General features: G+C 37.0%; 1 protein-coding gene across 1 annotated transcript; it reads left to right on the forward strand.

Annotated features, from left to right (window-relative positions):
* The first annotated feature begins 2,145 nt into the window (after window positions 1–2,145).
* On the forward strand, window positions 2,146–54,124 carry LOC134744006 (uncharacterized). Its single transcript, XM_063677639.1, has 6 exons — window positions 2,146–2,245; window positions 36,363–36,535; window positions 40,752–40,938; window positions 50,391–50,530; window positions 51,264–51,480; window positions 54,039–54,124. The coding sequence occupies exons 1-6, from the start codon at window positions 2,212–2,214 to the stop codon at window positions 54,122–54,124; spliced, it is 837 nt and encodes a 278-aa protein (XP_063533709.1). The 5' UTR covers window positions 2,146–2,211.
* The last annotated feature ends 17,965 nt before the right edge of the window (window positions 54,125–72,089 follow it).

Below are 72,089 nucleotides of genomic sequence, written 5' to 3' on the forward strand. Positions count from 1 at the left end.
CTCAAAACGTAAACGGTGCCATTTGACATCAAATAAACATTATCTTTTTCATTATCATTTCCTAAATCGAATTAATATTCTTTTCTGCATAGCTACGCTCCAATATGCCCTTATCGCCCGTAGTCGTCAACCGTAGCTCGTTCGTAGCAGCTCTACGGCGTAGCAACTAAAGTTCGTAGCACCGTACAATCAATATGATAAAAATGAATGTGTCCATTTTGATATTATAATTCTAGTAAATTAATCAATATTTTTAAGTCATTAATTTACTATGAATTTGCACATTACCAGTAAGCAACAATATCGTCTGCCAATCTCCATTACTATTTAATATTTTGTCGCTTTATTTGCCTTCCTCGTGAAGAACTTCATAACTTATGTAATAAATTAAGTTGCATACAAATATGTCAACATATTCTCACAGTTACATAAACAATATCAAATTTCGTAAATAAACACAGTCCCCTACCCGGAAAATAAGCAACAGAAACGTAATTTATCTTATTTACATCGATGGAAAGCTTACATATAAAAAGTTTCAAATAATCAATAAAACGAGCAACTTCCCGTTCCGCTTTAAGCGCCTACAGGTTCCCGTGAGCGTCTGCTTCGCCATGACCATCAACAAGTCGTAGGGGCAGACGCTGCGCGCCGCCGGCGTCATGCTTAGACTGATTTGACTGGAGGACCGATTTGGATGATATTTGCCATGGACATGATTTGGATAGGTACAGTCAATGACGTAAAAATACGAAAATAGTACTGTATCACGTCAAAAATTTGAATAAGGGCAAAAACATATTGATCTTGGAGTGTAAATTTGTATAGTGGTACCTAATTGTTAAATATTTTATCTGGACTACAGTCCTCTAGCGTATCCATCTCTCAACTTTACTTCAAGTTCCGCCCACAGGGGAGAGGGAGATAAATTAGGGGTGAATTAGCCGCTTACTGACACCGACCGAGTTCCACGCAGGCGAAGCCGCGGGCACAGCTAGTAAAATATAAGTAGATTAAATAAACGAAATCTGAGATTACATATATTTAGAAAATATACGGTATATATACGATATAAACTGTATTGACCACGAACGCTGTAAAGAGTTCGAAACGTCGGGATGTATTATAAATTCAATATACGCGATATAATCCGTTTTCATAGTTTTATTTCATAACTATAGAAATACCTAAATTTTAACTTATTTTCTAATTATTTATGTTTCTAATTATTTGTGTTTTAAGAAATATTTTCGGACAGGTGTTATTATAGATGTATGAACAACATTGACAGCAACCTTTGAAGTCTGACCTGACCGCTGCCCGCAGAATGTATCCAGTGTGGCAAATCCTTTAAGGTGACGTTCGGATGGCAAATTAATGCAGCTGCAATATTACTGCTGCGGCCGCTTTCACTGTCAAATTATTTGATAAAATGAGTGACTTTGGCTACTAAAGTTGCTGACACGATTAGAACGTTCAGTTGTTGCAACATGTGCTATGTTTTGGTTATATATTTGCTATGTTTTGTAAAACTGTTTGTGAAATAAATTATTTTATTCTATTCTATTCTATTCTAGAATAGTCCTTCGTCAGTGGAAGAGGGTGTGCAACTCCTTTCCAAATAGGGAATTTTACGCGAAACTCTGCGTAGGTGGCGCCACTATCACAATCTGAGGGTCTACCACGAAACAAGAAAATCGAAATTTCGTTAACCAACGTCTGTCACTTGCATATTCGAGCGATAAAGAGGCAGATAGCGAAATTTCGGATTCGCGTTTCCCGGTAGGTCCTCTGTAAACAAACCGCCTTGATACATCAATGTCATATTTTATTATCTCTGAAAACTTGTCAAAAACCTGTTAAAGGTTTTCTATGGTTTACTAAAAAGGCTAGTGCTGCACTCCGGTGGCTGAACATTGCAGTAATATCCCCTATTGCAAAATTTTAAAATTGATGTACACTCCGCGTCAATACTAGCAGAAGAAACAACGCGGTAATAGTTCATTTCAATGCGTGTTATTATTTACGAGTCCCGAGATGTCTTTTATGAGACGTAGGCGATCAAAAATACACGGCTGTATTCACATATTTACTCAGATAATGCAAAATTCTATGTACTGTCCAATAGACACTGACATCTAATTACGCTACCCCCCGCAGTCGCGGCTCGGAGGCTGCGCGGTCCGCACGCCCGCGAGTGATGTGAGCAATATGACGGTGATTCTCGTGTTCGGACTTTTCGTTGGTGAGTTTAAAAAAAAGGTTTTAACAGTGGAGAAAAGGATTTTTCTTTGGTGGTAAGATTAGTGATGTAGTTGAAAGGGATAGTGATTCACGTTTAGAATTAGGGTTTGAGATTTTTGTCGATGGTTGGAGTTGTACCTATAAAAATGTTACAATTGAAATTATACTAAAAATATTATGCATTAAAAAGGAAATTATTTTTGGTGGTAAGATGAGTGACAGGTCCGGAAATAGGATAGTGATTTGTACGCATTTAGAATTAAGGTGTGAGATTTTTTTTTCAGATTGGAAAGATCTTATAACTGAAAATAAAATAAAATATACCGCATAAAAATAAATAAATGAAAAAGGTAAAACGTGTTCGGACTTTTCGTTGGTGAGTTAAAAAAAAGGTTTTAACAGTGGAGAAAAGGATTTTTCTTTGGTGGTAAGATTAGTGATGGAAAGGGACAGTGATTCACGTTTAGAATTAGGGTTTGAGATTTTTGTCGATGGTTGGAGTTGTACCTATAAAAATGTTACAATTGAAATTATACTAAAAATATTATGCATTAAAAAGGAAATTATTTTTGGTGGTAAGATGAGTGACAGGTCCGGAAATAGGATAGTGATTTGTACGCATTTAGAATTAAGGTGTGAGATTTTTTTTTCAGATTGGAAAGATCTTATAACTGAAAATAAAATAAAATATTATGCATAAAAATAAATAAATTAAAAAGGTAAAACGTTTTAGTTAGGAATACATTTTAAGATAAAAATAAGTAATTGAGTGGTTTTATAAAACCACGATGCGTGATTTTTTCGGACTTTTGGAAAATAATTCGATTTAAGGTATTAAAGTCGCGTTTTTATAATAAATATCATTATTTAAAATTATCTTAATAAACCTCGCCCAACGCCAATGTAATAGGGAGTATTACTGCAATGTTCTGCCACCAGAGTGCAGCTCTAGCGCACATCCTAAATCATAGAGTAACTTGTACATACTACGCCATACAATTTTTCAGTTTTCACAAATAAATTTGTTGCGAATAAATTATGACATTGAGGCTGTTTGTGTCAGGGACCTACCGCGAAACGCAAAAATTAAAAATTCATTATCTGCTTCACTCTCTCTCTCTTCTTCCCGTTATCCCGGCATTTTTGCCACGGCTCATGGAAGACTGGGGTCCGCTTTGACAACTAATCCCAAGAATTGACGTAGGCACTAGCTTTTACGAAAGCGACTGCCATTTGACCCTGGGTTGGAAAACCCAGAGAGGAAGCTATGCCTTACTGAGATTAGTCCGGTTTCTTCACGATGTTTTCCTTCACCGAAAAGCAACTGGTAAATATCAAATGATATTTCGTACATAAGTTCCGAAGAACTCATTCGTACGAGCCGGGGTTTGAACCCGAGACCTCCGGATTGAAAGTCGCACGCTCTTACCGCTAGGCCACCAGCGGTTCCCGCGTCTTATCTGCTTCTCTATCGTTCGAATATGCAAGAGTGATAGAGATGCAGATAACGAAATTTCGATTTTCGTATTTCGCATTAGACCCTCTGAATGTGTTAGTGGCTCCCCCTACGTTCACCTACTCAACACGGAATGGCGCTGTAATTAATTATCGCTTGCTTATCATACGCGAGTCATGGACTAAAAAAACCGGTATAAGTAATTGGGTAATTTTTACTTTTCTTTATATTACTTATTAGGGATATTAGTTAAAAAAGAGTACTATTTGGTAATTAATTTCATTTTTTTAGCTTTAGTTTTACTGTCTCCGGATTTGAGTTGAAGTATTCGTAAAATGTATGGACATCGTAAAAAATGTCTTTTTGAGTATTTTTTTTAATTCATTGGCTCTGAACCTTTACCATCATCATCATCATCATCATGTCAGCCGATAGACGTCCACTGCTGGACATAGGCCTCCCCCAAGGCTCGCCAGTCCGACCGATCCTGTACCGCTCGCATCCACCGAATTCCCGCGACCTTCACCAGGTCGTCGCTCCACCTCGTTGGAGGCCTACCGGCAGTTCGTCTTCCGGTACGCGGTCCGGTGGAACCTTTACCATGCTATATGGAGACAATAATGGCATATTTATTTAGCTAAAGTTTGAATCAAGGGACAATATATAGATATACTCCGCAGACCATACAAAATGTAACAATATTTTCTTTGAATTTGTGTAAAAAAAAAAAAAATTGTCATACCTAGTCCCAGATTGTATACTGTACCTTGTTTGTATGTATTACTTTCTGTCCTAAATTTCGCAGTTCATTAGTACCTACTGTAATGCTGTGTAATTTTTTTAATAAATAAATAAATAAATAAATATTTATATGAAAACTTTGAAATGGATCCGGAGGCAGAAAATGAATTCCGATTGCAAAATAATTGTAAAAACTGTTTATTTGTATTATTACGTTACTTTTTGTACCTATTACCGAAGGATCTGATACTTTTTTTTTCTCCATACACGAGTGACCCACCCTAATAAGTAAGCTCTCCGATTACGCATAGGTTGTTGAGATCTCACGGTAACGTTACACTGGGGTTTTCGAGTAGCCAATTAACCATTGAGAATTTGATTGACGGAATCGTGACGTCCGTGACGTTCGAAAACGTTCGAAACATGGAGACTGTATAAAGGAGCCAAATCTCTATGTATGAAAAGTGTCCATCAAAAAACAGTAATTAGGCGGCGCCACCATACACCGAAATACTACCAAAAACAACCTACGTAATTTGGTCGGGTTATTTGTTGCCTTATATGGTTCATGTTATACTCATGTCCCAGAGCCTAACTAGCGCACCGGAGAGATTAGGAACTATTATTTAAAGCTTAACGCGGTCACTTTTACAACAATTCTGCCATAAGAGATTGCGATCCTTTCTATACCATCCATAGTTCGAAACGAATAAAAACGTTCGTAAACTTCCAATAAAATTATGATAAGACTATTTGCCATTCACCGTAGAATTTGACAGATAGAGAGTTTGACGTACAAAACTCATAAGGTCTACTGTCCTTAAAATTTTGTATGAAATTACAAGCAAATATTAAGTATTGTAAAGGACGACCGGTCTGGCCTAGTGGGTAGTGCCCTATGAAGCCGATGGTCCTGGGTTCGAATCCCGGTAAGGGCATTTATTTGTGTGATAAGCACAGTTATTTGTCCCTGAGTCATGGGTGTTTTCTATGTATTTATATATTATATATATCGTTGTCTGAGTACCCATAACACAAGCCTCCTTGGGCTTACCGTGGGACTTAGTCAATCTGTGTAAGAATGTCCTACAATATTTATTCATTTATTATTGTAACCTCAGTCCGTTAATGGAGCTTATTTCAAATACTCTAAGTACTAGAAATAAAGTAGAATTTTACTATGCTGTAATTATGTAATGCGACTTGCTAAACTCAGACAAAAAAACTTTAGGCAATAGAATAAAAGTTTCACTTTAAAAGCAAATTGTGAATGACTACTTGACAAAGAAAAAAGCTTTTTTCTAAGTATTTAGTGTATTCATTAAATTATCTATATTATATAATTAGGCCTTAAAATGTTGGTGCTTTTTCTCATTATCAATATAAAGAACGAAGCCAGAGGCGTATTCAGATTTATGGACTAGATTTTAATTTGATATTGATTTTAGTATATCTTGCTCGCATTTATTACTATTAATTTAAGATTAAAACATTATAATATTTCTAAAACAGAATTGAGATATAGTAGATTGACTAGATTGTTAACCAAGGGATGAAAGGCACTCATTCCTGCCGAGGTATTTTGGCGCTCGAACGCAGTGAGAGCGCAAATAGTCCGAGGCTGAAATGATGAGTTTCACCCGAATTAAACACTCCTGTTCATTTCGAATACAAGAAAAGTAAAATTCTTATTTTTTTTTAAACATGATTAAGTATACATTTTTACGGTATTTTGTGAGGGTACTTTCAATTAACAATTTAGGCAAAAGTATCGTTATTTATGGAATGGGGGGTCAAATATCAGAGTGGAAATTGTATAACAAATCCATTTAAACTCCAAATTTAATTGCTTATCTTAAAAAAATCGTACTTCGAACGTAAAATGCTCTAGTGCATACAAGTATCATTTTCTGCACACCTTTTAAAACAACAATGACCCTCTTTCAGAGCATGTGAAATGAAAAATCTTAATCTGTGCGCCCCTCAAAAGCACCTATGCCCATAGATATCAGATGATCTACAGTAAATCAAAATACGCATTGCATATATGTGATATTTTCTATAAAAAGGGACCTTATTGTCGATGGCGCTTACGTCATTATTAACGATGCTCCGATATAAATAAAATGCCGCGCGACGCTGTGCGGCGTAAGCGCCATCGACAATAAGGTACCTTTTCATAGAAAATGCCCCATATAAACGCCGAAAGAGTACCACTTCTTTAATTTTCGTATGCTTATCGTCTTATGGCATTTAAGGAGTAAAGCGTACAGTTTAATTTTTTGCTCGTATACAGTTAGCTCATTGAGTAACAAGCACGGATAATGGACCCGGCGGTAGTTTCAAATTTGATCAACGCCGACCAACTTGCTTCCAACTGTTAATCTTTGATGGCTCTTCAAGAGAAGTTTGGCTGAGTAACTTTACCTTGTTTAGCGGTAAGTGTCCATTTATTAAAATAACGTGGCAAAAATGATATGGATAGATATAACGTTTATTTGATTGCTGCAAACACAATTTAAAAATAGATTGACAACCAGAAAAAAACCGGGCAAGTGCGAGTCGGACTCGCGCACGAAGGGTTCCGTACCATTACGCAATAAACGGCAAAAAATTGCGTTTGTTGTATGGGAGCCCCACTTAAATATTTATTTTATTCTGTTTTTATTTTATAGCGGCAACAGAAATGCATCATCTGTGGAAATTTCAACTGTCTAGCTATCACGGTTCATGAGATACAGCCTGGTGACAGACGGACAGGCAGACAGACGGACAGTGAAGTCTTAGTAATAGGGTCCCGTTTTTACCCTTTGGGTACACAAGTATTTTTAGGGTTCCGTACCCGTTAAAAGTGAACAATCAGTACTAAATACAAAATGTGGTTTATTATTTCCAAAACATTTGAAAATTTTGCGTCTATCGGTCGAGGCTACCTAACTGTACAAGAAGATGATGAAGTTAGCAGTAGCATAATCCATTAATATTGTAACTTTCTTATTCATAAAACTACCTCATTTAATTTAATTATCTTTATCCCTTTCTTACAAATACGTAAGTCAAAATGACAGATAACAACAAATGACACATTTTTAGGTCCAGTTTCTAGAGTACTGAAACTTAAATTTACTGTACATTTGCTTACTCACACAAATATATATGTTAATGTGTATATGCTACAGAAAGGAACAATATGGAAAGATAAACTCGAAAAATAAAGGAAAAGATCGAAAAAAGCGGGGAATGTTGTAGTGTTTTACGTACTCACAGGAGATCGACAAAGCAAAGCTCTTTTTTCTCGACTAATTATGTCTGAGCGACGAGAGTTCTTGCCCTATTTCGGTATTCCCTGCAATAAATTAGTGAACTATCTTCTTCCAAAATGAGACTTTAAACGGTAGGTTTAAAGTCGCAAGAAAAACGCTAAAAACATTTTCTTTTTTTCTAAATCCTGCCAGCACAAGTGGCAAATAAAAGGCGCATTTCTTTAAAACAATCAGCAACTCACATTACGACGACCGTTCCAATTACAAACTCGGCAAAAAGAATCTAATTCAATTGCCGTGAACTTCCGTGTCAAACAAATCTTTAAAAACGTCTTATGTTACTAGAAAACACTTGTTACTTCAGTCCTCTTGAAACCGACTGAAGGGACTGTTTTTTTTTTTACAATTTAACGGTTAACGACACTCTAATTAAACAATTTGTATGTTCGAATTTAAACTATCGTGAGACATATTAACTTAACTAACTTAGCAGTTTCACTCACGTATTTTTAGATTTTTTAGTAGCTCGCGCGACATTTCCTAGTCCTCACGACACAGCCTTGGCCTAGTGTGAGGGCTACTGCTAACCAAATTGTCATTTATTTGTAAGTGAAACCGACTTTTATATCCTATATTTCATTTATGCCTGGTAAAGAAATAAATTTTTGTATTTTTTTTTTGTATTTATTTTTTGTACATGTTCGCTAATTGAATATAATGTTGGATAATTTTTGGAGCTCTCGAATCGGGCATTCTTTCGAGGTGACCCATCTCAGCCGCTGGGATTTGCAGAACCTAACAATGGTCTCCCGTTTGATCAGAGCTTCCAGTTTATGGTTCTTATATAAGCACGGCTTATTTTTATTTATTCCATTATTCTTTTTACTGATAATAATATCTCCAAAACGCCTACACGCAGTATTTACTGTTTTGTTGACATCATTTCCTTTACTTTTTACGTAGGTTTTCCTGTTAACATTTGAGGAGGGTTTCAATTTAATCCAAGCCTACGCTTAAGTAGGTACTCAACATTTTGGAGATCAAAAGTTGTCAACATGAATTATGTCAGTCAGCTGAAGAAAACTTGTTAAAAATGTACCATTTAATTGGGGAAGACTGGGAAAATTAATAGAGATGACACCATTTTGAATTTTATAACATAATCTAGTTAGATACAGAGCAAAAATAAGCAATGCTATTTTAGTTATATTTTTGAACTGTTATTAACAAGTTTGGGAACAAATCAAATTATTATATTAAATATTTTGATTTGTGTTTTTTAAGTAGTCACACTACTATATATAAATTAAAAAATGTAATAGATGTCATATATTAAAGAAAAAGTGACGATTTAATATATGACATCTATTACAGTTTTTAATTTATATATAGTAGTGTGACTACTTAAAAAACAAATCAAAATATTTAATAAAATAATTTGATTTGTTCCCAAACTTGTTCATAGATGGCAGCACCAGTCTCTCTCGCTACAACGTAAATCCGTAAGGAGTTCGTTTAGGAGGTGCAAGCGCGCACTGCTTGCCCTTAGAGCTGGTCAAAGACGCCTAGTCTTACTAAGCTGGCATATAGTCGAGAAATTCGGACGGGCACCGCCGTGGCGGGGTGGCCTAGGGGTTCATGGCGTTAGCCGCGATAGCTAAAGACGCCGGTTCGAATCCGGCCTTCACCACTGGAGGGCTTCGTCACTTTTTCTTTAATATATGACATCTATTACAGTTTTTAACTGTTATTGTCAAATAGTTAAAAATGTGAAGGTTTTTTTTGATTGATTACCTGTATCCAATTTTTTCCTTTGACAATGCAGTTTTTCTCAGATTTTAATAAAATTTGGTAGATAGATAGTATCCTGTTTAACGAGCGCAACGAGAAGCTATGGAGTTTTCGTAAGGAACTTAACGGAGATTTAAATACATTTTGTGTCCCAAATTGGGATACTTATTGTGTTTATTCCGACCAGAATGAAGAGCTCTTCCAAACTACCAATTTTTATCAACATATGACAAAAAATGGCCCAAATGATTTACGGCTCATCTACGCGATGGCCCAGCGCTGGACCAGCGAGATGGCCATGCGATGGTTGAAGCTCCGCACGTGTAGATGCCACCATCCGACACCACTACCCTCTCTACACGCTGGCCGATCTTAGTGGGCCAGTATAATGGTCCATCGTGTAAAAGAGCCATTACAGTTGTACACATGCAGTAAAAAGAAAAATGACTACACATAAAATTCAAATTGCGAACACGAATTTCCTTCCCCATTCCGGTTACGGATTAAAACTCGTAGGTAAATACAATTACGCGAAGAGAAATATCGTTACGCCGATAATTGCTTTGATCGTGTCGACGCGACAAAGGTGTCGGGGGCGAGAAAATATGTGATAAAATTGTGGGTAATTTAAAGCTGGGTTGATACTGATACGAGTAGTACTTCCTATATTTTTTGGTGCGTTGTTTCATGCACTATTGATGCAAACTGTATTAAACTAATTCCATTTTTAATATTTGTAACAAAGTAACAGCTCATTAAATCACATTTAAAATCGGGTCTATCGCGAATTTATTTTGTTACCTTTATTTACCGACGTTTCGACACAGGTTTCACTGGTCGTGGCCACGGCTAACTGATGTCTCAGCAAAATGTCAAAACAGAGATTTGTGTGACTACCCAAAAAGGTGTATTTAAAATTTGGGGTAGACATCACCTTTTTATTTTGCTGGGACATCAGTTAGCCGCGACCACGACCAGTGAAACCTGTGTCGAAACGTCGGTAAATAAAGGTAACAAAATAAATTCGCGATAGACCCGATTTTAAATGTGATTTAATATGTGTTCAAAACGCGAAAGTTTTAAATGTTATAAAGTAACAGCTTCCTTAATGCCTTTGTCGCAAGGAAATTCTCGAATTTAAGAAATAAGGAGTCAAAATATAAAGTAAAGGAAAAATGTGAAAACTCGGTAAAAAGCAAGACTTGCATTCAAGTTTATGTAAGAGCTACTTCAAACATCGCGCTTAAGGTGTCTTATAAAATGTTTTCCTGTAGCTTATCAGATTACTCTAGGAATGTGTTCTGCAGAAATTTTATTTACATTTCTCATGCTCTGAAAGTGGGACATTGTTATTCTATGATGTTTCCTAAAACTTGAGTGATAGGTACGTTTCTATTAGCTTAGACGAAATAAAAAAAAAATTGGTCCATAAATAACATTACTTTATTTATTAAAGAAAATGCGCTAAAGTTTTCGAAACTGCTAAACTTTTTTAAAATAAAAACTTGGTTTCAAAATCTGTTACAAGCAATCATTTTCGACAAACAGGTTTCTTGTAAACTGAAATAAAACTGCTCGAAGTTTTGGCGTAGAATCTAAAACCAACATAAAAACTCATTACGCTCCGAATTCCGTGAAACACGTTTTCGCCTCGCTCTGAAAGGTAAAGTCTAAACATTATATATATACCTATACCTACAGCAGAAATACTTAAAAGGGCCTCAGCCTACTTTGTAACATGTTGGAATATTTTCTTCATAAAATTAGTTCCACAAAGAAGAAAGAAACACATAGGTACACAAAAAGAACTAGCACAGACTTCTAACTATGGTTTTTCTGTACACTTAAAATGTATTTTTTGACAATGAGTTCCTAAGAGGAGGCGGTATATTGTTCCAGCATTTCGTGGCAGAGATAGACAGAATTCTCTATTCTGTTTGTACAATATAAGCGTAATTTCACCGCAAATCCTAAAAAAATCTTTCTCGGAGTTACGAAAACGAATGGTACGTTTTTGTAGGTTTTTTTTTTCGAGACGAGTTCTAATTTCGTATTTATGCCTAGAATGAGGACGCTCTTCAAACGTGCCAAATTTATCCAAATATAACGTTATAAAACCTGTATAAAATAAAAAAATTCGCTTAATAATCTAATGTGAATGTAATTACCTTCTTACACATTTGTCTTTTATATGTTATATATTAATTTTGTTGTTTTTCTTGTTACCTGTCGTGATTGTTTCACCGGATGGTCTCACCGGATGATCAGCGCTGGAAGTCGCCAGCAACATGCTGAGGTGAGACCATTTCGTAGCACTTTTTCTTTTTTATGTTTCTCTGTTTTGTATAATTTTCTATTTGTGTGTGCTAACGAATAAATTATTTCTATTCTATTCTGACGACCGGTCTGGCCTAGTAGGTAGTGACCCTGCCTGTGAAGCCGATGGTCCTGGGCTCGAATCCCGGTGAGGGCATTTATTTGTGTGATGAGCACAGATATTTGTTCCTGAGTCATGGGTGTTTTCTATTATTATATTATATATATCATTGTCTGAGCACCCATAACAAGCCTCCTTGGGCTTACCGTGGGACTTAGGCTTACTGTGTAAGAAATATTCTATAATATTTATTTATTTAATTATATTCACATTTAACACTGAGTTCGCACTCTCGTATGTCAACGAAAAACCGTCATTTTCTACAATTTCTACTTACTTGCCGCAAGCAAAAAAGCTAATTTCCAAGTTGTTCCGTAGAAGATCAGAAACCTTCTCTTCACAGAAGCGAGAGATCAAAGTATAAGTACGCTTGGAAACTAATCTCAGCTAGGTATATAACGTTAGCAAGTCGAGCAAGTTTTGACAGACGGACAGACAGAACAGAACCCGCAATAGTCGCTTCGCAATGTCTGCGGGCTACAGAAAATACGATAAAAGGGTTTTAGATTCTCTGCGATAATTGAGATATGTAGTGATGATCTACATAGTATAAAACAAAGTTGCTTCCTTCTCTCTGGATGGATGTCTGTCCCTATGTATGGTTAGATCTTTAAAACTACGCAACGGATTTTGATGCGGTTTTTAGGGTTCCGTACCCAAAGTGTAAAGAGGGACCTTACTAAGACTTCGCTGTCTGTCTGTCTGTCCGTCTTTCACCAGGCTGTATTTCATGAACCGTGACAGCTAGACAGTTGAAATTTTCACAGATGATGTATTTCTGTTGCCGCTATAACAACAAATACTAAAATCAGAATAAAATAAGTATTGAAGGAGGGCTCCGATATGATACAACAAACGTCATTTTTTTTGCCGTTTTTTGCGTAATGGTACGGAACCCTTCGTGCGCAAATAAGACTCGCACTAGGCCGGTTTTTTTAATAGATAGTGAATCAAGAGGAAGGTTTATATTATCAGAAATTATCCTTTAAGGGGGTGCAAGGGGAGGTGGAAGTTTGTATGGGAAATCGATAAAAAGCATATTGGATAAAAAATAAGCTACCCAAATTACTAACTCCACGCAGACGAAGTCGCGGGCAAAAGCTAGTTAATAGTAAAGTTTTCCCAAAGTCTTTATTTATATATTTGTATATATATCACGTCCAGAAGTAATTTATAAATGTAATCTACGAACAGAAGAATAACAACTCATCAGAAATTATCTAAACATACTTAAAAATCCTAAAAGCTGCATACCGCTCTTACAACGCGGGTACGCCGCGCGACACAAAACATTTTTTTTAACAGAGTTATAAAAGAAAAATGTTTGACAAGTTTACTATTTAATATAGAAGGATAACTGGGCTATTCACAGGTATTTATTTTCTAGAGCAAATCGCCATAGTTTTTATTTTGTAGAGGATTTTCGAAAAAAAAGTGTAAAGAAAATTTTTGATTTTTGAATTTCTCGTATTTTTTGTACATGTGAGTGAAAATTTAGTCACAGAAATGAATTCTTCATCCTCGAATTATACGAAAAAGACACCAAACTTGATATATTTGCTAGATGTATGCAGATATAAAGCTTAGAGTGAGGCGCGCCGGAGCCACTTTCCCCCCCCCCCCCTCCCCTGCCCACCTGCTGGGGGGGACCTCGTGGCAACCGGACTAAATCAGCTCAGATCACCCCCAGAAACAACTGTTCCAAACGGTTTGCTTTGTCTCAAAAATGCAAGGTGGTGGACCTAAGATCTCTCACTAAGGGCAGAGCGGGGTTAAAAAAACTTTTTTTTCCAACGAGGCAAAATAAGGGGGATTTTGTTACATTTATTATGCGGATAAATTCCACCAAGTTTTGTAACTTTATCTTAACTAGAAGGGGGTGCTCAACCACTTAGATTTTTTTTATGTTGTATGGAATCCAAAAAAATAAGTTTTTTTTTTAGATTTTTATTAAAGTATCTGTGTTCACACTATTTTTACATGTAATTTATAAGTTTTGAAGTGGATAAACATGTTGTTTCTATTTTTTTTTTTTTTTCATCTAAAATAATTATAAAAAAATTAATAAATTTTTTTTTTTTACTTTTTCGCTAATAAATAACATTTTTAAATAATGTGAAAACAACTACTTAATTAAAATAAAAAAAAAGTAATTTCATTTCATACAATGTTGAACATTTCCAAAGTTGTGAGCATCCCCTTGTTATGTAGTTACTTGGCGTATTTTATCAAGATAATAAATGTAACAAAATAAGGGGGTGCCGCTTCTTCTAGCTAGAATGAATTTTTCCCATACAAACGTGAACCACCATAAGGCACGGTCACTATATACAATATGATATGATTAATACAAATAAAGAATATGAATATGGGGCATTTTCTATGAAAAGGGACCTTATTGTCGATGGCGCTTACGCCGCACAGCGTCGCGCGGCATTGTATTTATATCGGTGCATCGTTTATAATGGCGTAAGCGCCATTGACAATAAGGTCCCTCTTTATAGGAAATAACACATATGTATACAGACTAAACTAGGAGGCAGTAAAAGGCACATAACAATGCACACCAGACGTGTGTGTGTTGTGTGTTTATTCGTTCAACCAAAGCAGAAACCGTGTAAACTATACTCTCTGTCTTACTCTCAGCATAGAGTAACTTATACTAGAGCGGTACTGTCATAGTAAATTTTGTAACCCCAGTAAATTCACTGCCATCTGTCGACACACTTTAAAACTAAAAATGAAGATTTATAAAAATACGATAGAATGTATTTAAATATAGATAAATGATTTTTTTTATTTGCATTAATTATTTTTATGATTTTGACCCATGTTCTTTCACTGATATGCGTTAAAATTGTTAAATAACAAACGAAACCGTCAACGCCATCTATACGACTGTAGGCCAAAACTAGTAGCGCCCTCTGAACGAGAATCAAATTTTCTTGATTTTCGAGGCACGTTTTTTCCTTAGACTGTATCTATCTATTACGGAGTTATATCTATCTTTGCTCTCAGATACAGTTAGATGTTGACATAACTTGTCTCGTTTGAAGATAGATTCTCATTCTAAGCGGAATAATTTCGAAATTGTCCCGAAAAAATTGTAATAATGTATAGGTAATTTACCGTTGTGTTGCGAGAATACCAAACGTTTTCGTAGTTCACAAGAAGTTTTTTTAGCACATACCTACGGTGAAATTGCGCTTAATATTGCACAGAATAGGGCACTCTATCTATATAAGTTGATACAAGTTCTATGGAATTATCATTGTAAACCTATTTTGCCTCACAACTTAAGTAATTAAATAAAAGTCACACCGGAACGAAGATATTATAGTCAAATTTGGACCATAGTTGGGATCTTCTGGACTCCCTAACAGCATTTATACGTCATTATGACGTCAGCGACGTCATTATGACGCCATAATTACGTCACTATGACGTCGCTGACGTCACTTTGCTACCTCGGCTATAGTTGGGAGGTTTTACGGTACTGTTAGTCTTGCCCCGGGAAAAATAAACTATGTTAGTCTTACCCCATCTTACCTTACCAAATTTTATATTCATAAAATTCGACAACAAATTAAAAATCGCTTGTGCCTAAAATAAGAAACGTGTAGGTAATTTTTTATTTATTTATTATAAACTGATTGGCGATTGGCCCTAGTCACACCTGATGGAAAGTGAAGACAGGGCCTAAGATGGAGCTCACCGGTTCAGTAACAGCCTATTCACTCTTGTTTTAAAGAGACCGAGGTCATATTGATCAGGGAATACCTACAGATGGCGGGAGCGCATTCCATTCCTTAGCCGTCCGTACCAAAAAGGAGGAGGCAAAACGTTTCGTCCGAACGAATGGAATGTGGACCACGAACGGGAAATGATGTGAGCCATATTGAATTCGAACCACAAATCTGGTAACTATTTTTGATAACGGCAGTTGGCACGCGACAGCGCACTTGCGTGATCCACTTACAGATACATACATTATGTCTGTGTTCATTACCAACGGAGATAACCACATCGTTGAACCGAATAATGGCACCAAAAAGAATTTGCTTCGCGGTCCAGTTGAAGCGAAGCCAAGACGAGAATAATTTGATCAAGTGGGGTCTATCTATCTTGGAACTTCTCTAATGTTTTAGAAGTTAAAACGGGTAATATATCAAGCTGGGAGCGGTTGGTAAACTAGATTGAGGCTAGTATGTAGGGGGTGAAAATTTATTGATATATCACTAAATTACGCCCGATAACTAAATAACAATAAATGTTGTGTTATTGTTATTTAGTTATCGGGCGTCTCGCCTGCGCCAATACACGTACGGACGTAGCGAAATGGACGATAACTAACTTGATTCAATCATTCTGATGTCAGTATACGTTTGAATAATCAAATGTCAATTTTATACTATATTGAACTTAATAAAAATACTTAAATGACATAAGGTATATCTAGGTCTGAAATAACTAACTTATAAAACTTAAAAACTAAAAATAAAAATAAATGAAACTAATCTTAAAAGAAATAACTAAAAACTATTCCCCTGAATTGGCCTGACAGTTTAATTCAAGTGCCAGTTTTTGTAACATATTTCAGGACCCCTAGTGTAAATTTAATTCGATAGCGTGACGAGTGTTCGCGTTTGCGTTATATCTATTTTTGTATGGGATTTTGAATAGCGTGCCAAGCGGAACGTTTTGGAAACTCCCAAACAAAAATACACTTCTGCGTTAGATATAAGTATACAATATCTATATCGACGGTAAAGATATACCGATAGGCCGATGATGATGGTAAAGATCTACTCGTGATAATTCTTCTGGTGATTTTGACCCACTCGTCAAGATGAGTTAGTCTCGAATCGGCACGAACTACATTATTCCCGTCCCTATTCGTACAGGAGGAAAAATTTATGGAGCGATGATTTTTTATGTCCACTAGTCGACTCGTAACGTCAAGTTTAATGTAGCGAGAATCTAATAGACTAGTTAATTGGTACAACTTTATTACATTACAGTAGTAAAATATCGAAATAAGTTCATATGGGATAACTAGTGTATATTATTCTTTGTCAGAGAAGAATATTGGTAAACGTTCTACACATAAAAAAGAACAAAGTTTTGAAAAAAGAATTGTCCGCATAATAGTCGCGAAAACTTTCAATCCAATTTTCATCCCATAATGGTAAAAATAAATTCTAAATGGTACCAGTACCACATTCAACATTAATACCAAAATACTACTTTGCTAATCCGCGAAAAGATAACGTGCTAATCAATCAGTGCGTATTTTTACATACAATTAATGTGTAATGTAACTAAATATTATTATTTTTTAAGATTTTCTTTATAAATTAAATTAAAACCTATATAGGAAAAAAAAAAAAAAAAAAAAAAAAAAAAAAAAAAAAATGTTCCCACCCTCTCACCGTAAAAATAAATACGCAAATAAAATTAATATAACTAACCACCACCAAAAGAACAATACGAGTACTCGACACGTGTTTCGCGTCTCCACGAGGCATTCACAGATGTTGACGCGCTGACGCCTGGCAACGGAATGACCTGTCTAAAATGGTCGGCCATATATGGCCATATTCATACCTTGACATATTCATACCTGTGCGCGTGTGTGTGTGTGTGTGTGTGTGTGTGTGTGTGTGTGTGTGTGTGTGTGTGTGTGTGTGTAATTACACTTTTCAACTGTCAAATAATTCGATTGGGTCTCTATTGTTTGACATAATTATTGAAAGCCATAATGTAATGATTGTCATATTATCATTAGTCATAATTTGGTTTTTCTCAGAAACGCGTAACTTTTCAGGATTGCCATAAAACGAACCTAACCTAACCTATCTATAGGATAACCCGAGGAAAATCCTGAAAGTTATCGGTTTCAGAATTATGACTAATGATAATATGACAATCATTACATTATGACTTTCAATGATTATGTCAAACAAAGGGACCCCCAAGTCGATTTCATTGTCAAGCTTGAATTAAATTACCTATTTCCTGCGAGCTGCAGTACAAAATTTCTATTTTACCATATCGCTTTTATTCCAAAATTTTATAGTCTGTTGTATCAGAATAAAGAATAAGTAGACTTCAAACTATATTTATAATTGCCACTTGTAACTAGTAATTATTTACACATAATATTATTATATATAACGCAACACACATTCACAGACATATGCTCGTACACCAAACCCTCGGGACGGGCCACTCAGAATGATATATGGGCATATCGCGAGATCGCAGCCGAGATCACTTTCCACATTACGTAGATTAACAGGCTATTGTTACACGCGTGTTCTTTGTCACAAAGGAAAGCAAGGCTATTAAACTATAATTATAATTATATAGTTCATACCAGGGCTTACAGAGTGAATGAAATCCAAGTATTTCGAATTTGTATTAGTATCGCACGTTGATACGCCATTTCAATGTACCTAAATGTCACTTTAATGTAATTTTGTATCACGAAGTGCAAGATCGAATTTTTCTCAGAAGTTTTTAGGCAGCGAAGTACCCTTATTTGAGCTGCTAAGGTGAAAATACATTTTCCCCACACTTTAGCGAGGAAAGTGCAACATCCACAGGCGTTAGATCATCTTCATCAACTGGAATCACTCATTTTTTTACGATATTATAACAAATAACTCTGGAAATTCTGTACTTTTACGTAAGAAGTTTTTAAGTAAAATTTTTGTTGACAATGTTGACATTTCTGACGTATGAAATGTCACTGATGCGTTTTGAAATTGCATCGACTTAACTTGTGCGTTCAGAATTATATTTAACATAATTATTAAAAAACAAACGTTTATTATGGATAAGGTTTATGACTTAAAATCATTAAATAAAGCTAAATCTGGTATTTTTTATTAGATTCTCAAACCATTTATTTAATGATAATTAATATCGAACGAACCATTATTATGAGCGTTTTACGTTTTGTTATCTGTCAAGCTACTTAAACACGCTCCATCCAAGGTCAAATTACTTTCCCCACTAGTGGATAAAACGCGTTTTTCCCCGCTTGTTTTAAAGGATAAAAGACGGCTTTCCGAGCTAGTGAGGGGAAAATACATTTACAGTACATATTTTATGGTGCTACTTTACCGCTGGTGCGATGTAGTGTAGGCATGACGTAGAGTTTCAATGTATGAAAAGGTTACGAGCAAATTGAAGGACTTAAATAATAATTATTTATGCATTTGTTAAATGTCAGCTAAATGCCAATGACTACTATATAAACCCGGTAAGTATAAATAAATAAATATTATAGGACATTCTTACACAGATTGACTAAGTCCCACGGTAAGCCCAAGGAGGCTTGTGTTATGGGTACTCAGACAACGATATATATAATATATAAATACTTAAATACATAGAAAACACCCATGACTCAGGAGCAAATATCTGTGCTCATCACACAAATAAATGCCCTTACCGGGATTCGAACCCAGGACCATCGGCTTCACAGGCAGGGTCACTACCCACTAGGCTAGACCGGTCGTCAAAAAGTATGTCTTCAATAAAGCAGTTAGTGTTGAACCGAGTTTCTGAATATCAATTACTACCCCCTACCCCTCAATTTATAGCGGTAGTTAGCAAATTTAAAGGGCTACTGTAAAACGTTGTAGGAACGATACACGCCCATAGGTAATTCACACTAAATTTGTATTGTTATCTACTATACCATATGTTATCGTATAAAACTCCCGTGACTTTTTTTTTTTAATGATGAATGGGCAGGCGTTTGACCACGATCCCACCTGATGGTAAGTGATGATGTGGTCTACGGTGGAGCACGCTTACCTATGAGATACCTATTAACTCTTGCCTTGAAGAGCTCCAAATTGTACTCATGCGGAAACACAGACTCGGGCAGGGCGTTCCACTCCTTGGCAGTTCGCATAAGAAATGTGGAAGCAAAACGCTTCGTGCGTATTTTTGGAATTCCTACCATGAAGCGATGCCGGAGTGCCGTTTGTTGTGTGGTCCGATGGTAAAAATGGGACGGAGGAATAAGGTCGTGCAGTTGAGACTCAAACATATTAGATTATTTTAAATCGGGTCACTCACGTATTATTAAGTCGAATAGCTCGACATATTGTTTCGATAATACGTTTTGCCTCCTCCTTTTTGGTACGGACGGCTAAGGAATGGAATGCGCTCCCGCCATCTGTATTCCCTGATCAATATGACCTCGGTCTCTTTAAAACAAGAGTGAATAGGCTGTTACTGAACCGGTGAGCTCCATCTTAGGCCCTGTTTTCACTTTCCATCAGGTGTGACTAGGGCCAATCGCCGATCAGTTTATAATAAAAAAAAAGAGTGACCCGATTTAAAATAATCTAATACATATGTTATCGTATCTTTCACGGTTTAGACTCACTTGTATAAGTCAATCGCGCGACATGTTTCGGAGAGCTAGGTCTCCTTTCTCAAGCACTAATAGTGCGAGCAGCGGTCACGACGACCGCGTATTGCGTACTGAACGCTGAACGAAAAAAAAAACAACCCTTTATTAACTATATCATAAAAATAAATAGCCTGAAGCCTAACATAATATAACATCGCTATCGTATCATAATATTAAAATAAGGCTACCACCTGAGGGCGTTGGAACGAACTTTGGCCCTGTTGGCCGCGGGCGGAAAAAGTTGAAGCAGCAACCCTAACCTTTGAGTTGATGTCGCGGGGCATGATAAATTTTAAAGGCTGTTAGTAAAGCAAGTGTTGGAGTTTTGTGGTATGATGGGATGTTTCTAGTTTGCATGTGTTTATCAAGGACTGTTTTTTAACACATTCACTGCTAGCGACCCGCTAGGCTTTTTGTTTAACGTTCAGCTAGCAGAGTTTGAAAAATCGTAGCACTTTTTAGATCACAATACGGTTGCCAATAATTTTTAAAGCAATTTTGAGGTCTTTCTCTAGCTTTATTGAGTTTGAAACCTGATTTATCGATTTTCGCTTGATAGAAAAAAAAACACGAACATGAAAGGTCTTAAAAGCAGCTTAAAATTATGTGCTATTTAATTTTTGGTGGAACTCATCGATTACTTTTTTTTTAAACACAAAAAGTTAAAATTCATAAACATGATATCTGCGAACAATTATCTAGATATCAACTAGATATCCACTAGATATGAAACAGAAACAATAACGAGATATTTAAGAAAGTCATGTCAAATTTGACATTTCCGCGATTCCGAATGTCCTCTTGAATGATCTCTTTAAGATTTGCTTAAGATGTTACTTAGACATCCAATGAATATCTAATGGATATCCCAAAACGTCACAATAATTGTAGCGTGAAATGACAATTAGTTTCTCGAATCGAACTGCAAAAGTGCAAAAGATAACTAGTTGAGAAGTAAACTATATAACGTACCTATTAGATCTCGTATTGTTCTCGTATCTAGTAATTATCACGTTCGAATTGACCGGACAGCAATCTCACTCACTTACACTCAGAGAGAGTGAGAAATACGTTATCGACTAAACGCGTAGCGCGTAACTTGCACTGGCAGTGAATGCGTTAACACACTTTTATTTTTTAAATTCACTTGTAATTTACAAGTGACCTAAGTTTACACTGTTTACAGCAGTATAGTATTATATAATCTGTGCTTACGCTCAGTGAGAGTGAGAAATACGTTATCTACTAAACGCGTAGCGCGTAGCTCGCACTGGCAGTGAATGCGTTAACACACTTTTATTTTTTAAATTCACTTGTAATTTACAAGTGACCTAAGTTTACACTGTTTACAGCAGTATAGTATTATATAATCTGTGCTTACGCTCAGTGAGAGTGAGAAATACGTTATCTACTAAACGCGTAGCGCGTAGCTCGCACTGGCAGTGAATGCGTTAACACACTTATTATTCAACTTCACTTGTAAACTTAGGTACAAACTAAAAATGCTATACTATCTTGCAAGTCAATTTTAATCTATTAGCCGTATCGATTTTTAAACATTCCAAGTCATCATCTTCCTCGCGTTATCCCGGCATTTTGCCACGGCTCATGGGAGCCTGGGGTCCGCTTGACAACTAATCCTAAGAATTGATGTAGGCACTAGTTTTTACGAAAGCGACTGCCATCTGACCTTCCAACCCAGAGGGGAACTAGGCCTTGTTAGGATGAGTCCGGTGTTTTCGATGTTTTCCTTCACCGAAAAGGGACTGGTAAATATCAAATGATATTTCGTACATAAGTTCCGAAAAAGTCATTGGGACGAGCCGGGGTTTAAACCCACGACTCTTACCGCTAGGCCAGGCCACCAGCGCTTTTTTATTTCTAAACATTCCAAGTATAATTAATACAGAATACAATAATCTGAGTATTCTCGAGTAGAAGATGGATAATGGAACTCTTCGGTGTTTTTCTACTCAATGCCCTAGGGATGTGTGATTTGTTTTGTTGAGTAAATTCTTTGGGGGCATGAAGTAAGTCAGAAGTATGTTTTGAAAAATAGAATTTTTGGCAGAAACTTATTAGTTACAGCTTATTTTCTGTGCGGTGACTTGGGTTATTTTACGGCAAGGTACTAGGGTTAACAAATGTTTTTAACTAACTTCAAAAAAAGGTGATGGAAATGAAATAAAACTATGAAAACGGATTATATCGCGTATATTGAATTTATAATACATCCCGACGTTTCGAACCCTTTACAGCGTTCGTGGTCAGTTTTATTTTATGAGTAACTATCGCGGTAACCGAAGACAATATTAAGGTGATGGAAAGTTAATCCGGCTTTGAATTCTGGCCTTTTTCATTTTCAAAGCGCAGTGCGCGAGAAAAGGGTGTACCGATTACGCTAACATGGAACTTATGCATCTATTGGAAAGCTCCGCTCCGCTACTATAGCTGTTGAATAAATTCTGAGCCTTGTATGTAATTTGTACCTGCTTCAACAAAGAGATGATTCAATATGAGTGTGACAACGTGACACCTGTGACTAAGACGGGTCATACGCGGGGGAGTGGCATCAGAGGTAGGACTTCATTTTGATACCAGAATATCTGTATAAATGTATGTTTTATTTTAGCTTTAAGCTCCTTCACTTTAGTTTAATTCTTACTTTACTAAAAACAGAAAAAAATTAAAAACGAATATTATAATATCCATACTATAATATTATAAATGCGAAAGTCTGTCTGTCTGTCTGTCTGTCTGTCTGTGTGTTCCCTCTTCACGCTTAAACCGCTGAACCGATTTAGATGAAATTTGGCATAGAGATAGGTTGAGTCCCTGAGAAGGACATAGGATAGTTTTTATCCCGAAAATCATCCCTTAAGAAAGTAAAACGCGGGGTGGAATTGAGATAATTAACGAAGTGCCTGCTGATTTGTGTGCATAATAGGCTCAAATTTAGATTGCTATGAGATTTTCTCCAGGCGCTATTCTTACTCTAGCTGCGGTTACTAAGTCCACGCAGATGAAGTCGCGGGCAAAAGATAGTAGTAAACTATCTGTCTGTCTGTCTGTTACCTCTTCACGCTTAAACTGCTGAACCAATTTAGTTGAAATTTAGTATAGAGATAGTTTGAGACCCGGGGAAAGACAGGGTAGTTTTTATCCCAGAAGTCATCCTTCAAGGGGGTTGAAAGGCGGGGTGAAAGTTTGTATGGGGAATCGACAAAAAGTAGATTGGATAAAAAATAATTAAAGCTACCCAAATTAGGTACTAACTCCACGCAGACGAAGTCGTAGGCAAAAGCTAGCATCTTCAACCAAAAGGGTACTTATTGTCGCTTGTCAGTAAGGCGCTATTTCCATATAGCTTCAATTAAAAATCAACCTTATCAACAAGCGACAATGTGGTACCTTTTGGTTAAAAACGTCACATATGCCTACGCTTGTAACGTTAAGATGCACTATTAAAGATAGAGGAAGTTATTTAAAACAGTAGGTGTAGGTATTATTGCTAATTAGTCACTCTGATGACTAGTCACAGCGGCTTTGGAAACTTAGAGATATTGGGAAAATCACACTTGGAACAAAAATTCGATTGTACCTAACTTTTTATCGTATTCTCTATCGATAAACTTCCAAGCACAAATATGTTTTCCAAAGTCTTTCAAACATAAATAATATACTTCGTAGTCGTAAAAGTCGGTACCGTAAAATGGGGTGAGTAGGGTTCGCGGGGAGAGATGGGTTATGAATGGGGAGAGAAGGCGTGAAAGGGGGGTGAGATGAGATTTTAAGGCTACTGCTTCAAAAATAATGTATTCGAATTTAAAAATGCAGCTATAGTAATACTCATAATAAAAAAATCGATCCAACAATCTTCCAAAATCACCTTTGTATGAAAACCCATCTCACCCCAATTACGAGGGACTACGGGGTGAGGTGGGGTTTCCTGTTTATCGTCAAAGTTATGAAATGAAACTACTGAAAATAAAATAAAAATTAAAATACAAACGTCCGGAACACTTATTATATACACCATTCAGTTTGCATATTATGTAAAAATAAAATGTTATCGAGGTTTGAATGTCAGTTTTGCTCCTACTCACCCCATTTTACTATACCTAGGAAGTATTTACTTATACGTTTGTAAGAATTACAAGTGGGGTAAAGTTACCGATCAAAGCAACCCTTTTCGAAGGGCTCGATTTACTGAGAGGAATCCGGATTCCTTTCTCGGATTCCAGCTTTACGGGTTTAAGTAAAGCGATACTGGTGGAGAGCTAAAGCTTTTCCGACGATTTCCCGGTAAAGGATAACGGTACGGGCTTAAATGGGGCATTTTCTATGAAAAGGGACCTTATTGTCGATGGCGCTTACGCCGCACAGCGTCGCGCAGCATTGTATTTATAAATAATAAAAAATAATAAAAATAAAATTTCTTTATTTCGGACAAATGCATCCATAGAGTGTTAGTACTACAAGAAAAATCTTAATCTAGTGTTAGTGTTTAATACAATAGGTACCTACTTATATTATAGATTGAACTACACTTTTAATTTGCTCGGTCCAGTGCTTGAGGATCGGACACTCAAACCTATTTATATCCGATATGGTCCGATATAAATAGGTTTGAGTGTCCGATCCTCAAGCACTGGACCGAGCAAATTAAAAGTGTAGTTCAATCTATAATATAAGTAGGTACCTATTGTATTAAATACTAACACTAGATTAAGATTTTTCTTGTAGTACTAACACTATGGATGCATTTGTCCGAAATAAAGAAATTTTATTTTTATTATTTTTTATTATATAATGGCGTAAGCGCCATCGATAATAAGGTCCCTTTATATAGAAAATACCACAAACGATGACACACGCTAGACCGGGCCGGGCCCGGGCCAAGACGTCCCACATGTATATTTTCTATGACGGCTGATCGATGGAGAACGAAGCGCCGGTAGCTCCGGCCCGGCCCCGGCCCGGTCTAGCGTGAGTCATCCTTTAGGTGGAGCGCAGGTATAAAGTTTCTGCAGATTTATTGAGTATTTTAGGATTTTATTTTATTTTAGTACTATTAAATTTGATTAAACATGGTATTTCATTTGAGCGAAATACATAAATATGTCAGTTTTTGTATAAATCTGTATGTATATACTTACAATCAAAAAAAGTTATTTCAAAATCGGTCCAGAAATGACGGATATATGGAGTAACAAACATAAAAAAATAACCGGTCAAATGCGAGTCGCACTCGCGCACCGAGGGTTCCGTACTTTTTAGTATTTGTTGTTATAGCGGCAACAGGAATACATCATCTGTGAAAATTTCAACTGTCTAGCTATCACGGTTCATGAGATACAGCCTGGTGACAGACAGACAGACGGACAGCGGAGTCTTAGTAATAGGGTCCCGTTTTTACCCTTTGGGTACGGAACCCTAAAAAACATACAACCAAATTGATAATCTCTTCCTTTGTAGATTTGGAAGTCGGTTAAAAATAAATAAAAACCCCCTACGCTATATGCCAACAAAATCCATTTTATGCCAAAAATAACATCATTCTGGAAAAGAGCCGATACTTCAAACTGCTGGAAAGAACCACCACAGGAAAACTCGCTTTCACATACACACCTTTGTTATTGTTACTTATGTAGACTCACAGAGGCTGCATGTCAGAGAGGGTCGCAGTCCCATTATCAAAAGCCCGCAGGCCGAGTGCCGAACACACCTTTGAATTTTCCGCACTTATGTTTGGATTGTGTGACAATGCTTTAAAACATAAGGCACAATATATTGTCTTCCTTTTTGTTTGGTTCTCGTAATTGTGAAGAGATACTGAAACAACTGAAAGTAGAAAAAAATTAAATATGTATCTACTTATCTGGGCCGTGCCCCCGCCAAGACGAGACAAAGGGCAAAGGGCAGTGCATATCTTTTCTCGGCACGTTTCGTCGTATTTTCAAACCCTCGTAGTTTCGCCTTGAATAATTTTTGTTATTTTTTTTTACTAGCCTATTATGATGTCCCACTGCTGGGCAAAGGCCTCCCCCCTTGTCTTCCACGACTCCCGATATAGTGCCTCCTCCGGCCAGTTGTTGAGAAAGGTGTCTAGGTCGTCCCGCCATCTCCGTCTAGGCCTGCCGGGTCCGCGCCCCTCTTCTGGCATCAATTTGGTGGCTATGCTAGCCCATCTGTCTGGATGCATGCGGCAGACGTGACCGGCCCAGTCCCATTTGAGCCTAGCAGTCTTCTCACCGACGTCAGCAATGCGGGATAATTATAGAGAGCTGAAATTTTAAGTATAGTAGTTAGTAAACTTATCAAAAACACCATTTTTTATTAGGCTACCGCTAGTGTTTATGTGACTGCAACGAAACGGCCGTACTGTACGTTTGACCAAGATTTTGGCTTTATACAGTTAGAGTTTATAAAGTTAGGACTTAAAGAGTAAAGGTCTTTGTACCTACTACGGGATCTGATAACTTTTCAGTGTAAAAACTTTATGCGCTTAGTCTTGGCAACACTTTACATGAAATGTTTTTGGTGGGATAAACAGTTACTCTTAGCAGTTGTCGGGCCAAAAACTTTTTTACTATAAGTTCAGGTTATTACAGAGCAATGGGCGATCTAGTGTCGTGAGTTCAAGTCTCACCTGTGGTGTTCATAAATAAATCAATTAATCAGATGCGTTGGCAACACTAGCCAGAGTATCAGTACTGTCATGGCGGAGCGGTGTTTCGAGCGCACTGTGTGAAACAATAATAAATTGTTTTATTTATAATATAATTAATCCAAGAGTGATTAGATTGACGGATGTAAATCTAAACCACATCACCCAAGACTACTTTTTTCCACTTTTAAATTTATTCTAAGCTTATACATGTAACATTTTCGAACGAGCCACATACGCAACTCAATTTCAACGGTTTAAACTCCGTATTAAAAACCACTGTCGCCTCGGCTTATCTAAACTTGTTGTGACTTGTCGGGACTCCGTACTAACAGGAGCACTCTTGACTTAATATGAACCTTAAGTCTTAGAGACAAGGTTTGCAAATGGTCAGTCGGCAATGTTTACCTAAACATAAGCTAAGCGCTCGGTTTTAAAATCCGGTAACGTCCGGGGATGCTGCAGCTAGAGTTGGGCATTTATTTTTCATATTTACATCTATTTTTGTTTTATTTTGCAATTTCGTATATTTAATATAATGTAAGTATGTAGGTATACCTACGTACTAACCAATGCTAAGTATGGACATAGTTTTAAAATAAATTTATAAAATTTTCAACGGGTTTTCTTTTTCTCTACAACAATGTGGCTGAAATCCTCATAGGTATTACAATTGTAATATTTGTATTAAATTTCGGGAACAGAAAACAAAAATGAGAGCACGTGTGAGACTCAAAATTATATTAAATATGTAATATTTTCATCATGTTCCTCACGTCCCCATCACTAGCGACAGCTTCAAAGGTTTATCCTCTGTCCATGTATCATTTGCATACACAATCTAAAAATAACCTTTTTTTAACGTTGGGGAAATGCATTTACGCATGCCACCTTGCCCGGGGGAACCAGGAGCGATGACGGACTAACCAGTGGTAGGACCGCCTATGAAAACCACTAAAGAATGCCCACTCCGTCTTGTAGAGGAGCGCAGCAGGATAACTATCAGCATTCGACTGCGTACGTCCCCGGCAGCTGGCCCATGGGCCGCAGACATTGTGGGCGCCAGTTGATCAGGCACCCCTTGTTCTGTGAGCATTTAACCAGAGGGAACCCGGAGCCCTGCGCAGCCCACTACGGTGGAGGCAGCAAGTGCGCATAGTCTCCATAGACTCTGCCTCCAGCCCGTCGCCGGCGGAATGGATGCGCGTCAGGGTTATTCTCGCGCGTACGTTCCGCTGCCTCCTTCTGCGACATTATTTGCGAAGGAGGCCATCGCTTTCCATGCCTCTTCGCTATCGAGCATGGCATTAACAATTAGTATTGCCTGAAGGGTAGCCCGTTGAAGCCCCCATGCAGGACACTCGAGAGTATGACGCGCTGTGCCTGTGCGCCACACTCATGATACATGGGGGACTCCTCCCTCCCTATGCGGTGCAGGCACAGGGACCAACATCCCTGGTCAGTAAGTATCTGCACCATGAGAAAAGTCAGGGTTCCCTGCCCCCATTTGTACCCAGCGTTCCAGATGCGGCAGTACTGCCCCTACCGTCGTCATAATAATGCTACCTGTTTGCACGACCAGATCTATATCTCCGTTACTAACTTCTTTGTAAAAAAAACATTTCGTAAAATAAAAAAGCAGTGGTGGCACTCCAGGAATCCCGACAGAAGTGAACAGAAGTAAAAACATGAACACTTGACTTTTGTATTGCTTTAAGACAATGTGTCCCATACAGACATTTGATCCTCAAAACAAACCAGATCCACTGATACCATTTAAAAAAAATCAACTAAGTACCCTATTAGCCCACCCTCCTTTAAATTAGATCATTTTGTTAAATTCGAATAGCTCTCAAAACTTTATCCTTCAATTTATTATTTGTTTCAGACATTATTTAATATTGATATAAATTCCCGTTCCCGATCTTCCCGTTTCACAGTCTTGAGTTTCGCAGCTTTCGTGGAACTTTTGGTTTACATTGTAAATATGGCTTGTTCATACCTAAATAAACATCTATATTGTTAACTCCCTTATTTTAATGTAACTTTAATGGACCTTTTACTTTAAACGCAATTTAAAACTTCTACTTGACCAGAGAATAAATAATAGTACTAAGGTACAGAAGATTCACTCTCTAACATAACGCTTCTATTACGACAGTGACCGCTAGGTGGCGCAACCGCGAACAGGCGTCCATTCCGTAGCGGTGCACGGCAACTACTACTGCTAGACACCAAAGTTGGTGTAGGCCGCATGTACTTGTAGCGACGCGACGAAATCGCGGAGTGAGCCACGCCTGACTTAACATAAACCGCGCTACCAATTTTTTCGATCCTTTTACAAAATTTATAATTCTTACGCCTTGCAAAACCTATCCTATATTAATTTTCAATAATGTCTCAGCACTTTCAGCAAATAACAGACAAATTCGAACGCACAATGATATTAGAATGACATCTAAATGATATCATCCAGATATCGTGCATTTCGTTCGTACTTGTACATTGGCGCGGGCGAAGCACGATACTAAATAACATCATTAAGATATCATGATGTCAGTGTATTCGAATTGGCGACCTCCCTTTGTTATCCCCGCTGGAAAAACGTGTTTAGCCCCACAAAATATTTAACGGCCGCCTTACGAACTTCCGCGCCTTTCACGGACCATTTCTCTTATAAAATATTCATATCCTAAGTTACCTGCCTCGTAAATTACTTTACTTTGATGCTGTCTGTACCATCGCCCACACTGTTAACTGACGGTTCGTAAACCTTATTTCAATAGGCATAAGGTCCACCCATGGACAGTTGAGTGTTGCTGTATGTACATCGAGATGGCGTCTCCCAGTCACCTACATATTTTATGGAGGAATGTATCTTCAAGTTTCACCTACCTATATACTTTTCATGTCTCATGCTCTGAAAGAGGGTCATTGTTGTTCTAGAAGGTGTGCAGAAAACGATACGTGCACTAGAGCATTTTACGTTCGAAGTACGATTTTGTTAATTTTTTTACGATTGAGAAGTTTGAGTTTAAATGGATTTGTTATACAATTTCCATTCTGATATTTGACTCTCCATTCCATAAATAACGATACTTTTACCTAAATTGTTAATTAAAAAAACCCTCAAGACATACTATAAAAATGTATACTTAGTCATGTTTTTTAAAAAAAAACAATCATTTTACTTTCCTCGTATTCGAAATGAAAAGTAATGTTTAACTCGGGTGAAAGGCATCATTTCAGCCGAGTATTTTGGCGCTCGAACGCAGTGAGTCCCTTTCATCCCTTGGTTAACAATCTACTATTCCTATATGAATATTATCTATTTCATCATCATTCGCTTGCCCTTGTCCCATTCACTTGGGGTCGACGCAGCATGTCTTTTTCTTCCATACCTCTCTGTCACCCGTCATCTCATCATTCACTTGCGTTCGTTTCATATCATCTCTCACACAGTCCATCCACCTTTTCCTCGGTTTTCCTCTCCTCGTACTTCCCTCCACATTCATTCTTAATACCTTTCTCGTCACATGACTTTCATCCCTCCGCATCACATGCCCGTACCACGCTAGGATTTGCCCTTACTTTTTCTGTTATGGGTGCAACTTTCAGGCTTCCTCTTATATACTCATTCCTTATGCTATCCATTCTTGTCACGCCACACATCCATCTTAACATTCTCATCTACGCTACATGCAATCTCTTTTCATCCGTCATCTTTAGGGCCCAGCACCTCTGATCTGATGACGACAGGTCTTATGATTGTTTTATAATTTTTTTTTTTTATGAAACAAGTTAAACAGTATGACAGTAAAATACCAAACCACTGCTAACTTACACAGAAAATACAAAAAGAAAAAGAAACAATATACAATTAATCACAAATTACAATACTAACAATTATATTATTTATGTTTTCAACCTTTATTTATTTCACGGTCTTCTAGCCTAGCCTAGTCAGTAATGACCCTGCCTATGAAGCAGGAAGTCCCGGGTTCGAATCCTGGTAAGGGCATTTATTTGTATGTTCATCACAAATATTTGTTCCTGAGTTATCGATGTTATCTGTGTATTTAAGTATGTATGTATCTATTAAAGTAGGTATGTGTATACTAGCACCTATAGTACAAGCATTGCTTAATTTGGGTTAAGCCGATCTGTGTAAGATTGTCCCCAAAATATTTATTTTAATGAGATTTTGTAGCTCGCCAAGCGGGACGTTTTGGAAACTCAAAATCCTATACAAAATGACACTTAATCAGTTAACGCAAACGCGTACTACACGTCACGCTATCGAATGTACCCTAACAGCATTCATACGTCATTATTACGTCATTATTACGTCATTATGACGTCACTGACGTCACTGCTACCTGGGTACGCTAGAACCCACTAGGGGTAAAGTACAGCATCCATTTAAAAAGCTCAAAATTAACATGTGCAATTCCTTTTACATTTTTAGAAAAGTATTTATATTTTTACACACCTACATGAAACGGAAATGCATGCAAAGCTTTGTTAGACCCTAACCTTCAAAGGAAAAAGATTTATCTCTCTTTATGTTACTAAGGCGCTTACGGCCCGGCCACGACATTGCGCGACCGGCGGCGGCGGCGGCGGCGGTGGCGGCGGCAACCATAGGTAGGAACGAAAAGTCCGAACGCTATCTCTCGCTCGCTCCGAGCTGTTGTGGCCGAGCCGTTACAGCCCTGTTTATTTGAAGTTTTGAATTTATGCAACGTATTATCAAAACGTAAGCTTTGTGACGCTAGAGTAGGTTAAGCGGTTTAAAGCTGCCGGGGGAGAAAGACACTTTGGCGGATATCCTTCGAGATTTGGGGTAGTTTAGTTATCTGCTATAATAAACTTTAGGTATTAAAAGTCGCACGTATTATATTACGTCCTGATATCGTAACTTGTAACATTAAACATAAGTAATTCATACGCTTGTTTGTTTTAAAACTTCAAAATCGATTTTCACATAATGATGTATTTGAGAAAACAGAGATAGGTCTGACACGGCAGTACAACTTATTTGTTACAATACATACAATTTCAAAGAAAAGCTTGCAATTATTACATATTTATTATTCAATTATTATAATTAAGTGATTATTCGTACATATTATTCGATTTTGTTTCTTTGTTTTCAATAAATTCTTTATAACTGTAGAAACATTTTCCAATAAGCCATTTTTTTAATTTAAATTTAAAGCTTGAATCGCTTACAGCCTCTATTATACATTTTGGTAACTTATTGTATACTACAGGTGCTGTAATATGGATAGACTTTGCAGTCTTCTTGAGTGTATGAGGGATGGTCTTTATTTTGTGCGCGTTTCGAGTGACCCGGGCATTTCCGTCACCACGTTTCCCATACAGTTCCAAGTTCTCTCTCGCATAGACTGCCGCCTGGAATATTAGAAGTGCAGGTAATGTAAGTATGCCTAGTTCTATAAAATGAGGCTTGGCGCTGTCGTCGTGCTTAGCGCGGGCCAGGGTGCGCACAGTGTGCTTCTGCAAGCGGAACACGCCTTCCCATTCAGCAGCTCGGCCCCATTTTATTAATTTAAGAAGTGTAATACCTACTCTTACGGAAGATGTCGCTAGGCGCCTCCCTAAGGCGCATATGGTGGAAATATTAGACGTCCTCGAGTGAGTCTTGGTAGCTCAGTTGGCAGAGCGATGGGCTAGAGTGATCTAGAAACGTGAATTCTCGCCCGAGACAGTGAATTTTATTTAGCTTCACTGCGTATATACCTTCGTATGTATATATATAGTGCTTCAAATCTTGAACCTAAAATCTAAACCACTTCCCGGTATCTGATTACTAACGTAATTCCGGTGACAATGCAATAATTTGCTAACATGGAGGTGTTCTGATGATGCAGCCGGTAGATAGCCAAAGGAAATCCTCGATGGAAAAACACAAACACATCAACTTTAGGCTCATTATAAAGGTCTTAAGAAGTACTCGATAGACATGCAAATGAGAAGAAGTACAGTCAGCAATAAAAGTGTGTCACAAAACGATTTTTTTTGCAGTTACTTGTTCCACTTTTAATTCATTTCTAAGCTTTAACATTGTACGCATAGTAATTTAAGTATATTTGTAACTAACAAAATATGGATTGTATTATCGTCCGAATTAAATGTTTTTTTTTATAACGTTTTCTATAAACGATTGATACTGAGCTAGGCTAGGATTGTTACTGGGTTAGCAAACGCCTAAACAAAGCATCCAGGTAAATTTGCGTTCCCCGACGACCCGCATGCAGGCAGGTTAGACTCGCTAGAGCAAACAGTGTCAATCCACCGGCAGTTTACCATTCAAACAGCGTTCATTCCCACCGACGTTGCGTTTTGCAATGCCGTGTTGATTCAAATCAATAGATCTGAACGAACGGTATTATGTTTCGAATATAAACTTTTGTGAGACATACTAACATATATATATACATATATAACACTTATAGTGAGTTCGTGCTGTGTGTCGCTACAAATGTTAGGTGACCCAAATACACCACTATGCCCGCCTACAACGATAGCGCAAGACCTCCGCCAACCGGCTTTCTCGGCGCGCGGCAGTACGCAATACACGGTCGTCGTGAACGCTGCTCGCACTATTAGTGCTTGAGAGAGGAGACCTAGGCTCTCCGAAACATGTCGCGCGAGTGACTAGAACAAGTGAGTCTAAACCGTGAAATTAATAATGGTATTTAAAGACGAAATAAGTCCATCACAAGTGCGACGTTTCAAACAGAGAATGTTGATTAAGAAATTCACTTGCATGATACAGCATCGTCTCTCGTTTTTGTGAAAACAAATTAAACCGATACACTTTTTACTTTGTCTGGAAGTTCTCCTTTAAGCGCCGATTGTGTTACCTCTAATTTTAAATTTATGATTTTTACCGCTTTCTTTATTGATGGTGCTCCAACCTTGTCAGTTATAGGTTATACTCGTATTAATGTCGTGTAACAGGGACAACATGACATTATTCATAGTGTTATATTATTTTGTCCCTGTCACAAGTGTCACTCAATGATAATGTTATATAACTGCCAGGACCCAAACCCAAAAGTCCCAATTTGATCCCTTCTAGCAGGGAAGAAAAGGCCCCTTTCCGAATAGGTGATGTGAAAAACATATGCAATCTCAGTGTAGTTTTTATGGATCTCAAGATCATATGTACACTGGTTTGAATATAATTTGTCTCTACACACACACACACACACACACACACACACACACACACACACTGTCACAGCTGCATGTTAACGTACTCGAAGTTTCTGTTTTGAGTTCATAACACTAATTAAAAACTTATTCGAGAACGAAATTAACAATACGCCGTGCACTGAATTCGTTTGTTAACACGTTAATAATTAGCTCAGTTAATTAATTTAAATTGTTAAACGGAGAGGGATAATTAATTAAAACAATGTATACTCAGGGGAATAATTTAAGAGGGAGCTAAACACAATTGCAGTTTCTGTATTAAATTTGTACACATTTTTATTAAGGGCAAATGTCATGAAAAAATTCATTCGGAATATATTCTAGTCTATATTTTTGAGGTCAAACTAAAAAAGTTTAAAGTTGGCTCGATAGAAAAAAAAACACGAAATCATGTCTAACTTTAATTTATTTTCATTTTTTTTTATTGTATTGTTGTGTTACCCTGCATAGCATAGCAGTAAAATTTTATATAAATAGCGTGGGATTTGACTAGCAAAATTTTATTCAGAAATGTAGTTACTGAGGTAAAAAATTAAAAGCTACGAAATCACCAAAATTTTCCGTCGCAAGCTTGGCGCGGCGCGCCGTATCTTTTGTTCCTCTCTAATTTCCTGTCTCTACGCTCCCTCTTAAGTAATATTTTTAATAGCCTATGTATTCTTGTACGAGTAAAACATTGAGCATTTTAAGCGTCCAGAAGAAGAACGATATAATTTATTTTTTATTTTTTCTGGTATCTTATTCAGGGAATAGAAAACTTCCAACTACTTTCCCTAAAATTGTTTATTTCTGAAAATATCTCACATGTATACAGTTTTCATGACCTCCACGCTAGGAAATGTCTGCCAAATATCTTTACATTTCAAATTACATAAAATTAGGTATGTACCAGCGCTTTGGACGTCATGTCTCAAAGCTGGAAAATTAATTATTATCGTCTTTCGCTTGGACCGTGGACCCTTCTTAGTTTTCTATATTTTGTTAAGTAATTAAGAGGCTCCTGAATTGACAAAGGAATCTTCCATTACAACAAGCAAAGATAGATATAACTCCGTATTAGATGGATACAGTCTAAGGAAAAAACGTGCCTCGAAAATCAAGAAAATTTGATTCTCGTTCAGAGGGCGCTACTAGTTTTGGCCTACAGTCGTATAGATGGCGTTGACGGTTTCGTTTGTTATTTAACAATTTTAACGCATATCAGTGAAAGAACATGAGTCAAAATCATAAAAATAATTAATGCAAATAAAAAAAATCATTTATCTATATTTAAATACATTCTATCGTATTTTTATAAATCTTCATTTCTAGTTTTAAAGTGTGTTGACAGATGGCAGTGAATTTACTGGGGTTACAAAATTTACTATGACAGTACCGCTCTAGTATAAGTTACTCTATGCAACAAGTATTAACCACAAATCTTAAAAAGCCATCATTTTAGTGTTCACTTATTTTTAACTTTAAACAGTTTGTGATTGTTTATTACGCGCCGGCCAACTGAAACGGATTTATTTTCCAGTATCACTGTACGAAAGCTGCCCGGGAATGTTAATCCTAATATGTTTTATTAACACAAATAATATTGATTTCCATTGTCTCTATTCATTTAAATTATGTAGAAGAATACATTTATGACAACTGTTATGAAATGAGATTTTCTACATATTATTTATGTGAGGCAAGAGAGGGTCGAATTCATATTGAAATTGATTCTTCTTCTTCATTTGCCATGCCCTAACGGACGTCAAATTGATTCATAGTTGATTAAACATCACTAGTATCACTACCAGGTAATTGGTAAAGACCAAGTGTATTATTTCTGCACAAGAACTAGGTACCGACTCCTAAGGGAACTCTTTAAGCACAACCTGACATACCTGACCTGAATAGGTATATACTTACTTGAGAAAATTCGACCCATGCCGCTGTGGCCCGGGTGGTCGAGCGGTCTAGGCATCTGACGCGAATGCCGCTGGTTCGATTGCAGCCTTTTGGAGATTTATTTCGGTCTATAATTTATATAGTCGTGTTTCTTCTTTATAAAACACAAATTAATTTATTTCTTCTTATTACAGTGATCGCAACAGCGCACAACATAACCTTACTAGAGGTACCTCGCTACGGAGACCCGCGGAGAGACGCCAATCTCGTCTGCCACTATATGAACGAGAAAGGAGACCCGCCTCTTCACTCTGTCAAGTGGTACAGAGACTACAATGAAATATTCAGATACACGCCAGGACAACAGGTAAATATATTATTTCTTTTGATTAGCACATTGACTGCCAGCGACCGCCAGCCGGGTTCTCTTTTCGTAGTCGCTTTTTGCTTTAAAACGGAAAAGCCACGCTATTGACTATGAACATAGCGCGTAGCTCGCACTAGCAGTGAATGCGTTAAGAAATGTTGGCCCCACGTTGGGCGCCACTTTAAATTGACTAGCACCCAACATCACATCACTAGACGTCTCACGCTACGGAGATCTCGGGAAACTAAATGCTGTTCTCTCTATCACTCTTCCATATAAGTGCGATAGAGACAGATGGTATTTCATTTCTCTGCGAACGATTATCATCTTAGTTAGGCCCCCTGCGCAAATACGCTGATCTTGTCTGTCACTACACGAAGATAAGGGAGACCCTAGCTCAAGTGGTACAGAGACAGTAACGAAAAATTTAGATATACGCCGAGACAATAGGTAAAAAATTCAATGTGTGTTTTAGGGGTCTACCACTTATCTCACGCAGTTGGTAAAGTAGTTGCGTGGTAGTTTTCTAGTAAAAGATAGATTCGTTTTGGAAGTGAATCTAGTTTGAGTATTCCATTCCATAATGTACTTAACCAATATTATCCGATCACACCCAGCTATACTTTACTTGTCTGTAATTAAACATGACACATCCTGAAATAAATGTAATATGCGAAGGAAAAAATCACTAAGGCCTCCAGTAGGTAGTAATAGTAGTGTGTCTACTTGAAATAACACAAATTTAAAAATATTTTCATAAAAAGTAATTTAATTTGTTCTTAGAGTATGACACATCCTGCCTAGCGCCTTAGTTAAGTGCTAGATAGTTTTTTTATCGTTCCAAGTTGGTCCCACGTTGGGTGCCAGTTTTATTAATTAAACATAAACTTACTAGACGATCCTTATGAGCATCCGCGGAGAGACACCAATCTCTCTGTTAGTAGATGAGAACTTTAGATACAGTTAAGTCGGGACAACATGTAAACATGTTCCATATAATATACATTTTTAATTATTCTGAGTTGGCCCCACGTCGGGTGCCACTTAAAATTGTTCGATGCTATGTAACAAGTCAAACATTTAGTTTATTATTCCGAAGTATAAATAACTTTTTAAGTGTGTAAAATGCCTAAGTGAAACACAATGTTTCAGGATGTTTTTTTCATGAGTTAGATTATGTTTCAAAACCAACACATTTTAAACACACTTATTCATATAATGTATATTAAAAGCCCACATCCGTAATCCATCAAGTGGTATCGGAGTAAAAATAAGATATTTCGATATAAGACGATAAAACATGTGTATTGTCCCACGTTGGGCGCCATCTTCAAAAGTGTTACTTTCGGGATAGACATTCACTAAAAAAAAATGTGACCTGTAATATCTTATTACCAATAAATTATGTCTATGTCTATGTCTTCACGTTTCCAACATTTGAAATCATTACCCACGTTTCTCCAAGAACGCCTTACTTATTACTTACATGAGACAAAGAGTAGTTCAACTGTTAGAATTTTAGCATGTAAATAGAGCTAGAGTTAGACTAACAATTCTTCAGCGAATATGATGCGAACGTTACATGTTTATGAAATTATGACTTTTAAATTAACACTTCCACAGTCTGTGCTACAAAACGCGATGCAGAGTTAGCTTGGACCGACTCAAGCGTGTAAAACACAGTGTCTGAAGAGATTATTTTCCCAAAATGTAAAGCTAGACTCAAAATTGCATGCCCAATTTATGAATAACTTTATTCTTTAATGTATCCAAGCAATTTTGAAGCTAGTTGCACATTATGAGACATTATGGACACTTTGTCAACGAAAAACATTTATACAATAGAAAATTGTACAGTGGAATAATGAAGTTGGATGCGTTTGCAATTGAAGTGAACATTCATACTTGCTGCTTGCGATCCGGAAATGAGTAGCCAGTACAACTTCCTTTGTATGGCTTAAATTACAAACTATGTTCAGACACTAAATTAGAGACACGGAAATGAAAAAGTTTCCTCCCATTCATTTCTCCAATTCAGTGTAATAGTTTTTTACTTAGAACAAAGAACTGAAAATGTGTAAAAAACTTACTTTTCGTTCTCTAATTTGATGACATTATCAAAAAAGCTACACAAGTTTTGGTATTACTACTTAAATAAATAAATATGAATATGGACCGGTAGCTCCAACCGAGGAAAACCGAGGAAAAGGTGGATGGACTGTGTGAAAGATGATATTAAACTAACGCAAGTGAATGATGAGATGACGGGTGACAGAGAGGTATGGAAGAAAAAGACATGCTGCGCCGAGCCCAAGTGAATGGGACAAGGGCAAGCGAATGATGAATATGGACCGGTAGCTTGAACATGTCATGCTCGCTTAAAAGGCTTTGCTTACGGTGGCGTCGTTGATCGGGTCGCCACTTTCCCGAATGATGGTTGAGGGAGGCGATGGCTGACAGGTTGAGATACGCGCCATACTCGTGAACCGGTGCTGTTTAGAGACTGGTCTATTTAAGCTAACACGAGCTATTATACTGATTTAAACTTTCACGATTTTTACTCATTATTATTTACAACGACGGGACTTAATCGCGTAAAATAAGTATTAAACCCACCTCCGACGTTTCGAGGACGGCGTTGTCCCCGTGGTCTCGAAGAAGACTGGCTAAAGTTGACATCAACATCTTCTAGGCGCGCGAGTTTTTCGAACTACCCGCACTTGGTCTTGTTTATTAACTTGAACGTTTTGTGCACTAGGGATGTTACCGGGTCGACACACAACACTCACAATATTCGATTTTTCAACTTTCGATATTTGGTTTCGCTTACACTTACTAATGACTGGGTTCCATGTGGATGAGATCTTAAAACCTTCGTCTCGATTGAAATTTCTATGTTTCTTGATTTCTCGCGCGCCTAGAAGATGTTGATGTCAACTTTAGCCAGTCTTCTCCGAGACCACGGGGACAACGCCGTCCTCGAAACGTCGGAGGTGGGTTTAATACTTATTTTACGCGATTAAGTCCCGTCGTTGTAAATAATAACGAGCTATTATATTAAGAAGGTAAATTTATTTTTGAGTATAGTTATATTGAGACACCTCATTCGGTTTTCGTTTGTTTTTTTCCTTTTAGTGAATGTTTTATTTAATTATACAGCATTTTGACTCTTGGAGACCCTATACATCTCTAAGGATAATTTGATTAAGTATATCATCTTTTAGTTCTGACATTTTGTTACAGTTACACCTCTAAATAATTTTAGATTTTTTTATGTTTTTTTTTTTTATATTATTAGTTTTTTTGTAATTATCGACATTTAGAGACTTCATAGATCTCTAAGTAATTATAATACTACATAGTTTTAATTAATATTTGCTGTTAGATGGTTTGCTTTGGTGTTTTTTTTTTACTTATATGTAAATTGCATGTTGACGTGTAAAAGTGCCCTTGTGGCCTATTTGCTGAATAAATATTGACATTTGAAGTTTGAAAAATAAACGTCAAATATCGTTCGTGTTTTTGGCACATATAAATTTACATTTGAAAAATGGCTGATTTGTTTGTTTAGTATTGTCTTCGGTTTCCGCGAAGGTGTTTTGTATAACTAGCCTTATGAACCGATTTTTGCATGTACAACCAGCCTTAAAGTTTATACTTTATTATGGTGCATTATTTTTGTATGTGGGTATTTTTGCACATTGTAGCTTTTCCTCAGTCACCCGTTGACCACTAACGCTGTAAAGGGTTCGAAACGTCGGGATGTAACTATTATAAATTCAATATCTTCTTCTTCTTCTTCTTTTCCTGTTACCCCCTGCTGGGGTGTAGGGCTCGAATCTTGTTTTTCCATTAACTACGGTCTTGGGCAGCTTGGGTAACCTCCTCCCACCCCATCCCCAATACACCCAGCTCTTGCTCCACAGAACGACGCCAAGTGGGTTTAGGGCGACCATGTTTCCGCTTGCCGCGCGGGCATCTTCCAGGTCAGGGCCACTTTGGATAGGTGGGTGTCAGGTTTCCTGAGGATATGTCCAATCCAATGCCATTTCCGCGTCTGTATCTCCTTGTGTACGGGTGTTTGTCCGGTTATTCTCCATAAGTGAGCGTTTGTGATCCAGTTAGGCCAAAAGAAATAAATTCAATATACGCGGATTATCCGTTTTCATAGTTTTATTTCATTGATATCGAATGCTAATTTTATTTTTCTTTGTAGCCAGAAACCCGAACATTCAACACGACAGCCGGCGCCATCTCTCGAGGCGACTGCAACAAGCATCGATGCTCCATCAACGTAGTGTTACCCAAACATTACACCACCAGGATATCATACACGTGTGAGGTGTCCACTGAAGGTCCGAGGTTCGCTGTTGTGAAGCAGACGAAAAATCTTACAGTTGCTGGTAAGTGAAATAAAGCTGCTTTAGAAATAAAACCTCAGGTGCGGGTTAAGATGAGCACCATATAGCTGTTTCGAGCTGCAGCGTCAAAAGTAAAAATACTTAATGATAGCCAACCTCCGGCAGGAGACGGCACCATAAGAAGAAGAAGAAATGGGGTGGCGTTAAATTTGATGACACGTGCAGACCACTTTTCCAAAAGTTTCACATTCTCCCCCTAGCCTGTATGTACGTTTTAAAAGTATGTATTTTTACAATAAACCACCCGGAGTACTTTATAAAGCGCGAGGAAATGTTCGCAAGACAACTCCGGGCTCAGTACCAACTTCTACTATACCAGAAGCCTGTACCTCTGATATATATAGGAGAAATGCTTTTAATATGTGTGTTGTAATATTCAATAACCTCCCTATAGAGCTGAGAATGTTGAAAGGGAACGTATTTAAAATAAAATTGATTGAATGGCTACATGGACATTGCTTTTATAGCTTTAAGGATTATTTAAAATTTAAAACGTAATATTTAAAATGACAATCGCCGATTTTTATTTCACATATGTAATTTATTTTATTATTGACTATTCAACTATAATACTCTCTTATTTTTCAATTTTATCTCATTGACATTGTTTTATTATGATATTGTTTTAATGATTGCATAGTAATTAGTAAATGTACCTTAATGTACCATTTTGTAAATATTTTGCATGTTGATGTTGTGTCGACTGAATACTGTTTCTAGCTATTTTATAAGATCTGATTGTTACGTATTCAAGCAAATGAATATATTCTATTCTCTATTCTATTCTATTTTAAATAAAGGAAAAAATTACTAGAGCTTGCGCTCTTACGACTCCCTTGAAAGGAGTATTGAGTATTGCGGTTCGCTGTTGTGAAGCAGACTAAAAATGTTCAGTCAAATAAATATTCTTAGTGAAATACTAAAGCTGCTTGAGGCATAAGTGAAGGAAAAAACTTGAGCTTGCAGTCCCGGGACACCTTGGGAAGGTCTCAGGAGTAGTTACTACTTACTACTGTAGTAAGATTATAGATACTTGTATGCAAAAATTTCTCCGCTTAAAGTGAACCTCCAACATGTTGTGCTGGGGCACTCTGTGTAAAAGTTAAAACTAGTGTAAGAGTAAACACCAGGGCACCATTATAACAAATATTTATTAGGGAATCACAAAATATGAGAGTTTAGTCTTTGATAGTACATGGCGTGGTTCACGCCCAAAACCGATTTACAAGATGGACGCTCCTAGTGATGTTTCATTCCGGTTATGGTAGTGTTGTGCAGGACGATGGAGGAGGATGGAAGAGAAAAACATGTTGTGCCGACCCCACATAACGTGGGATAAGGGCAGGAAGAAGAAGAAGAAGAAATGTGAAAAACATGAAACTTTTATCAGCTGACTGTTATTTATGATTATTAGATGGACGACGACGCTCCTAGTGATGTTTCATTCCAGTTATGGTAGTGTTGTGCAGGACCGATAAATGACGATGCCGCCTTTTACTAGCTATACTTATACAATTTATGGCATGATGGTTTATTTAAAAAAAACTAAGAGTAGATGTGCAATAAGAATACGGCGTACAAACGGAGACCGGTCTGTTTAAGTTTACACGGGCTTCATTTTACCTATGTAACTTTACTTTTGAGTGGCATTAACGTGAGGCACTTCATTCGGTTCTTGTCTGTTTGTCTGATTTAATATCTTGTCTTTTTCTTAATTATATAACAATTCAAGTCTTGGAGACCCTTTACATCTCTGGATAATTTGATGATCTTTTTTATTATTAATATATACATTTTATCTCTGACACCTAGAGACTTTTACATCTCTAAACAATGTTAGTACTTCTGTTGTTTGTATATTTTTTTATTAGCTTTTTTTTGTGTAATTTGACATTTATATTTATGTAATTTTTTTTTGTAATTTTGGGTTAATTTTATTCTTTGTAAAAATTTACATGTAAAAGTGCCCCTGTGGCCTATTTGCTAAATAAATGTTTGATGTTTGTTTGAAAACTGGGACATTATAATCTCAGAGACCCCTGTTCTCCTCGGTATCCATCTATTTAATTACTTCACAAGATCTTAACGCCCCGTAGGTTCATGTTCTTCTCTCACTCTCACTGAGCGTAAGCGTGGGCGAGATGGATGTGCGTGCTGGGGACCGCGGATGTCGTGAAGTTTAATTTGTTGTACGTTTTCACACAAAGAAAGTAATCAATGAATTCCCTCAAAAATAAATTGCGCATTTTTGGAAGCAATTTTCATATTTTTGAGCTTTTGTGCATTAATTCATAAAACAATTTAAAGTGCGTGTTAGACCTATCATAGGTCTAATCTTGGCGTTTAGAGAACCTTTAGTTTGAAAAATTTATTGTGGCAGGTTTATAGTCTGTTATTTTGGTTTTAAAATAATGTGGATGTTAGTTTCAAAGTGAACACATACATAAATCACTATGTTTATTGTATACCTGGATTGCGCTTTGCCAATTAGTCTTTACGGTGCCGTGGGTTCAGACAGCGGAGTTTTTAAAAATAACGCACTGCTTTTTTATAGGTGACCTATGTTCGTGATTTTTTCCTATCAAGCGACAGTCAATCAATGAACTTACTAGAAAAAATCCTCAAAATTGCTAAGTAAAGTTTTGGCAACCGTATTCTGATCGTAAAAAAGCGGTGCGTTGTTTTTAAAAACTCCGCTCTCTGAACCCACGGCACCGTAAAGACTAATTGGCAAAGCGCAATCCAGGTATACAATAAACATAGTGATTTATGTATGTGTTTACTTTGAAACTAACATCCACATTTAAAACCAAAATAACAGACTATAAAGCTGCCACAATAAATTTTTCAAGCTAAAGGTCCTCTAAACGCCAAGATCTCAAAAGCATCCAGCGGGAAAGCATGTGCAGCAGCAATCAGTCAGTGTCGAGGCAATTCGCGAGAGCGGTACGGGGATGTATGGCGTGACTGCTCCCATTGGGATTGGAAAATGAGATACTGTCTTGGCTAGCCGAGAAAAATTGAAGATCGAGATTGGCTGTTTATTGTCCGGCAAAGACAAAAGTGAAGCCTTACTTCGCTTTACACTCAATGGCATTGATCAAAAATCGATTTTCATCGCAATATTGAACGACAAGGGGCCCGCGTCTCAAAGGCTTGTAACTTGTAATACAAGCGGATGTCACTTTTTGGACTTTGACACTTTGTCTTTTGACAGCTTTTGTTAGAAAGGGACTTCCGCTTGTATTATAAGCTACAAGCTTTTGAGAAACGGGCCCAAGGTTGCATGTTTCTGGTATGTGACTCAATGCTTCCAATTTTTGGGTGTGGTGGATTATACACAGATGTTAAAACAAAATTTGTCACACCGTGGGTAATGATCTTATTACACAGTTATAATAAAAGGAGTAACTTTTTATTAGGATAAAAGTTAAATCAGAAAAATGGGCTAACCTTTCATTTTGTGTATGTTTAATTGTCTACCACGAGACACGTGAAATTAATTGCTGTGCATGACCGCGATAAATTAGGTTGTAGGTTTCAAGCGACTAAAATGACATCTCTGGATACGATAAATACAACAATTTTAGAAACAAATAAACAACAAGTTTTTGAAGGTAGTTTATAATTTTCTCTCTATTGCTGTAATTCTTTTCGCCAGTAACTAGTTAACGGAGAAGAATAATAGACGAACTATTTCAACAACGGTTTAATAAATATAACTCTGGCACATTCTAACGAAATTCTTCCTTGCGGGCCGACACTGAAAAATCGTGCTTTCTAGGAACTATTTGCTAGATATACTTATTTCTACCTTTATTCTTAGTAGTTCCTCAGCTACAAATAGAGAAACTAATTTTTGATAAGCAGATACGTCTTAGAGCGATACTTATTATCATTACGATAAACCTTCCTATTATACAAAATTACATATAGGTAAAAAAGTTATAATGAGTTTGAAATCTTATTTACATCCTAATAAATACCTATAAATGTGAAAAACATGCACGCAGCGGAAATGAGAATGTTGAGATGGATGTGTGGAGTGACGAGAAAGGATCGGATTAAGAATGAGTATATTAGGGGAAGGTTGAAAGTAGCACCAGTAACGGAGAAGATAAGAAGTAGTAGGTTAGCGTGGTATGGGCATGTGATGAGGAGGGATGAATGCCATATAGGCAAAAGAATGTTAGGGATGAATGTTAATGGACGGAGAGCGTATGGTAGACCCAAAAAGCGTTGGATGGATTGTGTGAAAGAGGATATGAGAAAGAAAGGAGTGAGTGCTGAGGTGACGATAGATAGAGGAGAATGGAAGAGAAAAACATATTGTGCCGACCCCACATAACGTGGGATAAGGGCAGGAAGAAGAAGAAGAAGAAATGTGAAAAACATGAAACTTTTATCAGCTGACTGTTATTTATAGTTATTGGCCAGCACTACATAGTAATTGGCCTTTGCTAACAAATCAGAAAGAAACAAGCCAATTGAAACCTTGCTGTTAAGTGGCCAATCACTATAAACTATAAAGTGGCTAATAACTATAGCAATCACCCTACTTAAAAGTCTACAGTTTGTAACTTTAGGGGTACCACACGCTGTTTTAGGATTCCGTACCTCAAAAGGAAAAAACGGAACCCTTATAGGATCACTCGTGCGTCTGTCTGTCTGTCTGTCTGTCTGTCCGTCTGTCACAGCCTATTTTCTCCGAAACTACTGGACCAATTAAGTTGAAATTTGGTATACATAATTATGTAAGTTTATGACCCAAAGACGAACATAACGTAAATAAATGAATTTTAAGCATGGGGGCCACTTTCGGGGGGTAGATGTGAAAATTAAAAAATAAAGTTTTTCAAAGTATATCGTGTTACATATCAAAGGAAAGAGATTTTTTATAATTTTAGGATAAACAATTTAGAAGTTATTGCAAAAAATAGGCAAAAAATTACCATTCCAACCCCCCCCCCCCTTATCTCCGAAACTTCTGGGTCTAAAATTTTGAAAAAAATACACAAAATAGATCTTTACCTATAGATTACAGGAAAACCTATTAGAAATGTGCAGTCAAGCGTGACTCGGGCTTAATTACTTAGTTTTTGATCCGACCCCTACGGGTTTTTAAAGACATTTCACTCACGTTTCAGATAAAAAATACATTGTTTAAATTGTGTAATGTACGGAACCCTTGGATCACTGTACCTAGTGTGTTTGAAATCGGTACCTACTTTTCAATATTTTTTCTTTGTTGTTGAAATACAGTCAACCGCAGAGACTTTAGTTGTTCCTCTCCAAACAAAATAAATAAATAAATATTATAGGACATTCTTACACAAATTGACTAAGTCCCACGGTAAGCCCAAGGAGGCTTGTGTTATGGGTACTCAGACAACGATATAATTATATAATATATAAATACTTAAATACATAGAAAATACCCATGACTCAGGAACAAAACAAAACAAACAACAACAAAACAAAACAACAACAACAACACACATGACTCAACAAAATTCTATACTCAACTCACTGCTACTGCTAACTGTACAATGTTGTTGTCTACCGAAGTTTTAGGTGATAAATTCATTAAAATAAAAGACAGGACTTAAATTATGTCTTATAAAAGACCTACATTTTCTCGTTATTTTCTCTTTGACACGTTAATCTTGGTAAAAGTGTCAACAAATCAAGATTTCTTCAGTTGAAATCCGTAACATCACAGGGCACTTAAGTAACTAAAATGCTGCTTAATATTCAGCCTCAGCCATTCAAATTCGCCTTTGGGAATTTAAATAAATGTTCCCAGTGATATCTTCGTCGTTAAATCCGAGATTTTATGGATCATCTTGGATTTTCCTATCGTCACAAAGTTCGAGGAATTTAATGACCATTAATTTTTTTTAAGTCAACTGTTTTAGATTTCGAGAAAATATGTGATAAATAAATAACAGAATGTAATTAACATTGCTATTGATACCTCTGCAATTTTAGATACTTAAATAATTATGAAAAGATTGTAAAGATAGATACAGTAAGTACTCACAATAAACTGAAACCTAATAGAATAAGATCAACATGGAGAAAACCGTATATAAGAGAACACCGTCTACAAGCAGCTCTTCGCGTCGCTTTAACTCTTGCGTTTGCACTCTTACTCCACTTATAGAAGGTCGGTTTCTTGTGTCTGAGCGAATACTATACAAACACGATAATTCTTGCCCTATGACGGTCTTCCCTGTCAGTTGTTAATTGTGAGATTATCATTAGTGATAATTCTGAAACCATTAACTTTGCGGGAATTTCGTAAGGTTAGGTTAGGTGAGGATTGTTTTGGCAATCCTGAAAGTTACGCGTGCCTGAGAAATGCGGACAAACAATACATTTATGACTTAAAACTTTATGGAAAACAATAGAGACCCGGGGAAGGCCATATAATATTTGGTTCGATTGGTAAGACTATCATAGAACAAGAGTATTTATTTGTATACGTACTTCGCTCAGACATAATCAAAAACTAAGAGCTATGGACGGTATAGAAAGGACGACAATCTCTTATGGCAGAACTGTTGCAAAAGTGACCAGCAGCTTTCAGCTTTAAATAATAGTTCCTAATCTCTCCAGTGGCGCTAGGTAGGCTCATGGATATGACATGAACCATAATATAGAGATGAAATGGGGGAGGGGCAACAAATAACCCGACCACATTACGTAGGTTGTTTTTGGTATGTTGTCAGGAATGTTAAAACGTGTAATAGATGTCATATATTAAAGAAAAGAAAAATTGACGAAGCCCTCCAGTATTTAATGAAAAAAAAAATTTGATTTGTTCCCAAACTTGTTCAATAGTTCAATGTTAAAACGTGTTTTTAATTTTGTCGCATTGCGTATGTTCTGTCCCTCACCAAGTCCCTCACGGTCGCACGGGCGCACATCTATATAAAATACTAGGTATGGTGGCGCCGCCTAATTAGAGTTAGAAGCGATTAAGAGTTTGTAGACGGTCTTCTCCGCATCGACCGCATGTACCCTGACTTTATTTCTAATCGTTTTAAAATCATAATGTTCGATCATTAACCTATAGCCGTAAGCAATATTCTGAATATTCCTTTATCCCTTATAAATTACATGCTATTTTCATTTATAGCCTCATTAAAGTCAATGGCTACCAGTTTCACATACCTACTAAAACCACGCTCTAGTTTATCGATCATCGGATTCATGCTATCATCCTTTTCACTTTTCAACATCGCTTCATTAGTGTGAAAGGGACGGCGTAATCGAAAATCTGGTGAATGCACGTTTTGGTCGGTAGTTGACGTGTTGACGCAATTATTGCGGAATTTGTGAAAATCGCCAGTGTAAAGTGGTGCGGTTTGGGCCACATTAAGCTTTCATGGCAATTTGCTGTTGGTCAATTAATGATTATTCGGTCAGCGTGTCAATTAATATCTTCATCAGTCACATAATGGGCATCCAATTGATGCTAGTGTTTGTGCATTAGTATAATCGACTATGAATTATGAGACACGGATTAAATAAGTACTAGTTTTTTGTCCTCGCATCTGTATTAGTAGCTGCAGGTTTCTATTTTTAAAACCCTTTATTATGGAAGGTAGAGGTAATGAAATGAATCTTCATGTATCAGTATCAAAAAGTGACCGTAAAAAACCGTAAATAGGCGGCGCCACCATACACTGAAGTATCAAGACCATACACCTAGTATTTTATACAGATGTGCACCCGTGCGACCGTGAAGGACAGAATATACAAAATTAAAAACACGTTTTAACATTCCTGACAACATACCAGAAACAACCTACGTAATTTGGTCGGGTCATTTGCTGCCCCTCCCCCATTTCGTCTCTACATTATTATACCTCTACGGTTCATGTCATAGAGTCTCCAATATATTATCATAGAGTAACTTATACTAGAGCGCTACTGTCATAGTAAATTTTGTAACCCCAGTAAATTCACTGCCATCTGTATTTAAATATGGATAAATGATTTTTTTGTTTGCATTAATTATTTTTATATGATTTTGACCCATGTTCTTTCACTGGTATGCGTTAAAATTATAAATAACAAACGAAACAGTCAACGCCCTCTATACGAGTGTAGGCCAAAACTAGTGGCGCCATCTGATCGAGAATCAAATTTTCGTGATTTTCGAGGCACGTTTTTTCCTTAGACTGTATCCATCTATTACGGAGTTATATCTATCTTTGATATTATAATACTCTTTGGTCTCTGAGCCTACCTAGCGCCACCAGAGAGATTAGGAACTATTATTTACAGCTAAAAGCGGTCACTTTTGCAACAATTCTGCCATAAGAGATTGGCATCCTTTCTATACCGTCCATACCCTTTATGTTAGCTTTCTACTAAAATTTGACGGAATAATGGAACAATCTAACTGGTATTTTAGTATTTGGAATATAAGAACAGATTAGAAACTTAGGTTTAAAGATCAATAATATTCAAGATTATTTTTTTTATAAAGAATTGAATACCCAACTCATAAAGTTTTTGTTTAAGTTACCAAAATTCACAAAAATTGGTTCTGTTCCGTGTACTTAGAGCCTTTAAATTGCGCTCTCTAGATATTTCTCCGCAAAGGGACACTCCACTTAACGCAGGGGGATAAGCTACTTTTGCCACTAATGATATATTTTTCCTACCTCAAATATTTGTTCCTGAGTTATAGAGCACACGCCTCTCTCCCAGGCCCATTTGAACGCGTTCATTTCGCTCAGACTTGTCCGCACAAGTATTAGTGCGAGCGAGACGCCCGCGCGGATGACAGCTAACTGATATGATTTCAATACATACATACATATAATCACGCCTATTTCCCGGAGGGGTAGGTTGAGACCACGGATTTCCACTTGCTACGATCCTGACATACCTCTTTCGCTTCCTTCACTTTCATAACATTCCTCATACACGCTCGCCGGTTTAGGGCCTTTCTTCAGGATTTCCCCGATCTGATCAGAGAAAGTCCGCTGAGGTCTGCCCCTTCCAACTCCCGTTTCTACCTCAATATGATACCTCAGTATGATTTCAATATCATTCTAATATCGGTTTGAGGTCAGTGCACATTCGAATTGGCCTGTTCGTTTACGTCACTAATCCCAGGTTTGTGCTAATTGCACGTAAAAGTACTCCACGGTCTGAATGCCGTCCACACAATGAGCTAACGGACGCCAGAAGTTTTTTTTATCTCTATGATTTCTTAATTTCATTATCCTATCTCTCTTTTCCTTGACCTTTTCTCATTATTTGGGGTCCTAGTAGTTATATTTCACCAGGATTCTCGTTTCTGGGTCATCTCAGGTGGGATTTGGGCTTCTTTTATATCCGTCACTGTTGCCAGCTATGTCAGTCGGCATTCTTCGGATTGTCCTATAATTAATTTAATATTTTGTCGGCAGTGACGCTAAAGCAAGATCCGGAGATAATCGGAGTCCCGAGCAGCGTCCAACTGGGGGAGGACGTCATGCTGAACTGTTCGACGGGGCCGGCCATGCCGCCGGCCAACATTCAGTGGTACATTGATGGGAAACCTGAAATTGTAAGTAAAGCCATATTGTATAATGTGCCTACTTTAATAACTGGAGTTCCAAGCAGCTGGGGGAACGGGGGACAGGACGTCACTACTGTTCGACGGGCCCGGCCATGCCCGGGCATGGTTCAGTGATAGAAAATTAGAAATTGTAAGTATTAGATGCCGAACAGTAAGCTGACCTAATATTGAGCACAAAAGTTGGGGGTTACCTACCTACAACTTTAAATAGAAATGCCCTTAACTGGTAAAGGAAAAACTCAACGTCGTGTCGTATCAGGCTGTCAAGGAGAAGGCAGAGGACCGACACTTATGGAAATCGCTCCACCGACAAGAGTATAACTCTTAAATATATGATGATGATGATGCCTATAACTGTCATTTAGTGAAGATGGAAAAAATAAGTAACTTACTACATGGAAATAGAGACATTAATTACCACAAGGCGCGACAAGATATCGCCAGATTAAAGTAATTTGATGCGATGTTGACAGACTTCATGTTATGTCTCTGCCCACGCTTGAAATGTTGATGTCTCACAAAGTAACTCGAATTCACGAAGTTGTTGCTAACAACAATCGCTAGAATAGAGAAATGCACATGCGTTGACAAATACTTTCCACAGCTACTGGCTTTGTTTGCTTCAGCCACCCTTGGGTCAAATTAAGTAGTCTACATTCGAACGTACGTGGCGCGTCGCACTGACCGTAATAACTAGACCAATTATTCTTTCTCCCACCAGATCCAACCCTGGGAAGGCAACACAGAAGTGACTGTCGCCAACGACGAAGGTCTGCGAATGAGCTGGCGGCCCCTACGGTTGACGATCAGCACGCCACGAGGCGTAGTGGCGGTGCGGTGCGAGGCAAGGCAACCGGTGCGGCCGCCGTACGTGCGGTCGACTAATGTGAGCCTCGCTGTGGCACGGTCGCCGCATTTATCCATGTTCACAGCTTCGGGTGAGAAACTAGATTATTTATGGCATTTTCTATAAAAAGGTACCTTATTGTCGATGGCGCTTACGCCATTGTAACGATGCTCCGATATAAATACAATGCCGCACGACGCTGTGCGGCGTAAGCACCATCGTCAATAAGGTCCCTTTTCATAGAAAATGACTCATTTACTGAGCTATGTTTGAGAGGTCGGAGGCTAGGCAGCCTGTACACGTCGTATGTGCTATGCCTTGGCTTTCGCCGCATCGTTCAGTGAATTACTGGTTAAAAATATAATTATAAAATATGCTGCACTAAAAGTTAACTATTGTAATATAACTAAGTAAATGAACTTTCGGGTAATTCCTATTAACATCGTAGCCTTATGTTTCTATGTTCACAGCTTAAATTATTGTGTATTAATGAAGAACTTTATTGGTTTACAACATAACAACTGTGGTGTCCCTAATAGAGAAATACCTACCTAAGTAAGAATAGAGTACACTCCATACATCGATAAAACATAAGTTTAAAATCTATGAATATTTTCTACCATAGGTTCCTTCCGTGAAACTTCCTGCCTCGCACAGCTAAACTGTGGAATGAACTGTCGCCTGCGGTATTTCCGGACCGATATGACCTTCAAACCTTCAAGAAAAGAGCGTATTCCCATCTTAAAGGCCGGCAAAGCACTTACAACCCCTCTGGTGTTGCGGGTGTCCATGGGCGGCGGTAATCGCTTACCATCAGGTGATCCGTCTGCTCGTTTGCCTCCTATTTCATAAAAAAAAAGACAGCTTTGTATGGAGTCATTCTAAGATTAGTTATTTTTCTATGTCCATTGCCGTTTTGAATTAAGCACCCTTAGTATTGACTAATCATTTACATCAACGAAACAATAATGTAACTGTTAAACAAGAAATCTTCCCACCACACTACTAAACGAAATCTATCATCAATCATCTCGCAGTCTGTCCGTCCGTCTGTCCGCCCAATTATGGTCCCCCGTCTGTCCATCAAGGGTGTTGACGGAGTGCCTGATTAAATATCTTATTTATGTGTATTTTCGGTGCCTTCAGCTGGAAACATTTTTCCGAATGAGTTAACTGATATTTGCGTTGAAATATTACGTGTAGCTTTGGCTACAGTCTTCAACCTTATTTGATTTTGATGTTCAAGTACGTGAAATATTCGTTTTTGAGGGTCGTAAGTTATAATAATACAGTCTTATAAAATAAAGCGGACAGGTGCGAGTCGGACTTGCGCACCGAGGATTCCGTACTTTTTAGTATTTGTTGTTGTAGCGGCAACAGAAATACATCATCTGCGAAAATTTCAACTGTCTAGCTATCACGGTTCAAGAGATACAGCCTGGTGACAGACAGACGGACAGCGGAGTCTTAGTAATAGGGTCCCGTTTTTACCCTTTGGGTACAAAATCCTAACTAGTGGCTCTGTGAGCTGTAGACCTCGTGAGAACAATGTAAAACTAAAAAATGTATGGCTCCGCCATTTTGAAATTTTTCCAAAAAGTATGTCAACAAAAGAATATAGGTATTTTATACTCGAACCTGCTCACAAAAGGAATCGGGAATCGGTTGAGAATTGCGACCTGTAGAGGAGAACATGCGGACATTACGAAAGCTTTTTTCTCAAGTGAAACGGAGAATTTCGGTTACGCTCGGTCAATAAGGTAGTAGTATTGAATGTTACAAATTAAAAGTGACAATTTGTTAGTAAAATATTTATCAGTACGGTTTTTACTCACTATTATTTTTAGTCGCTTTTGGCGACATGTTTCGGATTCTTTGGGAATCCATCCTCAGGCACGAGTGTCCGCGGCGGTTGTACGTCGTGCACATGTCGCCAAAAGCGACTAAAAATAATAGTGAGTAAAAACCGTACTGATAAATATTTTGAAATATGTCTCACGATAGTTTAAGTGCGAATTTGTTAGTAGTTAATGATATTAATTAATACACATTTTCGACCTGAGGAACCTTTCGGGTCATTATCAAGGTACCTCTAAATTCTTTCCGACTGAACGTCTATAGCCTTCGACAAGGAGGAGTTTTGGGCTGAAGGGTGTCAAGTTCGGGCGGCAGGGTTGCGTAATTCATCGCAACCATAATGTAGTTTTTAATTTTTAAAACTATAGCATACTAATATTTTTAAATATTTTGTAATATTCAGTTTTAAGGTATTTATCTATGGGCCACTAGTTGCCTGAACGTTTTTGGCAGAAGTCACTAAGTACACATTTTATGAGGTATCTTGACTCATAGACTTATGTTCTCCTAGATTCGAAATACAGCAATTAATGCCTATTTGGTCTTAAGTTGAGGCTTTTATTAGACGAAACAATAATATCATGTTTATGTTTCTCATATTGCTTACAAGATGTCAGACACCCCAACGCGCAAGTCCATGAAATGAAGGTTTCAAATTCTTCTAACGCTCAAAGTGCCTAAGTAGTATCAGAAAACAACTGACAATAATGACCCTATGTTTGATTGGAAGTATCAGCGCCACCTGGTGTCATTTCTTATGACTATTTTAAAACATTCTCCTTTTGCCAACAGGCTCGAGTACGGCGCAAACGGCGCTGGCGCTCCTGGCCGGCGCGTCGCTACATCTATTGTGTAAAAGTGCCTTGACTGAAGTATAGTTAGGACTAATTTTAAAGCCGTTACCCTCAAGGGTCGATCGCAGCTGTTTACTTTAACATGACAATTTAAACTTACATTTCCATGTCAAATGTCAAGGAGCGGTGTAGACAAAAAATAAGCGGGAGTTACTTCGGGATGCGGATCGGAAGATTAAACACTGAGCGCACGAGCGTTAAGTAATATGCATTCAATTTGAACGAGCACGGTTGTCAATTCATTTGTCAGAATTTGTGACCCTAGGACACGACACGGTACAAATGTGTTTTTACATATTTGATTCCCATTTGCTACCAAAACGAGGGGGAATCATTTTCTAAATGATGTTTATTTTATTTTAATTCGTTCCGATACATGTACGGATAAGTACGAACGTTGTGCACGCCCGAATTATAAGTAAATTACATTTAGATATAATTTTGATGTCCAAGTGTACGTTCGAATTGATCTCAAACTGTTTTGCTGATTTGAAATTGTGGATGTATCTATGCGGGTTCAAATCCTGGCCTAGTCGTTTTTTTTGTTGTTTTTGTTTAAATACAAACTAGTGTCGTAATAGCTTTAATTTTATGTAAGAGAGAATGCAATAAAAAAAGAGAATATGTTAGTAGGTAGGTACTTATGTAATCTTAATTACACTTTAACACCCATTCCACTGCTACATTTACCTAATACTTTGAAATAAATGGATTTAATATAGTATATGTTTAATAATGGTCACTTGTATTTTGTAAGTATAAGGCTTAGAACGCACTGCGGTTTTTTTCTTGCGGATTCAGTCTAATTTCTTGCGGTTTCAGTCTTTTAAGTGCGTGCGCTTATACATAAAACATGCCGTACGTTACATTTTTTGCGGTTGCGGAACCGCTTTTGAAAAAACTTCAGTGCGTACTAAGCCTAAATACACTACGAATCCGTTTGAATCGTAAATGAACAGAATGGTAACAGAATTTATTGATAAGTCCAATTCTCTAATTAAATTATAAATTATCAGGATCGAAAAGGTTGCCGACCACCGCCGACTTGCTTATTCTACGTCGCGCTGCTAATTATAATTACGTTGTGACAACCCTTCTTCGGCGGGATCAGGGATGGCAAACAATGGGTTCGGGACAATAGAGATTAAAAGATTTAGCCTAATGAAGCGCATTAGGTTTCATGGAATTTGGCGTGACTTTAAGGGATATTAACTCAATTAATTTACACTACTTAAGTCAGATTAAAAAATATAACAATCCGTATCCATAAAATAAATATACAGAATGAAAACCCGTCTCTATTGTACAAATTCATTGAAAAAGTGACACAAATGTGAATAAGAAAATAAAAAATTAAGTTATTTGTGGTTGAGCGAATTTGATTGGTATTAAAATAGCTGCGATTGACCCCCAGTGTATGAAAAAAATAAACCAATGCTGCATTGTGTATTTTTTACAATGTTTTCACTCTACACACTTTATTTAGACAGGTGGTTGTGCGTACGTCCTTCAACTGTTTAAAATGTGTTAATTATTTATTTTCAAATGTTAGTATTGTAATTTGTGATTAATTGTATATTGTTTCTTTTTCTTTTTGTATTTTCTGTGTAAGTTAGCAGTGGTTTGGTATTTTACTGTCATACGTCATACTGTTTAACTTGTTTGATAAAAAAAAAATTTAGGATTTGATTATATTGATTTTTTTATGTTTAAAGTAGATCTCAAATTCATTTTGTACTTTTATAATCGCACTTTAATTTGAATTGTTTTATAGTTTGGGGCAAGCATTAAAATGGTAAAATAAATATATTATCTATGTAAATGTTTTTTTGTAAACTTAAACCAACGATAATAACAGTAACGATATTCATCAGAAACATATGTTTGTGATGAATTAATTAATATACATATAAACACAGATAATACAAAAAAAAATTGTAAAAAAGTACATATGCAGCTGATGAGGTCGATCGTTATTTTGAATAAGATAACAGTTATATGATAAAATCAATTTACTATTTAAATATAGCAAGCACTGAATTTGAATGTTCTAGGTCACTTAAATTTTTAATTATTTACATATGTTGGGAAACTAACTAAAATACCGTGTCTAAATTAAATGAGTGTATTGTAAAGTCTAAAAATGATGTGTAAATTGTTGTTAAGTATATTAATTCGACAATGTTCTATTTTTATTAATGTTGGTGTGCATTTGTTTTATTGTATTTATAGATAGGTAATTTTTTATTCAATTTACGTAAAATTATTAATACTTGCGAGTCAACTGTCAAACTTGTCGCTCATCGTGAAAATTAACGAATTTAGTTTAAATTACAGTATTAGGTACATCTATGTAAAAACATTTCGTAAGATTATAAAAGAAAATGAACAGTTACAGTACAGTATTAGATACACCTAAGTAAAAACATTTCGTTACAGTATTAGGTATACATCTAAGTAAAAACATTTTGTAAGATTATAAAAGAAAACGAACAGTTACAGTACAGTACATTATTAGGTACACGTAAGCAAAAACATTTTTTACGGAACCACATATGTGCCATTTTCAATTAAAAGGGTACTTATTGTCGTTTGTCAATAAGGCGCTATTTCCATACAGCTTCAATTTAAAATCAACCTTATTAACAAGCGACAATGTGGTACCTTTTGGTTGAAAATGTCCCATATAGGCAGTTTAGCAGCGCACTATATTCGAGTTTTTATTATCTGTCCAGTCCTCTCTTTTTTGTTTAATGTCAGAAAAAATTAAAATATAAAGGTGGTTTTATTATCTGAAGTGTCTGAACGAAAAATGTTGATTACCCCTGTCTCCGAGATATTGTGCCGAAGTGATGTGCCAAATTTTGGTTTTTTGAACAACATGCTTTGTTATGTATGGATGAAAGTGAAAATATGGTCCTTATATCTTAGTCATAATACTATAACTCTAATACGTAAGGTGTACCTATTCGGGTAATTTCGGAAATTGTGTAATTCCGAAAATTATTCCAAAAACACTATCGTATTTCGTTGTAATAAGAGTCTCTTTTCCGAACTCTCCTCCACTTTTTTTAAGTGTTTTTTTTTCCTTTCGGAATTACCCGAATTCACTTATGGGTACTTTACTATTGATGACTTATGAAAGCAAGTTTTCGTAGCATTACAAAGACATGACCTAATTGTTTAAATTACTTTATGTGAATACTTGATTTTGTAAATTATATAGTTTTTTTTATTTAAATATCGTTTTATAGTATATTACTTATTAGTAAATACAGTCTATCATATATTCCAAAAAATCGACGATGTCACAACTCTCCTCTGTCACAACTCACCTCGGTCTCCCCTTCTGCAGTAACGCTTGTGTAGTCTGAATTCGAACAGTACCTTTATGGATCTTTATGAAACAAAGCCCGGGTCCTTTAAGAGATTCCAAATTTGTGCCATTTTCAACCAAAAGGGTATTTATTGTCGCTTGTCAGTAAGGCGCTATTTCCATATAGCTTCAATTAAAAATCAACCTTATCGACAAGCGACAATGTGGTACCTTTTGGTTGAAAACGTCACAAATTTGGAATCTCTTAAAGGACCCGGGCTTTGTTTCATAAAGATCCATAAAGGTACTGTTCGAATTCAGACTACACAAGCGTTACTGCAGTAGGGGAGACCGAGGTGAGTTGTGACAGAGGAGAGTTGTGACATCGTCGATTTTTTGGAATCTATTAACTAATAACGAGCTAACAAACGCCCACTGTTGCGAGCTCGCTAACAGTTAAGAGGTTTCAAAAAATCGACATGTGACAACAACTCTGCTCTGTCACAACTCACCTCGGTCTCCCCTAGCCGACTGCATTGCTGCCGCAAATATCAACGATCCGGACAGCAACATCGATTATGACATCGAATTCGAATATGGAATGATATGTAACGTTTTCAACCAAAATATACCACATTGTCGCTTGTCAATAAGGTTGATTTCAAATTGAAGCTATATGGAAATAGCGCCTTATTGAAAACCAACAATAAGTACCCTTTTGGTTGAGAATGGCACATATGGCAGCTGGGGACGATTCTAAAGCCTGCTCCAGACTACGCGGCTTCGCGCCGCGATTCGCGCACGAGTGTGGTGGGGGCTTCGGTTAATATTTTTTGTCAAAAAAAAATATTGAAGAACTGTCAGTTTTGGCACTGACAGATTAGTATCGTAACGTATTGGACATAGATCGATTAACTAAAACTCGATTTGCCCTGTTCTTATCTGATTTAAAAATAATACAGTTGCGTGGCTACTTTCCGGACCACTGGAAGGTGGCAGCAGTTATTCCTATCCATAAAGGCGGCGCCAAAGACTGCCCAGGTAATTATCGCCCCATCAGTCTCTTAGGAAGCGTGTCCAAAATCTTTGAAAAAATAGTACATAATCAATTAGTTAAATTTCTTGAATCAGAGAATATGCTTTCTTCGAGTCAATTCGGTTTTCGGCATGGGAAGTCGACTGAGGATGCTGTCTCAACTCTTACTCGCCTTGTTTCTAATTATTTGGATGAGGGTAACGCGTGCATCGGTGTCTTTTTGGACCTGGCCAAGGCGTTCGATTCAGTTTCGATACCAATTTTGCTCAGGAAGCTTGAACTGTCGGGTATTCGAGGTACGGCACTCCTATGGTTTAAAAGCTATCTAACAAACCGTAGCCAGTGCTTAAAGTTGGGCGCCCTGGTCAGCTCTCAAAGAAATATTCCTTACGGGGTCCCACAGGGAAGCATTCTCGGACCAACGCTATTTTTGATTTACATCAATGATTTAACAGACCTTTCCATAGGCGCCGAAATTATCTGTTATGCGGACGACACTGCCCTAATCTTTCACGAATCGTCCTGGGAAAAATGTTTTGCAGCTACCGAGAGGGGGCTTGCTTTAGTAACTAACTGGCTTGCAAATAATTTACTTACTTTAAATATCTCAAAAACCAAATACCTTTGTTTTCACAAGACTGCAGCTTCATCTCCCAGCCACCGCCCTGAAATTAAATTAGTGACAGACCCCTCTAGTGGCCCGGGGAGTAAGGATAACAATAGTGTCAATAACTGCCGCACAATAAAATATTTAGGCATTACCCTTGATGAAAATCTTAATTTTAAAGCCCATATAAATTCTGTGTCCGCTAGAGTTAGAAAATTAATATATATTATGAAACTACTCAGAAACGCTGCCGGCAAAGATATACTTAAACTAGTATACACAGCCATTTGCCAACCAGTGGTCGCGTATTGTATCACAATTTGGGGAGGAGCTGCCAGCTCAAACCTCATAACCCTAGAAAGAGCTCAACGTTTTATCTTAAAAGTAATGCTCAGAAAGCCTCGGCTATTCCCTACTGCTTCTCTGTATAAAGAATGGAAGGTATTGTCAGTTCGGCAACTTATGTTTCAAAGGGTTACTCTCATGATACATCGTAACACCATTGCTTCCCAAAACTATGCGTACCTGCTAAGCAGAAGAGTGTACAAAATTCCAGTTCCGAGCACGAATACAATTTTTGCAAAACGTTTCCCCAGTCATCTCCACCCATACATATACAATGTGGTCACAAAATATTGTGACATTAAGAACGCATCCCTATCCGAAGCCAAGAGAAAACTTTTCAACTGGTTAAATAGCCAGAACTACCATGAAACTGAGCAAATAATGAAACGAGTTGTCTAAATTATACTCCATAATAAACCTTCAGGCTCGCTCGTACAGGCACTGAATGACATCAGACACAATCACTACACTTATACACATCATACTCACACTCACATGACACACATCATGATTTTCTGGTACGCTCTTGAAATTGTAACTACAATGTAATAATTGTTAGTTAGTAAGTAATGTTAGTATTAGTTTTGCATGTATCTCATTTCATTTCATTCAATGTAAGAACTGTAAGATAAGAGACTTACTTTAGTTTAGTTTAGACTTTTAGAGGATACCCCTAAACTTGTTATGTAGTAAATCTGTAGAGCGGTCACCACGATACAGGCCTAGCCTAGTGTGGGACCACTGAGCCTGTTGTAATTTTAAAATCTTTCTTTTAATAAACAACTTTTTATTTTTATTTATTTTTATTTATATGCTTAAAAAAGTTTTCATTTACAGCCATTTGACGTTCAGTTTATCTTGTCTCGAAAATTTGTTTATTTTGTTGTTTAGAAACTTAACACACAACTTTGAGCAAAATGAGCGATCAATTATCACTCGATCGATCAGTATATAAATAAAGAGCGAGGGATATTTTTCACCAGTCTGATACTGACATATTCGCTAGCGTCTGCATAACTTACTTTCTATACATCTCGCTGTACGAGCGAGATGCATGGAAAGTAAGTTAGCGAATATGTCAGTTTGACACTGCTAAGGCAGTAGTGGTAAGGCTACTGATATCCGCGGTACGCGATAGAGCAACGCCGCAATGCCGAGATTGCCGAGTGATCCTATTATGAAACTCACTTCGTTCGTATCGCCACACACCACGCCCACACTTGTATTTTAATGCCTTTCATTATGTGTCAGTAACATAAAGTACTATAAAAAGATATTTTCAATTAGGTACACGCCAGAGCAACGGAATAAGGTTAGATTGTATCACAGCCTAACCTATAATACCTATAATAGCTATAGTAATTAAAATAATTCACTCACGTTCACGTTCTTACGAATGTGATTGAATTATTTTAATTACAATAAATATTTTAAGTCTTCAAATTTTAGTTTAAAATAGACTGTGTTTACTAATCGTCTTTCTGAATCTAAATCTATATTCGATAATATAATATACGTGTAAATACTTATTAAATACATATATGTAACTATATTGTCGGAACTCTATATTGTACATTGAAATTGAATCATATTTTTTTGTTTTGGGGAGATATGAGAGATATAGATATTCGTATAATTTTGTATAAAGAAGTGTAACACTCGTACAGTAGATGTCGTTGGAGTGCCTCCCTAAGGCCTTAAGGCCGTTCCATCGGTTTGCCGCTGTCACTGTCACATTTCGCAAGAAAGAATGGTAAAGAGCATCAAGTGTCAATTTTGATCGAATTTTGTCGATTTTTATTTATTTTAAAAACGTTACAATATCGAAATTCGAAAGCTATGAAATTACTATTTAAGTTAAGATTGTTTTTTCTTCTTTTTTTGTTTATAGTATCACATAATAAATAACCGAGTAAGGTTGGATTAAAAGTTCGAGTTAGAGGTTACTTTAGGAATTAATTGTATCGAGCGAAGTGTCATAATTCGTGTATCGGAAGCTATGATATTAAAGATAATATAATCAAGAACTACATATATTTTTTCCACGCCTACGAATATCAACGCCTCTAAGAAAAACATGATCATATAAGATTTTTCGCCTTCTGGCTCAGGGAACCGCCTTAATGGTGGAAATATGGTGGAACCGCGTTAATTTATTTTTATTTTTAATTTTTTAATTTATAATTTATTTATTTAGATAACTAGGATCCATTGGGGTTAGGTACATGGTGACTTAAAATCTATTGTTAATATTTTAAATACTAATTAAATTAAATTAAATTAATTTAAATACTAATTAAATTAAATTAAATTAATTTAAAAACTTACAATAAATTAAATGAATGGATTTTTTTTACAATAAATTAAATTAATACAATCAAAATTCGAAATTCAAAATTCAATTAACCATTAACCAGTACAAATTGAACCGTAAAATGTAACCGTCTGTCACGGTTTACGGTTCAATTTGTACTGGTTAATGTTTAATTGCAATTAACGTTCGGCCACACTGGTCCCGGGTGTAGTCTCGGTAGCTCAGATTGCAGAGCATGGGCTAGTGATCCAGTTTCGCGAGTTCATGTCTCGCCTGTTTTTTTTACTTATAATTTATTTCTATAGATATTCGTCATTCGAACTTGAAAAACCTTACGCCAAAATGGTAGTACGAGCGAGATGTACTACAAGCAATATCTATTTAAACTTAGATTTTAGAACCGACATCTATTGTCAAGTAGCAGTACTAATAAATCCGCTACTTGACACTAGATGGCGACTACAAAAATAATAAGCGTTTTGGTAAGAAAACTGATGTATGTAGTGATCACTCTATGCTTATTAAACATATTAATAACGGGTCACTCACGTATTTTAAGTCGAAAACGCTCGACATGTTTCACTCCGTACCGTCGACGCAAGCTCCTGATGACGCTCCTCTGTACGGAGTGAAACATACGTGAGTGACCCGTTATTAATATGTTTAATATGTCTGTGTCTCACGGAAGTTTTGTTATTAAAATCTATGCTTAATTATTGCTCTATGGTGCGGGGCAAATATCTACACAATAATTAATTATGCTACCATATAGTAGAAGAGGTGTGGTGTAGTCTAAGAATTTTTTTGCTTCTAATTTGACAGCTGAAGTAGATGTAGTTGTATGGAATCGGATTGGCAACTGTCAAAGGTTTGCAGAGATGGCGCCATCATAGCTTGCCCCTTTTTCTATGAGATTTGGCTTAAAGGGCTGGCATCCAGGGCATTAAAAAAACAAAAATTTGACACAATTCTAGGGATTGACAGGGCAAGCTATGCTGGCGCCATCTGCTTAACACTTCGACCGGCCAACCCCATTTGTAAAAAGTCGCGGGTCTCAATAGTAATATTTTTTTATCTGGCTCAATGTTGAAAAAAATACAGTACCTATGTTTACGTTCATAATAGACAAATATGATATTGTCAAAGTTAGCTAATTAAATTTTAATATTTGTGTAATTTTATTTGTCCTCCTAATAAAGATATTTGTATTTTAATTTTACCACACTGTTTCGTAATTTCAAATCTATATTGATAAGGTCTTTGTAAAAATTAAAATGTCATTATCTCTCTTATCTCAGGGGCAAATTTTTAAAACAGTAAACAGGCTAATGTTTTTAGTCTACAAGAAATCCTATGGGTTTCCGTGACAACACTAATAATATTAGTCTAATACCGTAAAATGGGCCCCAGATGTACTCCCGTTAGATTGTGTTCTTGTGATCACCGTTCAAGTCAATTTTGAGCACTATCAAATGTTCTGTGATACATGTGTTTATTGGTTCGTGTATAATTTAGTCATTGGGTCTCTTGATGGCGATAATAAACGTACTTAAATGAGGTTTGTGGTTTCATTTACACTGGTAATCCATTGATTATTGAATGACAAAGGCTTTGATAAAAAAAGGAAAAAAGAAAGAAATATAACAAGGAAGATGGAAACTGATTGATTTCTTGGTGACAAAAGGTAGGTAAATATTTTCTGACCGAGTTATTCCGTTATTTATTTTCCTTCTTAGGTTAGGTTTGTTTATAATATATGGATATGAAAATAAAATACGTAAATAAAATAAATTTGTGGCAAGTTTGATAAAGTTGTGTAAAATACAAAAAGACAATAGAATACAAAGAGGCAAAAAATACTTATAAACAAATTATAAAAACCTAACTAAGGGTGCCGCCAGCAGCAGCGAGGCAAGCTTTAAATACCTACTCTCTGTTTCCAGTCTGAATATTAAATAATAAATAATGTGTACAATAAATAAAGCATGCCAATTACTAATATTAATTATAATTAAAAAAATTAAAAGCTTTTATTTCGGATTAATTACATATTATTAAAATTAAAATTAAATTAATACTAATTAATTTAATTAATTAATTGTTATTAATTTAATTAATTATATTACTATGCCCTGGGTGTCTAACCAACGTGCCAATCGTTAATGCTCTGTAGCGTAGCGTAGTCATCTCTATCTATCACTCTTTCGAAAACAATGTTGTTTCCATACTTTTGGCCTGAAGTAAACATAATAAACTTAATTGTGTCACAAAATCGATGAAATTTCACTAGCTAGATTTACCCGTATACTGTGTGATATGTAATAACGTTAGTTGCCACAGCTACTCCAATTTGGACCTTAATGTGTCGAGTGAAGGTTGGTTTTGGATCGTCGACCGAGGACCGGACACGTCGGCTGCATCCGTCTGAAATGGCCGTGCTCCCATGAGGCCGCAGTTAATATTCTACCAGTACTGTATCTATAATTATTTACACAGATATAAACTGTCACCATTTTTACTCATTCACAACGACGGGAATTAATCGCGTAAAATAAGTTATAATTTACCTCCGACGTTTTGAGGAGGGCGTTGTTCCCGTGTTCTTGGAGAACTATTTAATTAAAACATTTGAAAACTCCCTGCGCTGTTTGCAAAAAAAAAAAACATTTTATGCCAAAAACCTTACTTACATCATTTTTGAAAAAGTAAAAAATACTAGAAATATTTCTATCAAACATAGGTAAGAACCACCGCAAGGAAACTCGCTTCCACGTAAAAATCCGCATCGATATCGGTTTATCCATTGGAGAGAGACGATGCTTTAGAGTCTTCAGACAGACAGACGAACAGACATTGGCGTTAAATATATAATATGCCGACAGTATTGCTACAGAAATCGTGAAAAAGGTATACTCTATTCTCTTTGGTGCGAGGTTGTGTGCTAATTGCAAAGACAGCAATTGAATAGAATATAATATAATAAGACTATAAACACAAATCAAAATATTTAATAAAATAATTTGATTTGTTACCAAGCTTGTACTATAAGCTTAGAATAAATTTAAAAGTGGAAAAATTACTGCCTTGGGTGAGACTTGAACTCACGGCCTCTGGATGTGAGTTCAAGTCTCACCCAAGGCAGTAATTTTTCCACTTTTAAATTTATTCTAAGCTTAATAGCATCGATCGCAGACGTTTCTGCTTGTTAAAAATTAATATAATAAGACTTTATTCGTAAGCACAAACAAACAAGACATTACATAATATAAAAGAAAACATAAAATAAGATTAAAGTTCAACGAAATGGCCTTATCTCAGCAATCTTAGCATGTTTCTGGTGGCTTCCAGCGCTGATCTTAGGCATTAAATAAATAAATAATAATAAATATTATAGGACATTCTTACACAGATTGACTAAGTCCCACGGTAATCCCAAGGAGGCTTGTGTTGTGGGTACTCAGACAACGATATATATAATATATACTTAAATACATAGAAAACACCCATGACTCAGGAACAAATATCTGTGCTCATCACACAAATAAATGCCCTTACCAGGATTCGAACCCAGGACCATCGGCTTCACAGGCAGGGTACCCAGTAGGCCAGACCGGTCGTCATCGCATTGCAACTTAGGCTTTATAATTCAAGTCAATATACGGTTAATGTTAATTAAGCCGTGCACATCTCCACGGTAGAAGGAAGTCCATTGGTCTGACGTGTAGACTTACAGCTGCTCAGCTCCACCGGGACCTTATATCCGCACGTTTAGATTGTACGTTAACTGGCTGATAATTAAGGGCCGGTTGCACCACACCATCTCTTGCCAGTTTGTCTACGTAACACTAAAAAAAAATTTCACACCTACTAAAATTCAATACAATACAATACAATACAATACAATGCAATGCAATGCAATGCAATGCAATGCAATGCAATGCAATGCAATACAAGACAATTTAATTCAATGCAATGCAGTACAATACCATACAACACAACACAATGCAATGCAATATAATACAATACATGCAATATAATACAATACAATACAAATATTCTTTATGGCTCACCAATATGAAAAAGAATATGACATACAAATTAAACACATAACTTAAACTATGCTATGCTGTTAGTAGCACAGCATAGCATAGTTTAAGTTATGTGTTACGCGTGTAAGAACAATTTCAGTATAATAATACAGATATTTTATGCGGCATATATTATTGATAATTTTAACAAACATTTGCGTTTATGTGTCAAAGCTACAGACAAATGTTTTGAAGATTATATAATCTTTGTTTAGTTAAATAATTGTAGTGTTAAATTTAAATGATAATTTGTAAAAGGAGTGTTGAGTAAAAAAAAAATTCCTAAAAATTAATTATCATTGTATTTTTAGACCACCTCGTATTTTATGTGCGACGTCTTACAATCAGCCAATTCGAACGTACACTGACATTAGAATGATAATTGAATCATGTTATTTAGTTATCAAGCGTCTCGCCCGCGCCAATACATGTACGGACAAGTACAAGAGAAATGCACGATAACTAAATCAATTCTTCTTCTCGACATTTTTGCCACGACTCATGAGAGCCTAGGGTCCGATTGATAACTAATCCCAAGATTTAACGTAGGCACTAGTTTTTACGAAAGCGACTGCCATCTGACCTTTCAACCCAGAGGGTAAACTAGGCCTTATCGGGATTAGTCCGGTTTCCTCACGATGTTTTCCTTCACTGAAAAGCGACTGGTAAATATCAAATGATATTTTGTGCGTAAGTTCTGAAAAACTCATTGGTACGAGCCGGGGTTTGAACCCGCGACCTTCGGATTGAAAGTCGCACGCTCTTACCGCTAGGCCACCAGCGCTGCAATATGATGAAATAACATGTTTCAAATATCATTCAGATGTCAGTGTACGTTATAGAATTGGCCTGTACATTATGGAGAAAAATATTAAAATAACAAATCACAACGCCAATCAATGCGTAAAACGGAATAAATCAAGCTTAATATAAAAATGTCCCAAAATATACATTTTCATACAAAAAGAAACGTTAAATCACATTCTTTGAATAAGGAAGCTTTTATAATGAACACAAATTCAACACACTATTGTGTTGTTGATGTAATTCTGAAATGGCGTATGTTATTATGAATATAGTATGCAGATACGACTTTGTGGTATAGAACGGTTGTGGATGGCCACAGATTAAATTCCGTAGATTCGGCATTATTAAAACATTTTTTTTTATACGTAGTCGCGATTATAACATGAAGCGAGCTTATCGAATACTGCAGTCAGAATCAGAATTAGAATCAGGATTAGAATTTATTTGTATGACATAGTAGGTGGTACTTTTAGACACATTTCGATCACTATGTTTTATCCACAAATGTGGATTTACAAAGTCGATGCCATGCCTAAAAAATTACATGCTGATGCGTGCATACTTTGAAATTAATAATATTCTTACAAATATTACAACTAATCTTATAAAACAATACAAAAGACTAATTAATAGAAACAATTAATTGTGAGTCCTACAATAAATTGGAGAAATTAAGTACACAAATTGACTTGTCACAAAAATCACATTTAAAAATATTTCTCGCCGCTCTAGAAATCCTGGAAATTATAATACAAAGAAAATAGAGCGAGTAAAAGTTTTATATGTAAAAGGTTTAGTCGTTCTATATTTTTTTTATTGTAACGACTTCCTGCCTCGCACAGCTAAACTGTGGAATGAACTGTCGCCTGCGGTATTTCCGGACCGATATGACCTTCAAACCTTCAAGAAAAGAGCGTATTCCCATCTTAAATGCCGGCAACGCACTTACAACCCCTCTGGTGTTGCGGGTGTCCATGAGCGGCGGTAATCGCTTTCCATCAGGTGATCCGTCTGCTCGTTTGCCTCCTATTTCATAAAAAAAAAAAAACGAAACAACAACGAACAACGACAACTAATTCCAGACAGATAAGTACATTTTACAAGTTTACAAGTTGTATGTCAATTAAGCATGTAAAATTACAGCGAAACTTTAATTGTATGGCGGCGACTAAGTTCATGTGACTCATAAATGCTCAATCAAGTGCGTATGCTGTCAGGATGATGAAACAATCCGGTTGGACCAGGATACGGTGACTGCAAGTATTATTCGCTCCATCTACAGGATGTAATCTGCGGGGATGACGGGGGCGTCCGCGGTAGAATAGGCACGTTCACGGGTCGCGGGGCCCGAATGACATTTCATACTGTATACATAGGTATGTACTGGTACTTTGCTGAAATATAAAATATAAAAAAATATATTACTGAAGCGTACCTTAGTACAATCGAGTTCATAAATATGTATAATCCTTTCATTTTATCGTATCAAAATAAGACGAAAAATGTTCCCATCTTATCTTATCTTATAGTTTCGGGGGCCCTTGCGGATACACTTCGAGCCAAAAGGATATTTCGTGCAGTTACCCCCTAGGAAAGATCCGTCCGCTACTCAAGAGCTTTTCCCACCATCTCCATATGCCGGATGATGAACCTTATGGGTAGCGTTTTGAATTCCTTTGGTTCCAGATAGCCTGTTCCAAAGTCCTTCATTCTTTGTCTGGCGAGGGAGTGATATTCACACATAAGGTGTTCTATTGTCTCTTCCTCTTCGCCACACATACGACAATCGGTGTTGTCAGCGTGCCCCATCTTGACCAGGATTCTCTCAAGGGAATCGGGGTCAACCCCGTAAGTTCCCATAGAAGTTGCAGTCGGATTGCAGTCCATCTGTATCGGCCCTAAGCCGTCTATTGCTCAGACCAAAGAGGATATAATAGGATAGAGCGGTACTCTCATAGTAAATTTTGTAGCCAAAGTAAATTCACTGCCATCTATCGACACACGATTAAAGCTAAATAAATGTTATAGGACATTCTTACACAAATTGACTAAGTACCACGGTAAGCTCAATAAGGCTTGTGATGTGGGTACTCAGACAACTATAATATATAATATATACAAATACTTAAATATCCACAACACCCATGACTCAGGAACAGATATCTGTGCTCATCGCACAAATAAATGCCCTTACCGGGATTCGAACCCGAGACCATCGGCTTCACAGGCAGGGTCACTACCCGCTAGGCCAGACCGACCGTCTAAAAACTAACTAAAAATGAAGATTTTAACTATAAAACTCCCGTGAGACTCAAACATATTAGATTATTTTAAACCGGGTCACTCACGTATTATTAAGTCGAATAGCGAAACTATTCGACTTAATAATACGTGAGTGACCCGGTTTAAAATAATCTAATAAAAATGAAGATGTTTAAAAATACCATACAATATTTTATATATGGATAAATATATTGTAACTCCTCTGGAGTTGCAGGCGTACATAGGCTACAGAGACTGCTTAACATCAGGCGGGCCGTATGCTTGTTTGCCACCGACGTAGTATAAAAAAAATATATATATATTTTTAATTTGTATTAATAATTTTTATATGATTTTGACCCATGTTCTTTCACTGATATGCGTTAAAATTGTTAAATAACAAACGAAACCGTCAACGGCATCTATTCAAGAGTATTCTAAAGGTAGTGGGCCATCTGTTCGAGAATTAAATTTTCTTGATTTCGCGTGCCTCGAAAATCAAGAAAATTTACGCGTTTTTACCTTAGACTGTATCCATCTATTACGGAGTTATATCTATCTGCGCTCAGACACAAAGAGCATTTGCGTGGAAACTATTTAAAACAATAGCTTAGTACACAGAGGAGTTTTCATAATGGGGCGTTATTTTACTGTCTCGAGTTTTCTGTTGGCCGTACTTGTTGAATTACTACTATTGTGTGGGATAAATCATTTCATTCGTTTTTATTGGGAATTAAGCCGAGTGAACGACCGCTTTTATATACAGACATACGGCCTGATTCTAACAATGCTTATAAGATATCACACCGATATGATACTGATCTGTCAGTGTCAAAAGTGACTTTTGTTCGACCAAAAAACTCACTTTTGACATTGACAAGATCGTGGTTGATGAGTTCACATCACGCGCGAGATTGGTCGCAACTACTTAGTTGCGTTGGACTGCATGCTTGGCCCATATTCGTGCACAGCTGTTGGGGAGTAACGACCCCACGGTCAGGGTCTCCGTCTCCGGACTCTCCGGCGTGTCTTCGCAGGACTCACGGCTCTGGCTTGCCTTCATTGGTCGTCCAAAGAGGAGTCGTTAGAGCTATATGCTCTAGTCTAGGGGTGTAAGTGAACCGAAAGTCACGGTAGAATCTTAGGTATCCCATGGCTCCTTCAAAACGGTAAGACGGGTGACGCCGCAGTGGCTTTTAGTGGGTATATCTCCTCTCCTCCTGTCTATAGGAGAGGATGGCTGCAGGAGGGAGTCCTACATAATATACCCCAATGGCTCCCCAGGCCGGGGGAATGCGTAACGCATTTTACCTACCACTCCAAGTGAACATGCATAAGACGCGAGTTGGCACAGTGGCTGTTAATAGTCACTGGGTAGAAAGCCACACACCTCTCGACACCCCTGAGCCGCTCACACCGGTTTTGCTCCTGGTTCTTCACGACGGCAGTTTCAGGGGCCCGTCTAGTCAGCGGCAAGTCACCACCTGCCTCGATAACATGTGTTAGCATTATTATGGCAGGTGTCCGGACTTCATTACATTAGCCCAGTCTCATTGTCCACCCAAACTTCAATCCATACACCGGTATACTGTTCACTTTTTCTACAATAGTCCCAATGCCTGCTGCGACCGGTTCATGGGTGTCTATTGTTGCGCCTGTGAACGGGTTCCAGTAGGCGTTCTACATGACAGTAAAGCTCTCCAAAGGGCGTCTACGTGTTGAATCTATATCCCCACGCAAGCCTATCAAAAGATCGGGATTTATAGGTCCGTGAAATCCAAAATGGGTTTACAAATAATAATAAGGCCCGTCTTTACGAAATAAAATATAAGTCAATGGAAATAATACAACTCAAAGCAAAACAAAGCAACATTTTCCAGACAAAGTAAACAAAAAGTATTGAATAATGTATATTCGTCGCCATCATATACATATAATTGTATATACAAGCAGCCAAAGTGCTCAGAATTATCTGAACATGAACTTTAACGGCTTGACAATAGAGGCTTGTTGGGATAATTATGAACGCTCTGACTACTCCGATATATCTGATGGCGACTATCGCCTATATAGAGTACACAGTCCAGCACATATGTAAGAGCAGTAAGAAACATGAGAAGAACAGTTTGAAATTGGAATTTATTGCGATACGATTAATAATTGAATGAGTTCACGAGCATATCACGTAATGAACTAAGAGCCAGTCCGGAAAATGGTACGTACAGTCGAAGGCAAAGATATCGATCCAGACAAATGGTTCAAAAAAATGTGAACACGACTTTATTGTGTAAAGTGTAAGAGCGTATACATATTTTTGAAACTGGGAATGTATACAATACGTGTAAAAAAAAAAAGTTGTCGGACTGAAGTCTGTATCGGCCCTTAAAGCAGAAGAGACTTCAGACTTCGCGGGAACCATCAACAGATTCTATTTTTTTTATAGCACGTCGGTGGCAATCAAGCATACGGCCCGCCTGATGGTAAGCAGTTACCGTAGCCTATGGACGCCTGCAACACCGGAGATATTACACGCGCGTTGCCGACCCTAACACTCCTCTCCCTCGTTGAGCTCTGGCAACCTTACTTACCGGCAGGAACACAACACTATGAGTAGGGTCTAGTGTTATTTGGCTGCAGTTTTCTGTAAGGTACTTCCCCAGTTGGGCTCTGCTCTAGATCTGGAATGACATCCGCTGTCCTGTGCCCTACCACACAAAGCGAGATGTCATTCACAGTGCCCATACCTCTCTTTTGGACGTAGTTTAAGGACATATCCGGGTCCGGACGCATTTTAAGGACATACCCGGGTCCAAAACAGATTCTAATTTCGATCTTTGCGGCAGGAAGTGACGTGCTGCGATTTAAATTTACAGCCACAACAAAAGATGTGCTGCACCTCTGATCTCCGACGGTGCACAGACCTCTTTATAATACTGTCGCCGTGACATGGATCTCTATTGTTTGACATAATTATTGAAAGTCATAATGTAAAGATTGTCATAATTATCATAAATATTGACATATCCCCTTTATATAACTTGACTCCATATTATATTTGTTCGTATAAAAGATCATATAATACAAATGCATATACATATATAATCATTTTAAATTTGTAATTTTGAATTTTTGAATTTTAATCTTTTTAATTTTTATTTCAATTTTAATTTAATTTTTTTTAATGATTTAATTGTTCGTTTATTTATATTTTTTG

The sequence above is a fragment of the Cydia strobilella genome, chromosome 9 (assembly GCF_947568885.1).
Source record: "Cydia strobilella chromosome 9, ilCydStro3.1, whole genome shotgun sequence".
NCBI lineage: Eukaryota > Metazoa > Arthropoda > Insecta > Lepidoptera > Tortricidae > Cydia > Cydia strobilella.

Excerpts from the sequence above, each read along its gene's own strand:
- LOC134744006 (XM_063677639.1), top strand. The coding sequence starts at position 2,212 with ATGACGGTGATTCTCGTGTTCGGACTTTTCGTTG. Across the intron at positions 40,939-50,390 it reads GAAAAATCTTACAGTTGCTG|TGACGCTAAAGCAAGATCCG; the intron begins GTAAGTGAAATA and ends TTTTGTCGGCAG. Across the intron at positions 50,531-51,263 it reads TTGATGGGAAACCTGAAATT|ATCCAACCCTGGGAAGGCAA; the intron begins GTAAGTAAAGCC and ends TTCTCCCACCAG.